A 72,089-nucleotide genomic window follows, 5' to 3' on the forward strand; every position below is an offset into this window, starting at 1 on the left:
CCCTAAATTTTCGGTGAGACAAAGTCTTACCCCAGAATCTCAAAGGACAGAAGTCTTTCCCTCAGCCTACTCTTCCCCCTCCGCTGCCTCAATAAGACCAAAAACAAAGAAGAAACACCCCACGCTGGGGCTGGCCCACTGCATAACTGCATCCTTTTAAACTGATCATTAAAGATGTAAGTGAAAATAAATTACACTATGAATATAACAAACCAGAAATTAATAAGCCTATTAATTTCTATAAACTATTGTTTCCCCAAATCTCTAATTGTTAATATTCTGGGCACCCTTCCGCTTATGGGACAGATTGATAACTCCCCTGCAAGTTGAGTAATGGGCTATGCAAGCTCCCTACATTGATTCCAGGAGGGAGAAGGCAAACAGCCTACTGAGGGAGGGAAGCTGCAGCTGAAGCCAGGCCCTGGTGATCACAGGGTCACTGCCCACCTAGGGGAGGAGGAAGCGGCTGAGCAATGGCAGGTGGAGTGGTGGGGCCTCCATGGGGCTGCGCGGGGAGACAGATGGGTAGGCTATCAGAGGACTTGCACCAGTACTACAGAAATGCAGATCCTCTTAGATCTGGAAGAGGTTGGGCCCTGGACTGAAGCTTGGGCGGAGAACCTCTACACTGTGTGCCTTCAGCACACTCTAACCCTAGGGGAGGTGCTCGCGTCACTCAAGACTTACTGGCCAATCAGAGCCTTTAGGCGGACTTGCCAGTCAGAAAGGAAGGCGGGTTTTTCCGGGTGCCTTGGTGCCTGTTTCGCTTAGTAGCTGAGCAGGCTTGAATGGTCCCTTATGCTGTGCTCTCTGTCCTGCCGCTGGATGCTGTGGAAGGTGCTCAGGCAAGCTCCGAAGTTGCGACATGGTGAGTACAGGGTCACTGAAAACAATGGGGAGAAGCAGGAGTCTGAGCAGTGCGATCTGCTGTGGTGGGTCTTTCCCGGGACTCAGTGGGAATCTGCAGCTATCTGTGAGGTCCCCTGAGGTCCTAGCCACTCGCGGGACCCAGCTGTAGCCTCTGAATAACTTCACTGTGGGGGCTGCATGTGTGCAGAGCATTTGGCCTGTGTGTAGAAAGATCTTTGGCGTGATCCCAAACTCAGAGAGTCCTAGATTCTACAATTTCTGTTCTTAGCATTTGACATTTAGGTGGACAATCCATTTGGAGTTAATTTTGTGGAGGTTGTGTGCTGGGGAGCAATCCAATATCGAGTTGTGATGTAAAATTACAGGATTGATGATGTAAAGGATTTACTAAAGCTTAAGAGATAGTAAGGCACTCCAAGTAAAGTTTATCTAAGGGTGGACTGAATGTAAAACATCCCACAGATAAGTAATGTGCTAACCAGGGCATTTAGAGTTTAGGATGCTAGGATACACAGGCTTGTTCACCAGGATTGCCCAGATATATGGCTCCTAACCACAACAAAGGAAACAAACTTGATTTTCAGCAAGCATCTAGGCCCATCTCCAGATCAAAGAGCAGGCCTCTAACCAGCTGCTCAATGGGGCATTAGAGGATCACAATCTACAGTAAGGCCTGGTGTGCCATAAAGGTTCTGTTTTCTTCTTGAAAAAAGCATAGTTACAACACATGGGCAGGATGACACGTAGTGACAGCCATGTGAAAAGGGAAAAAAGAAAAGAAAAGAAAACTTTTGTATTATTGAGTGCTGGCCTGATCAAGCTGTAATTTCCCTGAGGTCCCCATGTCTGAAGCATGACACAGCTCCTTCTGAAACCCAAGAACACACTTGGCAGAGCCAGTCACAGCCTGAGGCCTACTCAAGCTCCTTGGGAGCTTTCCCTGAGACCCTGGGTATAGAGATAAAACCAGGGCCTTTTCTAAAATCAGGAATAAACTTGGGAGAGCGGCTAATGGTGTGGGGCCAGGGCTTTGGGAGGGGTTGAATCAGATTCTGAGAGCACAACTTCCCACCATATGGGGCTGTGGTTATCAGTTCCAAGGCCACTAGAAGTTTGGTCAGAAATGTTTTTGAGAAACACTGAGTTTTCCCTCCTGCAGCAGTGTTTGATTAGCCTTCTCCTGAGTGCGTCCCATTGTCTGATGTTTCTGCGGACTTCCTACTTTCTTCATCTTCCTGCTGACTTCAGAGGTGTCTCCCATCTCCTTCCTTTTCCCTCATGTCAATCGTGTACAAGATTACGGTATTCTTAAGAAGCTGACTTAGCATAAGCCATAGCTTGTGTAAGACCTCCCACCCCAGCTTTCATACTCTCTACCTTTTCCTTTTCCAATGTTTTTCATCATCTGGAACCTTCCACTTAGGACACTGTTAGTAACCTGCTGTGGTAGGGCACTGGTGTCCTTAAGAGATGATCCTGGAATATGCTTGCTGTGCAAATTTCCCATGTGTCTTAGTGGCTAGACTTGCAGTGTCCAGTCTGTATTTAAGTTGTTCAAAACTTAACCTGGAACCTGAACCTAAAAGAGACTTAAAGGTGGCAGCATATGTGGAATGCAAAATCCATCCTAGTCTGGCTCTTCTTTTAGCCTTAATCAGTGTAGCTGGTCTTTGCTACTTTATGGTTTCTTCTTTTCCCCTACTCTTAACCCCCTTCCCCAACAGCACCCAAGCTCCACCTCCCCCCCACCCCCCCACCCCGGTTTCACTCCCTAACACCAGATAGAGTAACAAGGATGAAGGAGAAAGAGATTTTTGAATCTACTTTCTTTCCTTGTACTGGACCCCCCCAGCATGAGTCAAACAGTCTCTGATACTGAGAGCAAGGATTAACGATAGGAAAGGCAGAAAGAAGATGTAAAGCCAAGAGTTAGATTTGGGAAGACTGCTGGTTAATACTGCTACAGCAGCAGCCAGCAGCAACCAGAGCCTTGATTTCATTTTTAGTAGTGTTTTTATACCCCACAGTATTCAAAGCAAAGCCACAAGCTTACAGAAACAATTTCCTGAAATATACACCGAATATCTGTTCTTATCCAAAGATACCTCCCTTGAACCTCAGGTGTACCCCCTTTTATTGTTCTAAGCCTCATCAGGCTGGGAAATCTGCCAACAGACCCTGACCCACCTTGACTGCCTGGGTACATAGAAGACTAGGGTCAGTTCTAAGCATAAACATAGGAGTCAAGGAACAAAAAAGGTGCAACTGAATTGCTCACTGAATTCAGTGAGCAAAAAAATTGCTCACTGAATTCAGGGTCTTATCAGGATGATCAAGATATGAGAAGTCGTGAGAAACACATTCCTCAGCTGTATTTTTTTTCTTTATTTTTCAGAGCTTACTTCCTTGTCCTAGACCAGTGTCAAATATTCTTGCCATTTTCCTAGAAGCAGTATCAAGAGCTCTCCACACCTGTGAGAGTAGAAGATTCTACTAAAATACAAATTTACTATACTAGGGCTCTGTCTGCTCATAGGGTGGGGTGGAAGGGCAGAGCTGGAAAGGCCTGTGCTGTCTGCATGATCTAATCTCTACTCCTCCAGTAGGAGAGCTGCTACTGTCCTCTGGGCAGCCTAGCAATCAGGAGGAGTAGCTTGCAGGTTCTTTCCATGTTCTTCAATGATGCAGTTCATCAGAGAGCTGTGAGGGACATCATAAGCCGTGCCATCATGATTGTGACAGCCACCAGGAAGAACAATTTGGCTAAGCAATCAATCACAGTCCAGTCTGATTGGACTGTGATGGTCTGTGAACCAGACTGTGTTTCTTTTGGTCCATGTGGTGGCCTGGGCAAAGGGCCTTGGCCTCAGAGCCTGCCTGAGTGTGGATTCCCTGAAGGGGGAGGAGGTTCTGCAGCTCTGAGCATAGGAAGCTGGGTTGCCCAGTGTCACAGAGAAGCAGTGCTTTGGGTGTGCAGAAGACAGATTTCAAAACTGAAAACCTGGTTTCTAGAAGTTCTGAAATTGCATTGCAAATTCAGTTTTATGTGATAAATTTTATAAATAGTTTAGAAACTGGTAGAGATGAGGTTATGGGGCTCATCCTTCAGTAATATCTGATTAAAATCCGTTTACCTTTCCACTATCACCAGTCACAATGAATGGAGTGATTCAGGGAAATTCAGTTCCAGGGTCCAAAAGGAGTTTCTGAGATGCAGAAGATCTCATGTGCATGTGCATGGTGGTGTGCAGGTGGATAGGGCAAATTCTACATCATGTGCTATAATCCAGGTGGCAGGAAGCAGACCTAAAATGATTCTTTGACCTTGGTTTGTGTGTGGACTCAATAGAGCTGGGTTTGTGCAAGAACACAACGGGGCATTAGGTGCAGCAGAGCTCTAGCCCACCTCTCCAATGACCTCCATACAGAGAGAGCTCTGGGGCCTCTGTTTGGAAGTGGGACCAGTAGTAGCTGAAGGGATCAGAAATGTACCAGTTAGGGGTCACTATGGGTTATTTTTGTGGGAGTTGTGAAGTCTGTGTTTATTCCATTTGTATACACATGCAGTCATGGGTAAAATTGATCATGTTTACATTTTTCCTGGCTGAGTTTCCTTAGGTCTTTTGATTGAAACTTGACTATAATTTGGGGCTTATGTTCTTGGCTTTTTTCTCTACATCTCATTTTTTCACAAATGTTATAAAGCTTTGGATTATTGTAGTTCTGTGATAAGTTGGGATAGAATTTACATTGTGCTGAAAGGCTTACTATTTCTTCATCACCCTAGTGACAATTCTGAGGGTTTTTTTGTTTTGTTTTGTTTTAGTTTTTGGTTTTTTGGTTTTTTGTTTTTGTTTTTTTTTTTATTTTTTTCATGGCAGATAGCTTTGGAATCAGCTTTTCTGTTAGGCATTTTCTTTTTTTTTTTTTGGTTTTTCGAGACAGGGTTTCTCTGTGTAGCCCTGGCTGTCCTGGAACTCACTCTGTAGACCAGGCTGGCCTCGAACTCAGAAATCCGCCTGCCTCTGCCTCCCGAGTGCTGGGATTAAAGGCGTGCGCCACCACACCCAGCTAGGCGTTTTCTTTAGATTGTTTTGAATTTATGCTGCAAATTAAAACTACCCAACATCCCTTTTATTTTTGAAAACCTCCCTATAATGGTGTTTTTTTCAGTTGTAAGTATGTGAAACTGAAAATGATGTGAAATAATGTACAAAGCTATAGAAAGAGGACTTTAGCATAGACTTTAGGGACACAATACGTTGTTAGGGTTACATAAATGATATCTCACTAAGTATAACTTAATTGAGAAAACAAAAAGAGTGAAAATAAGACATCGTCCAGAATTGAACAATGAATATGAATGTGATACAGGATTGTGTATTAGGAATAAACTCTGAAAGCAGTTGGTTGGGATTTTCCATAGATGTCAACTAAAATTAGTTAAGACCACGTTGTGTTATAGTTGATATAAAATTTTACTTTTTTTTTTTTTTTTGGTTTTTGAGACAAGGTTTCTCTGTGCAATCCTGGCTATCCTGGAACTCACCAGGCTGGCCTCGAACTCAGAAATCTGCCTGCCTCTGCCTCCCAAGTGCTGGGATTAAAGGCGTGCGCCACCACGCCTGGCTGCTACTTATTTTAATATATATAACACCTACTCCCAAGCAACCCCATTCTACCGAGTCCTCATAACAATGACAGAATTGCCATGGATCCCAGCAGTCTTCTCAGTATAGTTTCCATGCACTTGAAATTAGTTTAAAGAAGAACCAGAATTCTCATGTTCATTGCAGTTGTCTTATGGTAGCCTAAATATGAGAATTACCTCAGTGCTCATTTGTTGAGGACAAGCTGGGTGCCTTAAGGTGACATTGTGTTAAGGAAAGAAGATGATAGCGAAAGTTAAAGGACTAAGTTCTTGTAAAGACTCTCACAGTCAGTGCTGCATTGGTCATAAAAACAACATGGAATTACCGCTTAAGCACTGTTGACCCATTCCTTTTCCCATATAATTTTAATCTTTCGTGCACTCTTATTGTCAGATGGGTCTGAGGACTTGAGCCATCTTGTCTTTCTGCAGGTAGCAGTGGAAAGTGAAGAGAGACCATTCAGTCAACAGGACCTCAAGGGAGAGCAAGAGAGAATGAGACTGTGCCAGAAAATGAGAACAGATTGCTGGAGTTCATTTGAGGCCAAGCACAGCAATTCAGTCAGAAATGAAAGAAGCCAGTTTGACTCTGTTAGCCTGAAGAGGAGTTTGAGTCAGAACAGCTGAGTTGACCAACCAGCCAAAGTTCAGAAAGAAAAAGAAAGGGTGATTTTATTCAGCAGTTAAGTCTTAGATGCCCAAAACATTCTAGACCTAGATAAGATTGTACAGAGGTTAGGAGCTTTCAGGACTAGGTCTAGATGATCAGGAGGAATTGAGCCTCCAAGATGATATTTTTACAATCCTTCGTGAGGGTTACCGACTATAAAAACAGAATGAAAACTGTATCTGTCACATTCCTACTGTCCCTGTCTTCACTATTTTGCTTTTCTTTGTTCATTATTGTTTACCTTTTTTGCATTTTCATGTAAGCAGTATTGAATTAATATTTATTTGAAGATAGATTCTCTCTCATTCAATACATCCTGAGCACTGTTTTTCCTCCCTACACTCCTCCCAGCTACCGCCCCTCCCCAATTACACCTCTCCTCCTCTCCCCAACATCCAGTAACCCCCTGCACTGTTTCCTCTGCAAAAAGGAGCAGACTCCTAGAGAGGACAACCTAACAGGACAAAACAAGATAGAAAAAGACAAGGTGAAAGCCTTCATATTGGACAACGCACCCTGATAGGAGGAAAAGTCTCAAGATCAAGCTAAGGAATCAGAGTTATACCTGCTCCCACTGTTAGGAGTCCCACAAAGACACCAAGCCAACAACCATAACATATCAGCAGAGGACCCATGCTGTCTCTATGCTTGCCATTTGTCTTAGTCAGGGTTTCTATTCCTGCACAAACATCATGACCAAGAAGCAAGTTGGGGAGGAAAGGGTTTATTCAGCTTACACTTCCATACTGCAGTTCATCACCAAAGGAAGTCAGGACTGGAACTCAAGCAGGTCAGAAAGCAGGAGCCCATGCAGAAGCCACGGAGGGATGGATATTCCTTACTGGCTTGCTCAGCCTGCTCTCTTATAGAACCTAAGACTGCCAGCCCAGAGATGGTCCCACCCACAAGGGGCCTTTCCCCCTTGATCACTAATTGAGAAAATATCCCACAGCTGGATCTCATGTAGGCACTTCCCCAACTTAAGCTCCTTTCTCTGTGATAACCCCAGCCTGTGTCAAGTTGACACCTAAAAGCAGCCAGTACACCATTTAAGTCTCTGTAAGGTTCCTAGAAATCCAGTCAGTGTTACTCATGGGTTCCCTCTCAGGTCAAGGGTCAAGTTAAACCAAACATTGGTTGGCCACTCAATTTTGTTACCATCATGCCCCAGAACATCTTGGGGTGTGTGTGTGTGTTTGTGTGTGTGTGTGTGTGTGTGTTTAAGGGATGGTGTCCAGGTTTCTCTTTCTGTAGCCTCTAGAATGCCTTCTCTCTTCAAAGAGAATAGAACATAGGGGTTAAGGCTTCAAGCCTGCGCCACCAGCTTGATTTCTGCATTCAGTGAACTGTGTGGAATTTGTCCTATGGATGGGGCCCTGCTGTCAGTTATGCAAGAACAAAGTTTTGTCCTAACGTCAGCATGGATAGTTTAAGGATCTCCAAGAGACCACCTTGGCCAACAGCTCAACCAAATGTAACCCATTTCCAGCATGGATTGTTTAGAAGGAGATCTGTGCTTCCCCCTATAGCCCATCTGTACCTAGCCTCTCTGGGTTTGAGGAGTACAGCTTGATTATTATTTACCTAGTAGGTAATATCCACTTATAAGTGAATGCATGCCATGTGTGTCATTCTGGGTGTGGGTTACTTCACTTAGGGTGGGTTGTTTAGTTTTGTTTTAAGTTGCATTCACTTTGCTGAAAATTCACAATGTCGGGTGTTTTTTGTTTGTTTGTTTTTAAACAGCTAAGTGATACCCCATTGTATAAATGGACCACAGTTTTTTTGTTTTGTTTTTTATTTTATCCATTCTGCAGTTGAGGTACCTCTTGGTTGTTTCCAGTTTCTGGCTAGGATGAGTAAATGTGCTATGAACCTAGTTGAGCAAATGTCCCTGTGGTAGGGAGGAACACCATTTGGATAGATTCCCAAGAGCACTGCAGCTGGGTTTTGGGTAGATGGATTCTCACTGTTGTGAGGAACCACAATTCTGAGGAAATACTGATGTCTATAGAGATGGTATTAGTTTGTACCCCACGATTCTGAGGAAATACTGATGTCTATAGAGATGGTATTAGTTTGTACCCACGATTCTGAGGAAATACTGATCTCTATAGTGATGGTATTAGTTTGTACCCCACGATTCTGAGGAAATACTGATCTCTATAGAGATGGTATTAGTTTGTACCCCACGATTCTGAGGAAATACTGATCTCTATAGAGATGGTATTAGTTTGTACCCACGATTCTGAGGAAATACTGATCTCTATAGAGATGGTATTAGTTTGTACCCACGATTCTGAGGAAATACTGATCTCTATAGAGACGGTATTAGTTTGTATCCCACGATTCTGAGGAAATACTGATCTCTATAGAGATGGTATTAGTTTGTACCCACGATTCTGAGGAAATACTGATCTCTATAGAGATGGTATTAGTTTGTACCCACAAGGAGTTGGGGTTTGTTCCCCTTTCTCCACATCCTTGCCAGCATGAGCTGTCACTTGTATTATTGATCTCAACCATTCTGACATTTACAAGACAGATGCTCAAAGTAATTTTGATTTGCATTCCCCTCGTGACTAAGATGGCAAAGATTTCATTAAGTATTTCTCAGCTTTTTGAGACTCTGTTGAGAATTCTCTGTTTAGATCTATACCACATTATAAATTGAATTTTTTGGTTTGGATAGTCTAGTTTCTTGAGGTTATTACATATTTTGAATATTAGGCCTCTATAATATGTGAATTTGGTTAAAAAAATTCTTCCCATTTCTTAGGCAGCCTTTATGTCCAATTGACCAGGTTTTTGCCACTTTTAATCTATTTTCTTTTATTGGCAAAGAGGAGAAACAGGATACACAGGATGAGTATTGGCCTGTAATTTCTTAATTTTTTATTATACTCTTGTACTTCATTTTTAAAAGACTTATACATCTGTCTGTCTGTCTTTTGGTCTCTCTTTATTTGTGGTGCAATCTACATTGTGTGATTTTATTCACTATAATCTAATTATATTGTTGTTTCTCTGGAAAATGATAGACCTTCACCTATTTTTGTCTTTTGAAAATTTACTATGAGTTTCTTGAGATTTTGATAGTTGGGAAACAGTTTTAGTTTCCTCTTCTTGATCCTGACCGCTTGCTTCTCTCATATTTTGGCAACTCTGGCTTCCAGGTGATGCAATCAGCAATTTTGGGGGTTTTGCTACTTAAGTGATTGATATGGTTAACACATTAGATTTGGCTTTTTAAAACTTTCTGATATATTATTGTCTGTGTGTCCTAATTAGCTTCAGTTGTCAACATTTTGGAGCCTACACTCATTTCTCATTCAAATGCCCTCATTAAAATGGCTGGATGCTGTGTCTGTGAGAGATTGTGTTGTGTAATGATTGATGTAGGAAGGCTCTTCTGCTGAGGGTGGCAGGATCCCTGAGCTAGTGAGCCTGGACTACATAAGAGAGCTAGCTGAGCATGAGACAGTGACCAAGCAAGAGGGCAAGGCAAGAAACAATGGTCATCCATGGTTTTTGCCTAATTTTCTTGAAGCTTGAGGTTCTATCCTTTGGTCACAAAATGATGGACTGTGATCTGACAGAACCAAACAAGTGAACATGCTCATTACCTGAGATGCTTTTGGTTAGACGATTCAATCAAAATAGCAGAGTAGCAAGTTAGAACTAAGAAAAAAAAAAACAAAAAAAACAAAGTGATTTTGTTGCTGGACAGAAACTGCACATGTTTTCCTTTGGAAGAATGTGGAAGATATCAGGACTTGAGATGGCAAACAGCATAGAAAGCTGTACTTAGAGCCTAATTGGCTGTTGTAGCATCTGGAAGATTGAAGTATTGCAAGTAATGCAGACAGAAGTTGAGGTCATAGGATTTTAGTTGAAAACAGACTCCATGAAAAATTTAGGTAGTTGTGATTTGTATGGTAATTTGACCCCAAATCTTTCTTATCCATCCCATGCTCTTAAAAATTGAGTAAGGCCGAATTAAAAAATAACTGGCTGTATTTCGTAGATGGAATATAGAATCTGTTGGGTTGGGGGGGGGAGGGTATGGGGGACTTTTGGGATAGCATTGGAAATGTAAGTGAGGAAAATACCTAATTAAAAAAAAAAAGAATCTGTTGGGTGATTATTAGTAGTAACTCATTCAGGACTAAAAAGGAAAAAAAAAAAAGTAAGTTGGGCAGAAATTAAAGCAAAGTCTGTGGCTTGTAGAGCAAACCAGCACTGGGTAGTTTCAAATGGCAGCTGAATGCTGAGAAAGCAGACTGAATTCAGGATTGAAAGCCTAAGAAGGTGTCCTGAGGGAAACCCACCCTCCTGCTAAGCCTTCAATGAATGGAAAGGGGGGTGGGTAGGCAAAGTGATTCCTAGTCCCTGGAGGGATCTTCATAGAAAACCTGCTATCACTGTGGTCCAAGCATGGGGGAGTCCATCCCAATTTAGAATCCAAACTTGACAGGTTCCAAGTTCTGGAAATAAGAAAGATGTAAAATTTAAGGTCGTGGATTCTTCCCCTGTGGTTTTAGTCCATCACTGTTCCAGCCATCTATGTTTGCCAGAGTCAGAGCCCCAGTGAGGGAGGATACTGTGAGAGTGCATTGCATGAACCTGTAAGGATGAAGCCTGAGTTGCATTTTGAGACTACAAGATGTTGAGCTACCTAAGCTAGGAGACACCTGCCATGGAGAGCGGCATATAGAGAGTGCAAGTAACTAAACTGAGAGATGTATGAGAAGTTTCAGGGATAGGGCCGTCTAAGGCTTTAGAAACTGAGGTGCCTTGTGTCTGAGACAGAGCTACAGGATGTGGTGTTTGTCCTGCTGGGTTTCCTGCCTTGGTCCAGTCTTCCCACACTATGTACACATTCCTCTCTTTTGGAAGGGGAAGGGGCATTCTGTTGGAAAGATATAACTTGTGTTTTGATTTTACAAGATGTAGCAATCATGAGTGTCAGAAGAGGTGTTGGGAACAAAATAAAAGGTGGGGGGGGGCTGGAGAAGGGCCCGGGGAAAAGTGGGATAGGAAAAAGATGCCCACACCCCGCCAGAGTTTCCCTATTCTCTGGTCAGTCAGGCATGGGAGGGCTGCTATCTACCCTATCCACTCATCCCTGGGTGGGCATTCCTCTATCCCACTCTTCAGGGGGTGGTCAAGGGGCAGCCCAGCCTGGGACACCCCCCCCCCTCAGAGCTACTTTGCTAAAGCCACCAGGGTTGTGGGAGAGAGGGAAGAGGGAAGAAGTTCCCAACACTGACCAGAGTGCGCAGTGGAACTTGAAGCAGCAGAACAGAGACTCTATGATTTTAGAGCTTTATTATAGAAATGCAGGGGAAAGAGAGAAGGTAGAAAGGAGGAAGAGAGAGAGAGAGAGAGAGAGAGAGAGAGAGAGAGAGAGAGAGAGAGAAGAGGAAAGAAGACAAAGAGAAAGGGAAGAGGAGAGAGAAGTGAGAGGAGAGAGAGGTGAGAGGACAAAGGAATAAGAGAGTGAGGTGCAGGCTGAGCACCCCTTTTTATGGTCTTCACTGTTGCTAGGTAACTGGGGAGGAGTTTAGCCTGAAGGTCAGAAGCTTGGGCCATTGCTTACGTGACTACTGACCATGCTTCTCTTGTGGGGGCTGTGGAAGGTGGTACCTTAGGTAGGGGCCGGAGTTCCAGGAGCATGAGGGAACGCCTATAGAGTCATGTAGGTGAATTATGACCATCGGGGTTCAAATCTCAGCTCGACTGGAGACCAGCCTGCAATTCCCCACAAAGAGGTGATGGAGAGATGGCTCAGCTGTTAAGAGCTCTGCTTGCTCTTCCAGAGGTCCTGAGTTAAATTCCCAGCAACCACAAGGTGGCTCACAACCATCTGTATTGGGATCAGATGCCCTCTCCTGGTGTGTCTAATGACAGCTACAGTGTATTCATATGAATGAAATAAATAAACCTTGAAAAAAAAGTCTCATAAGAGACATTGGACATTTGAAGAATGTATGGACTGCTGCAGATGAAAGACCCACAACGTGAGGACTCCCCCACGTTCTGACTCATGAGAGGTGACACCCCAAAATCACCCACAAGAAACGATCTTGCTGCAAATTGCAAGAGGATTTTTATTCAAGAGTGTTCTCGGGCCCATGGCCATACACCACGCAGGGGTAGAGGACCATGGCGCCCCGAGTAGCTGAGTAAGGGGGTATTTAAAGGAAGAAACCACAACTCATGGAGGTGGGGAGGGCGTTGTTGGAAAATACCAAAAATACCAGTTAAGAGTCACAAGGAAGTATAAAGTCACAAGTGTCAGGTTATCTCTAAAGAGTTTCTAAGAGCCCCTAACAATCTAAGAGCCCCTAAAGATAGCACATTTGCATTGCAGGTTCCAGTAATGGTCAGGGTGCCTTTCTTTGAATGAACACTCTTTGAACCCAGGAAGCGGGTGGGTGGAGGAAGGAATGTCGCTATCTGTTTTATGACCAGCACCTGGAGCACTAAGCCACAAAAGCCTGGGCCCAAAAGCCTCGAATTTTGTTTTTACTTTGCTATACTTCTTCACAGACTATTAGGGTCATTAAAGTTAAACTGTGTGCATTTTCAGCATGGATGACCATGATCAGAATGTAGTTGATTGAGTGAAAAAGGCCACAGATAGGGTGATGTCTTTGAACATTTGTTTCTTTTTGTGGCTTTCTTTGGGAGAGCTTATAATGTTAGGATCCAAGAATCACTGAAGGAAGCCCCCAACTCAATGGTATGCAAGTGTTTTATTCTTCAGAATTCTTTCATACAGGGGTCTACCATTCACTATGTTGGATACAGACATGTGAGCTTTGCAAGCTCAATTTAAAGCCAGTTAGGGGAATTTCAGGGAGGAGTAGGTGAACTTTATTCTGATTAGTTGGTTCAATTTCTAGAGATATGGGTGTCTTTTGGATGGTTAAGGATCTGGGGTATTTGGGGGACTTTCAGGAACCAATGCTGACTAAGCATTCTTTGTTTAGGCTTGGCTCAGGCCTGGTGGCAGGGGCAGATCCTGGAAGCTCCTGATTGGATACCTGTGAGGGTGGTTTTCCTGTAATGGACTTGTTTGGACTTTTCCAGTTCTGTGAAACAGAAACTTAGTCCTAGTCTCCCAAACTGTCAGTTTGCAACCTGTTAATGGAGTCAGCCTGGCTCTAGTCTCAGTCCTCTCAATCTTTTGGAGGAGGAAACTTTCTAGATTGCTTATTGGGGATCAGACTTGAGTGTGTATACACTCAACCCATTTCCTCTGTGTGTGTGTGTGTATGTGTGTGTGTGTGTGTGTGTGCTACTGTGTTGTGATTGGACCTGATTAGTCAGCTTCCTTCTTATGTTCTCTTGTCTTCACCATTATACACCATCCCTAAATCACGTAAGATCCAGCTGAAGCAATTGTTATTCAGGGCTAAGCTATTTTGCAAGCCTGGTGTTTTATAATTTTAATTTAGTTGTTTTTGTCTTTGGGGGCAAAGTTTCTTGTGTAGCCCTGCTGTCGTGAAAAGTAGGTGTGCAGAACTTGAGGCCTCAAACTTAAAAGTCCACCAGACTCTGGCTTCAGAGTGCTGGGATTAAATGTGGGCCAACATGCCTAGCTTTTTCTTTTTGTTTTTATATCATTGTCTGATGGGCTTGCAATGTAGGTATTGGTACATGTCAAGCATATGCTGTTGTGTTGATCTTCATCCATGTTGTGAATTTTGAAATTTAGCAGAGAGAATATTCTGTTTCTCAGTATAGACATTAATACTGCCTGAGCTTTACTGCCTGAGCTTTCTGAGTCATTGGTTTGCAGGTGCATAACATTCTTCCTACCTGTTGTGTTTGTTTTGATTTTAAATGAATATGAGTAATTGACTATATGCATTAATACTCACATCATGAATGCCTGGTTCCCATAGTAGTGAGAAGATGGGTTCAGAATTCCTGAACTTGGAGTAATTGATAGTTGTGAAGCCCCTTAGAATTACTAGCAATTGAGCCCAATTATTTGGAAGACCAGCAAGAACTCTTCACTGGTGAGCCATCTCCTGTCCAATGTAGGATCAACATTTTCATCTGTCCATTTCTCTCTGTTTAAAGATGCATCCCCTTTAAGTAAAATCTCGCTAGTGTTACAGATTAAACTGGAACACGTCAGGATTCTGGAAGATGAACAGAGAACTGGAGTGAATGTGTAATTCTTTGTAGGAACTCCAGTAAAAACCTCCGAGTCCCTTCTCTCTTTCTTTTTTGTTTGATTGATTATTACAGGGGAGACAGGGTCTTAATATCTACCTCTGGCTGTCCTGATAGACCAGAGATATACTTGCTTCTGTCTCCTGAGTTCTGCAATTAAAGGCATTAACTAATATGCTCAGCATGCCCATCATTATTTGTAGATAGTAATTGTTCATACAATTTCTCTGATGTATGCTCAGTATCTCTCTCTCACTCTCTTTCTCTCTCTCTCTCTCTCTCTCTCTCTCTCTCTCTCTCTCTCTCTCTCTCCCTCCCTCCCTCCCTCCCTCCCTCCCTCCCTCCCTCCCTCTCTCTTTCTCCCTCTCCATCTCTCTCTCTGTTAATTAGCAGTTCTTTTGCAAGGCTATATCCTATTCAAAGATCAAAGAACTGACAAAACTGAACCTTATTACTCAGTGTCTCAGTCAGGGTTTCTATTCCTACACAAACATCATGACCAAGAAGCAGGTTGGGGAGGAAAGGGTTTATTCAGCTTACATTTCCATACTGCTGTTCATCACCAAAGGAAGTCAGGACTGGAACTCAAGCAGGTCAGGAAGCAGGAGCTGATACAGAGGCCATGGAGGGATGTTCTTTACCGGCTTGCTTCCCCCTGGCTTGCTCAGCCTACTCTCTTATAGAACCTAAGACTACCAGCCCAGGGATGGTCCCATCCACAAGGGGCCCGTCCCCCTTTGATCACTAGTTGAGAAAATGCCCTACAGCTGGATCTTGTGGAGGCATTTCCTCAACTGACACTCCTTTCTCTGTGATAACTCCAGCCTGTGTCAAGTTGACCCCCAAAACCAGCCAGTACAATTGACCCCTTGTCAACTTGACACACAAACATATCACTAGAAAGCCTCAACCCTTAGTTTCTTATTCATCCCCAAGATCTAAACAACTTTAAAAGTCCCACAGTCTTTACATATTAAAAGTTCAATACTTTTAAAATATCCAATATCTTTAAAAATCCAAAGACTTTTTACAATTAAAAGTCTCTTAATTATGGGATCCACTAAAATATTTTCTTCCTTCAAGAGGGAAAAATATCAGGGCACAGTCACAATTAAAAGCAAAAATTAAACTCCAACTGTCCAATGTCTGGGATCCAACTGGGTCACTTCTCCAGCTCTGTCCTTTGTAGCACACAGCTTGTATTCTAGGCTCCAGCTGCCCGTACTCCACTGCTGCTGCTGTTCTTGGTGGTCCTCTCATGGTACTGGCGTTTGCAAAACACTGCATGACCTCTTCAGTCCTGGGCCATCAATTGCAACTGAGTCTGCACCTTCACCAATGGCCTTCCATGGCCTCTCACAGTGCCAAGCCTCAGCCCCTCTTTATGACCCCTTCATGCCTTCAAAACCAGTACCACCTAGGTGACTCTTAGACATTACGAAGTCCTGCTGCAGCACAAAGTAAAACCTTGGTTATCTCTGGAACATAGCCTCCATGCTCTCAGAAAACACTTCCCAGAAGATTTCACCTCAATGATGCTGGTCTCTTCTTATTCACAGCTAATTTCTTACCTCCAGCTAACCAGCATCAATAGTCCCAGGAATGCAAAGTTTTCATTTTAGTAGTTCTGGTATCTTGTTAATCACAACTGATTCTTCAGCCCCAGCTAACCAGAACCACAGAATCTTCACAATCAAAATAGCAATGGCCCTGAAAAGAGGCTTTAATCTTCCCTCTGAAATTTCACAAGCCAGACCTCCATCTTCTGCACTGTTCTCAACATTATGTTACAAGCTCCTACACAACATCCCACAGAGCTCTTAACACTGAGTAGATCTTCTAGCCCAAAGTTCCAAAGTCCTTCCACAGTCCTCCCCAAAACATGGTCAGGCTGTCACAGGAATACCCCACTATGCTGGTACCATTTTGTCTTAGTCAGGGTTTCTATTCCTGGACAAAACATCATGACCAAGAAGCAAGTTGAGGAGGAAAGGGTTGATTTACAGCTTACATTTCCATACTGCTGTTCATCACCCAGGAAGTCAGGACTGGAACTCAAGCAGGTCAGGAAGCAGGAGCTGATGCAGAAGACGTGGAGGGATGTTCCTTACTGGTTTGCCTTCCCTGGCTTGCTCAGCCTACTCTCTTATAGAACCCAAGACTACCAACCCAGAGATGGTCCCACCCACAAGGGGCCCTTTTCCCTTGATCACTAGCTTAGAAAATGCCCTACAGCTGGATCTCCTGGAGGCATTTCCCCAACTGAAGCTCCTTTCTCTGTGATAACTCCAGCCTGTGTCAAGTTGACACAAAACTAGCCAGTACACTCAGTTTCCTTCTAAGATGACTTGGTAACTAGGTCAGAATTTATTGGCCATTAAATAAGTGGGGGAAGTACCAGAATTACAGAAATATTTTATCAATGAAGCATACATTTACAGTGATGTCAGTATCATGGTTTCTGTTGTACACATGTATGGAATATTTTAGGATGCATTGACTTATGATGATGTGCATATGAACTTCACTCGAGAAGAATGGGCTTTGCTGAATGCTTCACAGAAGAGCCTCTACAAAGATGTGATGTTGGAGAACTACAGAAACCTCATTGCTGTAGGTAAGACTGAATTTTCTTTTACTTTTTAAAATAAGGGAACAACTGGTTTTTTTTGTTATTGATGCTTTTCTGTAATTCCACTTGAGAATGAGGAAGAATGAGGTGAATAAATCAGGTTTACTAAAGATAGTAACTTAAATTTGCCTAATTTCCAATGATATATCATACATTTTCTGGTACTATATTTTAGGCTACAATTGGGAAGAACGTAATATTGAAGAACATTGTAAAAGTTCCAGAAGACATGGAAGGTAATTTTTATGTGCAAATTGGTACGAATATGCCTCTGAAGAAATGTTAATGTGTCCTGGAACTTTTTTAAAAAAATCAACAGTGGAAAAAAAAAATACTTCTTTTAGTGTATTGATTATTTAATTCTCACAAGTTCACGCGTACCTCAGGGCAAGGCGCCTGATTTGTGTTTGCAGGTATTCCTCAATGAAAGAAGACAAGCAAACAATGCCTTATCTGATATTACCATTTGAATCATAGCCACATTGCAGCTATTCTGTCCAACTGCCAATCTACTCTCATACCACTCACATATTGCCAAGGATATAAGGTGATAAGTGTATGCCTTTTTTTTTTTTTTTTTTTTTTTGGTTTTTCGAGACAGGGTTTCTCTGTGTAGCCCTAGCTGTCCTGGCACTCACTCTGTAGACCAGGCTGGCCTCGAACTCAGAAATCCTCCTGCCTCTGCCTCCTGAGTGCTGGGATTAAAGGCATGTGCCACCTCTATCCGGCAGCTGATTACTCATATAGTAACGTTGCTAAGTTTATATGAGAGGGGCAGTTCATGAGAGACAGGAATGTTATTGAGGAGAAACCTCAATTCCTATACCATGTGTCTATGATGAACAAACAGCCAAACTTCTTGAATGCAATGTGATAATCTTTCATTTGCTATTCTTTTTTTAATTGGTATATTCTGTGTCACAATGGATACAAGCCATGTGAGCATAGGGATATTGAAATAAGCAATGTAACTCTCTCTCTCTCTCCCAGAACAATTAAAATGTATATAGTAGTCCACACCTGAGCAAACATTCTCAGTGTCATACAAGTTTATAAATGGTTGGTTTTCCATCTTTAGTGGGAATATATCCATAAACTCACACTGCAGAAAATCCCTATGAGTACTAGGATTATGGGAATTCTTTTCTGTTTGTCCTGGTTTACTTTGCCAATGTAGTGTGAAAATGTAGTGTATTTCACAATATCAGAAATTTATGAATATACTTAGTATGGTAAAGCTCTGAGCTCTTCTATTTCTCTTCAAATTTGTGAAAAAAATCTCAGAGAAAAAGGATGCTACAAATGAGTGCCATGTAATAACACTCTTACCATTACAGGCATGCAAAACAACCTATAATGAAGGGGAACCCATGAATGTAAACAAAGTGATAAAAATCTTAAGATGTGACTCCTCTTTACAATTAGACCAAATTGTAAAATTAATTCCTACAGATAAATATATTCATGAGTTTAGTGAATGTGGTAAAGCTTTCACATGTGCCAATTACCTTTGCAGGCATGAAAGAAGTCATACTGGAGAGAAACCCTATGAAGGCATTCAGTACGGTGAAACCTTTGTTTATCACAGTAGTCTCCGAATGCAGAAAATAACACACACTGGAGAGAAATGCTACAAATGCAGTCACTGTGGTAAAGCCTTTGCAGGACACCACACTCTCCAAATACATGAAAGAACACATACTGGAAAGAAAGCTTATGAATGTAAGCAATGTAGTAAATCCTTTGCCTCTCACGATCAATTTCAAAAACATGAAGGAATTCATACTGGAGAGAAACCTTATAAATGTGATCAATGTGGTAAAGCCTTTGTACAACACAGTCATCTCAAAAAGCATAAAGTAACACATACTGGAGAGAAACCTTACAAATGTAATCAGTGTGGTAAAAGCTTTGTATATCCTAAATCTTTACGAGTACATAAAAGAACACATACTGGAGAGAAGCCCTATGAATGTAATCAATGTGGCAAAGCCTTTGCATATCAAAGTTCTTTCCAAGTACATAAAAGAATACATACTGGAGAAAAACCTTATAAATGTAATGAATGTGGTAAAGCCTTTGCCCGAAACAGTGAACTCCGAACACATGAAAGAATTCATACTGGAGAGAAACCTTACAAATGTAATCAATGTGGTAAAGCTTTTGTACGTCACGATGCACTTCAAAGGCATGAAAGAATACATACTAGAGTGAAACATAAAGAATGTAATCAATGTAGTAAATCCTTTGCTTCTCCTGCTCAACTTCGAAAACATGAAAGAATTCATTCTGGAGAGAAACCTTACACATGTAGTCAATGTGGTAAAGCCTTTGTACGTCAATATGATCTTCAAAGACATGAAAGAATACATACTGGAGAAAAACCCTATGAATGTAAGCAATGTAGTAAATCCTTTGCTTCTCATAATCAACTTCGAATACATGAAAGAATTCATACTGGAGAGAAACCTTACAAATGTAATCAATGTGGTAAAGCCTTTGCACAACTCAGTCATCTCAAAATGCATAAAATAACACATACTAGAGACAAATGCAATGAATGTAAGCAATGTAGTAAATCCTTTGCTTTTCATGGTCTACTTCGACTACATGAAAGAATTCATACTGGAGAGAAACCTTACAAATGTGATCAATGTGGTAAAGCCTTTGCACAACACGGTCATCTCAAAATGCATAAAATAACACATACTGAAGAGAAACCTTACAAATGTAATCAGTGTGGTAAAGGCTTTGCCTATCATAGAACTTTCCAAGTACATAAAAGAACACATACTGGAGAGAAACCCTATGAGTGTGAGCAATGTGGCAAAGCCTTTGCATATCAAAATTATTTCCAAGTACATAAAAGAATACATACTGGAGAAAAGCCCTATGAATGTAAGCAATGTAGTAAATCCTTTGTTTCTCATGCTTCACTTCGAAAACATGAAAGAATTCATACTGGAGAGAAAACTTATTAATGTAGACAATGTTGTAAAGCCTATTCACAATCAAGTCACCCCCAACTACATAAAAGAACACATACTAAAGAGTAACCTTATGAATATAACCAAAGTGATCTTGAAAGGTGTGGTGGTTTAAATATACTTGGCCCATGGCAAGTGGCAGTATTAGGGAGTATGGCCTTTCTGGAGTAGATGTGGCATTTGAGAAAGTCTGTCACTGTGGGCTTGGACTCTGAGATCCTATGCTTAAGCTCCACCCAGGGCAAAAGAGTCTTCTGGCTGCCTTCTGATCAAGATGTCGAATTCTCATCTCCTCCAGCACTACGTGTGCTTAGACACTGACCTTTTTTCCCACCTTAATGATAATAGACTGAACCTCTGCAACTATACACTACTCCCAATTAAATGTTCTTTATAATAGTTGCTTTGGTCATAGTGTCTTTTCACAGCAATAAAACCCAAATTAAGACAAACAGCATAAAAGATATCACACTGGAGAGAAACTGACAAGCAGATAGTTCTCTGCATGTTTGATAACAGATATAACATGTTTTAAATAGTCTCTTCTTCCTTCTCTTCTCTCCTTCCATTTTCCCTCATCTGTATATTTCTAAATCTCCTTTTCCTTGTCATTATTTTTTACCCCCATGAGGACAGTGATGTAGTAAGGTAGAATCTCACATGTATTCCAGAGTAGCCTTGAATTAAAAATCCTCCTACCACTACCTCTTGAAGGCTGAGATTGTAGTTGTGGATATCATGCCCAGGTTTTTCAAGCAGAAATCCATGGGATGTGGAACCCTGAGCTAGAAATTTTTGAGAAATCGCTAAGTTGATGGCAATATTGAGAAATAAACTCAGAGAGAACAGTCATGCCTCCACTTCTGTTAGCTCCTGGAAGACCACTACTGTAGGGATATGGAGTAAAGCTTAGGCATAATTATAAAGCAGCCTGTTTCACTTGAGACAATAAGAGGCACCAAAATGACAAAGAAGGACTAGAGCTTAAAGCATAGCAAAGGCCTTCTCAAGCCAGACAAGGACTCCATGAGATGTTCTGACAGATTTAGTGATCCTTGGCCCAAGACAACCAACCCCATTGTGTTAGGAGGTGTAAGAGATGGTTCCAAGGTGCTTCCATCTAGCTTCAGATAGTGTTTATTTTAACTCAGTCACATATTGGATAGAGTAGAGATGAGTATCTTTAACATGGCAGTCTTTCTAGACCATTATCCATGTCCAAAGAGCAACAGAACATGGGATCTGCTGCTGACACATGGAAGCAATTCCAGAAATATCCCAGTTATGTAAATATTTGTTTTTGAAATGTTTAATTACAAGTTTCTTCAAAATTTGGAAGGTTCATATGAAGAACACACAATGAACAGAGTGCCTTTGGCTATGTTACTGATGGGCAGGGAAAGAAACCACCTGTGGATTTTCCTTAAATGTTTCCTTCCTATATTTTTTTACATCATGCAAAGCATGAACTATGATTGGTCTCTGAGGTCTTGCACTGTTTCTCCTTGGTATTGTTGCCTGATGAGCAGGTAATGAATTCTGGTCTTTACTGTGCATGCAGAGATCAACATTTCCTAGTAATTCAATGTGTTTTCTTAGAATCAACATTGTATTGAATATGTAAAACATCTAGACTGATTTACAGTGTAAGTAGCATTTGTCTGTGTTCTGTGCTGTTACTACACAATTCTACATGCACTGAATGTAGTTTAACTCCACTACATTGTTGTGGCTGCTCAATATTACTTATTGATCATCTATCTCCCAGGAAGCACTTTATACAGTGAAACTACCTTTTCATTGTGTTATTTCTTGAAATTTGCACGAGAAAACATTAAATTAAAAAGTGTTATTTCTCTGGAGTGTGCTCAGCAATTAATTTTGTATCAGGAAATTAAGAGAGCAGCTTTCAGATGCACACATTCCCAGTTAACAGAGTCTGCTATTGTCAAGTGCAATGCATATTTCTTCCTTCTAGTCATCTTGATCAACTACAAAGTTGTTCATTCTCAGAAAACTAAACTTAAATAATTAAATTATGGATATAGTGACTGGGAAATTATGTGAAGAATAAAAATGCACTGGAGAGATGGCTCAGAGGTTGAATGCACTGACTGTTCTTCCAAGGCTCTGAGTTCAATTCCCAACAAGCCCATGATGGCTCACAACTATCTGTAATGTAATCTTGGTGCCCTCTTCTGGCGTAGAGGCAGAACACTGTACAGAATAAAGGAATAAATCTTTAGTCGGGCATGGTGGTGCACGCCTTTAATCCCAGCACTCGGGAGGCAGAGGCAGGCGAATTTCTGAGTTCGAGGCCAGTCTGGTCTACAAAGTGAGTTCCAGGACAGCCAGGACTATACAGAGAAACCCTGTCTCGAAAAACCAAAAAAAAAAAAAAAAAAAAAATCTTTAATAATAATAAAAGAATAAAAATGCAAAATTCGTGCCCAAAAAAGGGAGAATTCTTGTTTTCCCTTCCTAAGAAGGTAGGTGAAATTTATTTGAGATGGCAAAAGTCTCTGTGGCTATTTGAAGAAGATAGTATGTTACCTAGATGCTTTAATTAGCACCTAAAGAGCAGATTATAATATTCCCTTTTATGTGGGAGGGCAGTCATTCAAAATACATGTAAATGGACAAGTTTGCATGTCCTATCCTCCAGCTAGAGGACTGATCACATTGGGAATAGGCTACTGAAAATGTGCTTCAAAGACTCACTCGCCCAGAAACAGTTTTTTTTTTAAATTAATGACTCTGAAAACTTTTTTAAATTTATTTTTAATTTAAAATCTTTTATTTTTAAAATGTGTTTTATATATTATATAACTATTACATTAAATTATAAAATCCTTATAATATTTTTCAAGTCAAATAAGCATCAAACATGAACATTTGTTTAGAGGAAATTTACTCTACATATTATAGCACCTTTCTTAGAGTTCATCATCATCTCAATGCTGTCTTCTACTTGTGTCCTACTTAAGGTGTCATGGACACAATGTGACACTAGAAAATAGACTTCTGTAGGAATGCTGCACCCTATTTGACAAGTTCAACAGGAAAAAAAAAACCATAAACTTTAACAAAGAAGAAATGAAACAGTGGGAATGAGTCATTCAGTACTGTGGAAGAAAAATAGAAATAGAAATCCTGATGAAAACAAGAGATGGATTCTCACACCTACTATCTACCAGCAATCTCTTCTACCACATCCACAATCTGTGAACTCCCCTATGCCTGTGTGTAGAGGGACACCATGATATCTCACTGATAAACGTCTTACATGTGAAAATCTGCTTCAGTCATGAGGAACACAGTTTTCTTGAAAATAGCATCCTCAAGAGGAACAGAAATGACCAGGCCCCAGACCACTCCTACCATCAATAATGGGCCTGTTCTCCACTGGCAGCCGCCACTGCCCTTCCTCCTTCCTGCCTGTACCTGGGTGATATCAGAAGAATCAAATGCATAAGTCTTTTTCTCAGAAGATGAGATTTAAAGGATGTGGCTGTAAGAATAAGAGAAAAGGCTGCGGCAGGCAAGCATCTACCACAAGTCAGCATGGCTTTATGGGGGCTCTTTGTCTCAGCTCAAAGATGCTTAGTGTTAGGAAATTGTGAGGTGAGAAATAGCCAGTACAGGCACATTGACAGCCATAAGAACTGGCAGCTTGATAGAGTGAGTAGTAGTTAGCTGATGGCCAGTTCTGCTATTACTCATCAATCATATTGGAGCTGTTTCATGCAGGAGCCAACAACCCCAGAATTCCTGGTCACTTCCAGCATGTCCTTGTGCTCATAGCCTCATTAAGTAATTCATATTTATGAAGTATGACCAATAGTACACTTAATTAACATTAAATATTACTATGGGTGCCTCCTTAGTGTAGTAGACAGCACGTCAGTCTCGTAATCTGAAGGTTCTGAGTTCAAACCTCAGAGAAGGCAACTCAGTTTTTAACACTAATAATTAAACCTTTAATTTTAGCTGGGCAGTGGTGGTGCACGCCTTTAATCCCAGCACTTGGGAGGTAGAGGCAGGCAGATTTCTGAGTTCGAGGCCAGCCTGGTCTACAGAGTGAATTCCAGGATAGCCAGGGCTACACAGAGAAACCCTGTCTCAAAAAAACCAACAACAACAAACTTACTAATACTTATTGAACTCTATATGCCAGGTCTTGTGTTCTATGCTTGATAGGGATTATCTCACTGTAGAAATATTCCCATAGAAAACAGCTTTAACTAAAAATATTTTGGAACTTAAGCTTCAGTTGACTGAAAATTGTACATATATGGAAAACACATTTACCAAGGAGGTTTTGATTAAATGATGGTTTCCATGTTCTCCTTTTGGACTGTGTGTGTGCACAAGCATAATAACTCTGCTAAGTATGTTCAGTATGTACTTTTGTACTGTGCTCTGTCCTTCAGTAGACTAGTAATCCTTTATCCATGGGAAATGAATGACGAGACTCCAGTGGAATAGCACCAAGCCTCATGCATGCTGTTTCTGTGCATGAATGTTGGTGATAACCTTTAGCCTTTAAATTAAATACAATAACAGGTTAATAGCAATGTTTAAATTTATGCTACATTAAAGGTAACACAAACCAGCTTATTTTTCCCTTAAAATATTATGTGCACAGTTTTTCCTGTGATGATGCAAGATGGCAGTGCCACTCAATAGTAAGATAAAGAGAGCCAGAAAACACAAGCACTGTGGCAGTAATGGGCTTCTATGCAAGGGTCATCTGAACACAGAGCTGCAGTGACAGTAGGTTTGAGAAAGAGACAGTGATGGAGCAACACATGGGTGGGTGATATATGCAGACTGGATACAGGACAAAGGGATTGTTTACATCTTAGGTAACACAGAAAGACAGAACAAAACTGTGCCTTGGGCTTTTCTGTTCCTAAACTAGTCATGGCACAGATCTCATACAGCTTTCAGAGAACACCTACATTGCTTAGGTTGCCTTCCTCATTTAACTTGGTCCCACTTCTCTTCTCTGAGCTTCTGTAGCCCTCACTTCCTGTCCAACTAGCCCTGCCACTCATCTCTCATGTTGATAGCCCATTCTTCTCTGGACCACAAACAGGTGGTACTCAGGCTCTTCTGTAGACTTCTCTGATGCTGGTATGTCACCTCCTTTTTCTGAGAGCTTCACTTTTCTCATATGAACAATGGGTATTATACTACTCACATCATGTTGGCCAATGTGTGCATTACTCTAAATAACATGCAGAGATTGCTATACTAATGTTAGTTATCTGTCGTGCAATTTGCATAAGATCCAATGTACTAAAATATGGTATTCATATAACATTTACTTTTTAAATTTTTTTACGAGAATTATTAATTTTATTGTGTGTATAGTGTATGATGACTGTGTGGACACATACATATTATGGCACATGTGTGAAGATCAGGACAACTTTGTGGAATTGGATTTTTTACCTCTGCATGAGCTCTGAGATTGTACTCAGGTCTTTAGGTTTATGTGATACGTGCATTTTTTTTTTTCTCTCTAGCCATGTTGCCAGCCCTCACATAGCTTTCTAGAAGTATATTTCTTGGGAGTAAACACGGAACAATCTATTCAGCCTAAACCTTGACCAGGGACTTATCTGCTGCTTCTACATCATCAGCATTAGCCCCTAAGTCAGCCTTCTCCAAAGACCCAGACACTCAGATTTCTTCCTCAATTTTGAGATTGGGCCGCTGAAATACTAGATCCTCTGTGCTGTAGAGTAAATGTTTATGTCCTCTTAAAGCTGTGTGTGGTAACTGGAACCACAGGTTAATGTGATTATGAGCCTTTGGCAGATTATCAAGTCACAATATGTATCCCTCATGGAGTACTCATGAGTGTGATTCTAGCCTTAGAAAAGTGACCCTGAGAGCGCCAGTATTCCATCTGCCATGGGAACACTGAAAGAAGATGTGTCAGGGAATGGATCTGTGGACCTTAGCAGATACCTAAACTTGCATACTCAGTATTTCCAGTGTTTCTGTGCTGGAAATTTATGACTTTTTTATAGTGACAGACAATCTCTGTTGGGTCTTGGAGGTGGAAATGTGCATGGCACATGCACCATCTGCAAAGCTGTCTGTAGTGTTGGGTAGATGGCAGCTTTATGAGAGCAAAGACCAATGCCCATGTGGTCCTGTACAAGTGGGGCAATACCCTTTGTCCCCAATTTCTTGTTTCTAGCTCTACTCCTTATAGTAGGAGTCCTACTAAATTGTAAGATGCTAGTTCTCTGTAACTATCTTTCTACTCCTATCTTCCATCAGCTATTTTTCTTTAAACTAAAAGAACATTCTATCTTCAGTTTTCTTTTCTATTTAAAAAAAAAAGATTTTTTTTTTTTATTATTTGTAGGTACACTGTAGCTGTCTTCAGACACACAGTAGAAGTGGGCATGGGATCCCATTACAGATGGTTGTGAGCCACCATGTAGTTTCTGGGAATTGAACTCAGGACCTATGAAAGAACAGTCGGTGCTCTTAACTGCTGAGCCATCTCTCTAGCCTCATATTTACAGATTTTTATTTTCTTGAATTCATGGGCTTTTTCACAGGTCCATGTACTCCTTACCTATCCATAATGTTGTGTCTTTTGAGGGTTCTGGATACCTTAATTTCATATTACAAACTGAAAATATCCTTCACCATCCCCTGAATCTTACTGACCATTGTCATGTCTGTTGCTGTTTCCATGCTAGTAAATAGCAGGTGGTGAGCTGCATTGAGACACTGACATGGAAGGACTCCAACCCTCTTTCAAATCAGTGACCTGCTACTAAATTCTGTCTTTTAACCTGTGTCTCGTTCTGGGGAAAATAGATTCCTTTATGACATTAGTATTCATACAATAGCATTTTACTTATTTTATTGTACTATGGAAAACCAGTAAGTGTCACTATCTCATGTGGACAATAGATCATGTTATAATGTAACTTGGTGCAGATAGCCTACCTGTATGCAGGATACTGTTGTGGGGTAGAATCTGAAGTACAATTTAGATGTTGTTGTGCCTGCCAATTGGTATCCCTTTAAAAAGATGGTCTTGTTTGTTTCTCTTCCCTTTTTAAACTTTTAAAAGTGATTTGCTCCTACCCTGGTCTTTTTCTTAGGCTGTTTTCTTTCCAGTTCTGTCTCCATGGTCATTTAACTTACTTATAGCTTTCTATGTGGTCTTTCTCCATTGCTTTTGCCTCTATCATTTTCCAAATTACTGGTGTTTGCTTCTTCTTTTAGAAGAAGCAGAATCTTTTTTGGGGGGTGGGTTGGTTTGTTTTGTGTTGTGTTTTTTGATTTTTCAAGATATGGCTTCTCAGTATAGCCCTTGCTGTCCTGGAACTCACTTTGTAGACCAGGCTGGCCTTGAACTTAGAAATCCGCCTGCCTCTTCCTCCCAAGTGCTGGAATTAAAGGCATGTGCCACCACACCTGGCCCAGAATCATTTTTATAATTTGATTTATTAATTTCATTATACATTATATCATATAGCTATAAACTCATATAATTACAAACATAATATATAATGTGAAGTAAAATTAAGCAATTTTTAAAAATTTGATGGTGTTTAAAGATTTAGGTTCTCAATAACTTAGGCTTGCCTACTCGCTATTTACTGACAAACAGAAAAAAGGGGCTTAAATGTACTGTTAAGACTCAAAATTTTTAGGTAGGATAAGGTTATTTCTTTCACATGAGGCATCTTTTTTAATATTTAAAGTCACATAATTCTCTTTTTTGTAAAATTTTACAAATATATGATTGTTGTAATCAGTATGTTGGTTCACATTCTTCTACTCTAGACAAAAGTAAAATCTTTTCATTTCTTATCTACAAATAATGATGGTGTGAGTAGAAGCATATGTATGAAGATATCTAATTGATAAATGTTAAGTAGTTGCCTCTTTTTCTTCGTCCATACTGTAATATGTAAGGATAGAGTCCTTTTGCAAACAAGCATTCCAAACATGAAACATCCCAACTTCTCATCTTCAGAAAAGAACAAAACTAAAGAAAAAATATGACATGTGCTCCTATACTCAGAACAACCTGCTGCCAAGACAATGAAGGAAGCAGAGCATGAAAACAGTGAATCACAGAACATGCTATCTTACGTAAATCATTAAAGATTTCAAAGTGAAAGTTTGTGTAGTTCTTAGAAAACATGAAAATAATGTTTGTTTCTAGGAAAAAAGACTGCCTCATATCTTTAAGGGAAAAGGAAGATTAAAGGTAATTTCGTTTTAAAGAACAGTATATTTTGTTAGAGAGCAAAGATGTGCTAGTCCATGTCTGCAGTGCTGTAGAATGTCCAGATCAGAGGATCACAGCTTTGTCCATGTCCTGGACCTCATACACAATGTTAGTCCCAACTGCATCCTTCTCAACTGAACATTAAAAATGGAAGTGAAACTAAACTTCTCTACAACTATAACAAACCAGATATTAATAATCCTTGTAAACAAATGAAAATTCTTATAAAATAAACATAATGATAATAATAATATGGGATGACGGTAAAAGACTAGTTACATTTGAAATAAAAGCACATGCTTGTTATGCAAATGGGTACAACATAAAAGAAAACATAAGTATACATTTGATATTAGATGTGTGCCAGGGTGTAGTAAATCACAAATGCAGTGGCTCCCATAATACAAAGAATTGAATCATGTGGCTATACTACAGCTTGTGATCCTACTTTAAAGCGCTGGATCCACAAAACTTCTGCCTCTGGTGTTTAAGATGAAATATTTCAGAATGTGTAGGTCTGAATTTTAAAGTATATTGTAAAAATGTTCATATTCTTGAATCCATGTACTTTTTCCATGTAAGCCCACCTCCCGCTATTGTATTGATTTTGTTCTTTCTCCCAAGTCCTCTAAGACCTCAGATTTCATATGAGAGACTGAAGAAAATGTCTTGATATGTGTCTGGCTATTATTTCACCCTGTCAGGTGTTTCCTCATTCTTAGTTAATATTCAGGTAAGTTTTTGAAAAACTGACAATAGGGGTAGGACTTCAGACATTTCTCAAAGTCCAGAAACTGTGTTTAGAAAGTATTAGAACCTATTTTTAAATTTATTTATGCTATAATATAAATATAAATAATAAATTCTGTTCAGATGTAACAAAGGTTTAATTTAGGGTTAGAGGGTTATGGTTAGGACTGAGGATAGAAGTAGAGGTTAGAGGATTAATGTTAAAGGTTATGGTTACGGGCTCCAGGTTAGTGTTAGGGTTAGCCTTAGACTTATGGTTACTGTGGGGTGGTGTTATGGTTAGGGATTAACGGTTAGGGTTAGGGTTGGGTTAGAGTTAGAGGCTTAAGGTTAGAGGGTTAGAGGGTTAGGGGTTAGTGGTTAGGGGTTAGGGTTTAAGGTTAGAGAGTTAGGGGTTAGAGGGTTAGTGGTTAGGAATAAGGGTTAGGATTAACAGTTGGGGTTAAGGGTTAAGTGTCAACCAGAGCCTAGAGTGCTACAGAGAACAGAGCTAGAGATGTGACCCATAGCCTTTGAAGGAGCACAGGAGATCATGTGTGAATCCCAGACAATGGAACAAGAAGCTGTAACTGTCAATGTTGCCTTGGAGAACCCAAGATGTATGAGATGCCAGAGTGTCCCACGCTGTTTTCTCGCTGGCAAGAACGCACACGGGACACCAGGATTCTTCTACAGCAAATCTTTATTGATGAGGTAGACAAAGAGCCTCAGAAAGGCGCTGCTTATATACACCCTAGCTTGGCGTGTCTACACCTGACTGGTCGCTTACCCACGATCTCATAGACACGCCCTGGGGTGGGCTATGACTTGCCGTGCATTACTCCTAGCGCATGCGCACCATAACTTGTTCTTTCTTTAAGTGGCATAAGGCACTGTGGAAGCCAGCCCCATCTTATGACGGCAAATGTTATCGCGGCTCTCCACATCTCCCCCTTTATGTTTTATTAAAACAAGGCTGGTCTAGGCCTCTGCAGTTATGTCCATCTGCTGTGGCTCCTGTTTTAGGTCGTTCCTCTAATGTCACAGCCTTACCCGTTATAGGGTAACCCTATCACCACCAGGCCCCATGTCTTAGGTTGGTCTGTGCACGAGGAAAGTTGCCCGTCTCTGGATACCATAGTGCTGCGTGACAATAACTGCTAGATGGCCTAGGGTGAACTCTACAAGCGAGGCCAGCCAGGTTTTAAGGAAAAATTTTAGCGGAGAAATCATGATCACCCTGTCATGTGCAATGAAGAAACCTCAGCGATGTGCAAAGGCTGATCAATGATCATTGAGTCTCTCTCATCCCAGTGCAATGGATCCGCAGACCCGTGGGGTGCAAGAGCAGAGAACTCAGATGCCAATTAAGTCCTGAGCATGGATAGCCAAATTTCAGGGGAGGTGCCTTGCTCTATGGCAGCAAGTGCTTGAGCAATCACTACCTTGTCATGTCTCTGTTGAGATCTGAGTTTGCAGACCAACCATAGCATGAACACTAACCCACAGCACAGGGCTGCACCAAACAGACCCACCCCACCCATTCTTTGAAGTAAGAAAAAGCTGAAGAAATACAGGAAGAGAGTCCCTACGTCAGCGACAGGTCCACTCATGTTGAGTTGATAGCCAACACTGCTGCCCTCAAAGACTCGAGAGTCTTGTCAAATCCTTCTGACCAGTTTCCTGCAAGATACAATGACAATTGCCTAGACAAATCAGCTGCTCAGGTAAAATTTTCATACTGTACACTGGTAATGCAGAGTGCCCCCAGCTTTTTTTTCACATCCCAGTTGGGCAAGTTGAAAAAGAATATCCAATCTTTCCTCTACCAGATCAAGGCGTTGGGTAACAACCATTAATCCGCCCTTCAACTGGGCACTAGTAGAAGTGTGAATATTAACAGCATCTGCCACCGTGGTTGATAATTGATTTAGGGCTATGTCTGTTTGGACTGTGTTTGCCATGGCAATCCCAGCAGCTGTTGCTGCAATTGCAGCAGCGGAGATCGCCACCACAATGACTGCAGTTATACCGAAGTCTCTCTTCTGCCTGAACAAGGACCGGGTAGAAGGAGTCTCCATGGGGACAGGAACCCACCACGGGACTCTGGCAACCATGGCACGACTAGCCCATCTTGAATTCCAGCACTGTGACATCCAACAGGAATTATTGGAACAATCTTTAAATGAATCATTTGAAAGAATAAACAAAAAGGGGGGATAAACACAGACTGGAGCAGGTGAATAATTCTGATTTACAATGGTTCTATTGAAGCCAACAAATTTTTCAGTAGTATTTACAAATGATTGGTTGGACCCATCCTGTCTTAGCATGGTGCCAGTGATGATACCAGTAAAAGATGCTTTTCCAGCTGCACCACCCCAGATAAAAGCCAAGGTGTTAAGATCTGTACCGCTACCATTAATTCCACAAAGTAACCACTTACGGAAAGGATTCATTCTACATTCCTGTAGGAAGAGTCCCTGCTTCATAACCAGTTCTTCCCCTGGATCTAGCAACATATTGGGGGAAAAGGAAAAGGTTCTACCCTGATCTGCCCAGTGGGTAATGGAGGATTGACAATCAGATCAGGGCGGGATAATTTCCCCATCATCCTCCCCACCGCAATGGGGGGCTATTCTAGGCTGACAAGGATGTTCCCTGTCTGTAAAATTAGGTGAAAGGAAGGTACCATTAATCCAGATTGCTTCTTGCAAAAATGTATAATTATATTTTATCCTATTTCTCTCTACACTCTCCTGTTGATTCTTCACCCAGTCTGTACGTTTTCCATTAAACCACCCCAAGGCTCAGCTCGTGAGCTGACTGCAGTCTCCTCTTTGGTCAAATTGAAAGCAAAGGGAACCCTGTTCAGGTAGAGAACGATTCTCTCCCAACGGTGCCCAGGTAGGATCATATGGTAGGTATGGCAGATCCAAACTTTTATTGGTTGTAAAAAATTTGGGGAAAACAACTGCATCATGACAGACAGGCATAGGCTTTGGGAAGGCAGACAAAATTGCCCATCTGTACTCTCCCAATATACTAGGAACCCAAATCCAAAGAGGCAGCACAAGGGCTAAAGGTAGTTTCCAAGGGATCCATCCGGGAGTCATTTTCAGGTGTCAGAATCCTTTGTGTCAGTCGTTCTGGTAGCCAGAATGGGTTGTCTTCCTCCTGCGGGAAAACACAAACAGCTCCCCTGGATCTTATTAAAATAGGATCCGGGCCTTTCCAGAGACCAGTCAAAACATCTTTCCATTTTACCATCTCTTTTGGCCTATCAGGCTCTGAACAGTGACGTTCGGCCGCAGTATGGCCTTGGTCATCAAGATTTAAAAAATTAAGAGTGAAGAGTGCCATGGAAACAGCTACTTTTGGTACTGAGGGTAGAGCCTCCTCAACTCCCCCTTTTTGTTTAATTAAGTAAGATTTGAGAGTGCGATGGGCACGATCTACAATGCCCTGCCCTTGAGGATTATACGGGAGACCAGTCAGATGAGTCACATCCATCTGGCGGCAGAACTGTTGAAATTTTTGAGAAGTATAAGCTGGTCTATTGTCTGTCTTGAGGAGTTTGGGTTACCCCAAGCACTCCACACCTCGAGACAATGTTGAATTACATGCGAGGCCTTTTCTCCTGTTAGAGGTGTAGCAAACATGATGCCAGAGCATGTATCAATAGAAACATGTAGATACTGAAGTCTTCCAAAGGAAGAGATATGAGTAACATCCATCTGCCAGACCTGCAGCGGTCAGATTCCCCGTGGGTTAACTCCCACATGTGGTACAGGCAAAAATTGGCAACAATTTTGACATTGAGTAACTATCTCCCTAGCTTCTTTTCTACTTAATGCAAAGCAGCGGCGTAAAGTTTCAGCCGTCACATGAAAGCGTTTATGAAATTCTTTTGCAGCTTCTGCCTGGGAAGACAGAGCAACAGCCATAACCTTAGTGACTTTGTCCGCCAAATCATTTCCCAGAGACATAGGGCCAGGGAGGCCCGAATGTGCCCTGACATGAGTAATATAAACAGGGAATCTTTGTTGAAAAATGTTGGCAACTCTGCTGGAGGGTTTTATTACCCCAGCTGTCTCAAGGAGATTAACTGCATTAACTACATAGGAAGAATCAGATGCAATATTAAGTGGGCCCAGGAAAGCCTCGAGAACTTCCAGAACCACCAAACATTCCACAACTTGAGGTGAGGTTTCATAATATTGCTTAGATACTATCTTACCATTAATCACATAAGCACCTATACCAGTTTTTGATCCATCAGTGTACACTACAATTCCATCTGTGAGTGGATTCTTGGCTGTTACTTGTGGAAACACTATAGCCTGACTCAGGGCAAACTGTAAGATTGGATGCTTTGGGTAATGATTATTAATCTGTCCTGAAAAGGAAGTGACTAAAATTGCCCAATCATTAGAAGTAGCTGCCAAGGTCTGAACTTGTGCAGCAGTATAAGGCACAATCAAGAAATTAGGGTTTTGTCCAAAATGAGTAATAGCTGCTTTTATTCCTCAAAGCGCAAGCTGCGCAACTGCATTAGAATACCAATCTATTATTTTGGCAGGGGATGCATTTGGATGTACCCATAATAAAGGTCCATTTTGCCACAAAACCGCTGTTGGTAATTGGGCTGTCTTAAAGACACATAAATCAAAAGGTTGTGACTCATCAATGCGTTGTAACTGAGCCTTTTGCAAAGCATTTTCTACTGCCTGTAAAGCTCGATTGGCAGCGGGAGTAAGGGCCCTAGGGGAGGAGATATGAGAATCCCCTTCCAATATATCAAATAAAGGTTTTAACTCTGCAGATGAAATTTTCAAAAATGGTCTCAGCCAATTTATATCTCCCAATAATTTTTGGAAATCATTTAAGGTATGTAAATGATCTCTGCGAATCTCTAATTTCTGAGGAACTATTTTTTCAGGATAAATGATTGATCCCAAAAATAAGCCAATTTCTGCAATTTGAACCTTTTCTGCAGCAACTTGTAATCCCCACTGCCCCAATGTTTTAATTAAAATTGGATATGAAATCTGTCGTATTGTTAAATCTTTATGGCACATGAGGACATCGTCCATGTAATGGATCAAAAGTAGGGAAGGAAACTGGTTTCTTATAGGTTCAAGGGCTAATTGCACATATAATTGGCACATAGTGGGGCTATTAGCCATGCCTTGAGGCAGAACCTTCCACTGAAATCTTTTATCAGGTTCTAAATGATTAATAGCTGGTATAGTAAAAACAAACCTCTGTCTGTCTTGTGGGCACAAGGGGATGGAAAAGAAACAATCCTTAATATCTATAATTATTATCTTCCATTCCTTAGGTAAAGCGGAGAGCAAGGGTAGGCCTCATTGGATCGAGCCAAATAAACGCATCTGTGCATTAATGGCTCTCAAATCATGGAGAAGTCTCCACTTTCCTGATTTTTTTCTTTATCACAAAAATAGGAGTATTCCATGGTGAAGTAGAGGGTTCTAAATGACCAAGCTGCAGTTATTCGTTAACCAATTTAGTGGCAGCTTCCAATTTTTCAGAGGATAGAGGCCATTGAGGAACCCATATGGCTTCCTCTGTGAGCCAAGGTATAGGCATAGAATCCTCAATGGCCCCTAGGAAAAACCCAGGCCCTTTCTTCCTTCATTGCCTTCCTGCGGGAAAGGCTCAAGTTGGCCCTGCTCCTTCTTTCCAAGTCCTTTGCCTTCCTTATATCCCATTTTCTTCATCATTTGGGTAGCTGGCAGTGAGTATTCATTGGATAAAACCAAACCTAGGGCCTGTAATATGTCTCTTCCCCATAGATTAACAGGGAGAGGGAGAACATAAGGAATAAAACTGCCAGATTGTCCTTCAGGGGCTTGCCAATTCAAGGAACGTGAACTAACTGTGGGGCTGGCTTCGTACCCTAATCCTTGTAAGGAATGGGATGATTCTGTTACAGGCCAAGATTTTGGCCACCAATGGGAAGAAACAATGCTTTTGTCCACCCCTGTATCTAAAATGCCTTTGAAAGTTTTTCCTTCTATTAGTAATTCCAAGGATGGTCTGGAATCAAGATTCATGACCAGATAGGCTGAATCATTTCCAGAGGAGCCAAACTTCCTGTTTCCTTGAGGGAGGCCGGAAGAGGGAAATTGATCATGTAAACTTGACAGAACTACTAGTTGAGCAATCCTGTCTCCTGGTGAAATAGAAAAAACACCCTGAGGGCTGGAGCAGAGAACCTGAAGTTCTCCTTCATAATCCTGATCTACAACTCCAGGGTGAATAACAAGTCCTTTCATTGTCAAAGAAGAGCAGCCAAGAATCAGTCCCATACTTCCTGCTGGTAGGGGTCCCTTAAAATCTGTAGGTATGGGTTGTATACCCATCTGTGGCATCAGCATGAATAGGGCAGTGGAATGCAGATCCAATCCTGCTGAGCCCTGTGTTGCTCTACGGATGGAGGCATCCGCCTTTTGTTCATTGGAGTCCCATATGTTTTGGGGCCCTGAAGCCCGTTTTTTGAACTGTCCTCACCTTGAGGCTACAGCAGCCTGCCTTTGATATCCCTAACTGAGCGACACTCACTGGCCCAGTGATAACCTTTCCCACACTTAGTACACAGTCCTGGTGCTTTCCTTTTTGTGAGGGCCTGGCACTCCCTTTTTAAATGTCCTGGTTTGCCACAGTTATAGCAGACCTTGTGATCACCTATACCTGAACGCCTTTGGCCCTGCAGGATGGCAGCCACGAGGCCGGCATTAGTAATCGGGCCTCCAAGCTCATGACACACCCTTAACCAGTCCTGTAATCCCTTACTCTTTCTAGGTGTAATTGCTGCTCTGCATTCTTGTGTAGCTTGTTCATAAATGAGCTGTTCTATTAATGGCATGGCTTGCTCAGGATCGCCAAAAATTCTCCCTGCTGCTTCAGTCATTCTAGCTACAAAGTCTGAGAAAGACTCCTGGGGACTTTGGATGATCTTTGTTAAATGTCCTCCTGATTCCCCTTTCTTAGAAAGCGCCTTCCAGGCCTTAATGGCGGCAGCTGAGATCTGAGCATATGCTCCCAATTATAACCTGTCTGATTGGTGGCATACTGTCCTTGTCCTGTTAATAAATCAAATGTCCAGTTTCTCTAATCCTCCTCCGCAGCAGCATTAATCTTAGCTTGTGCTTGGGAGACATCATACCATAATGCTTTCCATTCCATGTATTGCCCCATATTAGGGAGTGCAGCCTTCACTGTTGTCTGCCAGTCTCCTGGAGTCATGGCCAGAGTGGCAAACCTTTCAACTTGAGATACAGTAAACTTAGCACTAACTCCATAATTACGTACAGACTCGGCAAGTTCCTTTATCTGAATGTACTCCACGGGTGCATGTACGCATCCTCCCTCAGCACCTTCAAAGACCGGAAATGCCTGATGTAGTTTTTTCTGTTTCTCTCTAGAGAGTAAAGAATCAGAATAGAAATTCTCCACATAAGGTGGAGGAGCACTAGGACCAGAAAGCTGAGAGGTGGCCTGCCCTGTGCCCCCAGTAACTTTTAGTTTTTTCTTTGATTTCTTCACTCGCCTTTCATCTGGATGGTATCTTTCTTCTTCATAGCGAGCTGCCTCATATTCTAACTCTTCTTCCTCAGAGGGGCTAAGCTCATCTGTTTCTGAACTATCAAGCCCCAAATCCTCTAACTCCTTTACCGGATAAAGGCTTTTCTTTTGGGGGCTTTCTCCTTCTCTTCCTTTTCCTCTCCCTGGGCGTGCTTTCCCCTATCTCTCACTTCCTCGGATCCAAGGTCCTTGGAAGGGCTTTTTTTCTTCTTAGGTGCACCCTTTTTCTTTATAGCTCCTACTCTCTCACACCGCTCTGTTTCTGACATGCTGTCTTGTAACTCCTCTAATGTCCCCTGTCCTGCCTTCACTGGTGGGCAGCATCTCTCATCCTCTAGGCATGATTTTATGAGTTTCCAAAGTGGCATAGTCCCTGCCTTCAATTTCCCATGCTGTTGTTCTCTGACCAAATCCCCTCTTAATTTTTCCCATGAAGCAAGTGTCAGGAATCCGGAGCACGCGTACCATGGCGCTATGCGATCCACCTCCCTAACAAAGCAATCCAAGGTCTTCACTGAGACCTTCAGATCACGTTGCTTCAAGAGAGACTGCAGCACCGTAACTATTGATTGTGAGGTTCCCATACCACTCCTTTATTTACAGGAGGGGCTTAAATACAGGAGAGGCACCGTGGCTTATGTACGTCCATCTGACTATGCCTGGCAGCGGCAGATAATTAACAATGCCACCAATGAAAACAATACGAAATCAAGAGGAAAAGGATGAGCACCACAAGAACAATCACAAAGACTTCCACCACCCCTTCCCACGGAGGAGAAAGATTGAAACCAAAATCAAGACCAGGCATACCTCTCAGAGCTTATCTCGTCCTGCAGTTCTGAATCCACTCAGCGGGCGGAGGGTCCCCTCAACACCAGCGATGATGATGCGTCCCTGGGTTCTCGGCACCAAATGTTCTGTGCTGTTTTCTCGCCGGCAAGAACGCACACGGGACACCAGGATTCTTCTACAGCAAATCTTTATTGATGAGGTAGACAAAGAGCCTCAGAAAGGCACTGCTTATATACACCCTAGCTTGGCGTGTCCACACCTGACTGGTTGCTTACCCACAATCTCATAGACACGCCCTGGGGTGGGCTATGACTTGCCACACATTACTCCTAGCGCATGCGCACCATAACTTGTTCTTTCTTTAAGTGGCATAAGGCACTGCGGAAGCCGGTGCCATCTTGTGATGGCAAATGTTATGGCGGCTCTCCACACCAGAGCTGTGTAATATCTGTGGAGACTTTGGAAATTGGACTAAATGTGCATTTTTAATTATGCTATGGCTAGTTGTGGTCCCAATAGAATCATGTATTTCAAAAAGCCTATGAGGGCCAAGGAGTGGAATGTGATGCTCTGTATATGCTTGGCCCAGGGAGTGGCACTATGAGGAGGTGTAGCCTTGTTGGAGTAGGTGTGTCACTGTGGAGGTGGGCTTTAAGACCCCAGTCCCAGGTGCCTGTAAGTTGATCTTCACCTAGCAGCCTTCAGGTGAAGATGTAGAACTCAGCTCCTTCTGCACTACGTGTGCCATGCTCCCACCTTAATAATAATGGAATGAACCTCTGAACCTGTAAGCCAGCCACAATGAAATATTGTCCTTATAAGTGTTGTCTTGGTCATGGTGGCGGTTCATAGCAGTAAAACCCTAACTAAGACAGTAATCTGAGATGTCATCTGTAGTTTCTTAGAGTCTGTAGCACATGTGTTCAAGCCCTTCTGGCGGCTGGAGTCTACATTACAAAGACAGGAATAATTCTAATAGGTTTCCTTTGATATGTTATTTGATTATTTTGTTGTTATTTTATTTTTCTATTGCAGATTTCCTATTCTTTCTTTGTTCTCTATGTTTTGTGTTTTGATATTATGTGACAAAGGGACTTTTTTCCCCAGTCCAATCTATTTAGTATTGTTCATGCTTCTTGTACCTTGATAGGCATCTTTTTATTTCTTTTCAAAATTTTATTTTGTGATTTTGTTGAATATATTTTCTGGACCCTTGAACTAGTATTCTTCCTCTGTTCCATTAATTCAGTTTTTCTCTTTTCTTAATGTCCCAGATTTCCTGAATGTTTTAAGCCAGAGAACTTTTAGATCTAATGTTATTTTGACCCATGTATCCATGTTTTCTGTGCCTGAGGTTCTCTCTCCCATCTCTATTATGTGGGTGAAGCTTGCCTCTGTAGTTCTTAGTATACAGGCCATTCCATTGGTCTACTCTCGGGGACCTAACAACTGATTATATCATCATGTGCCAGGTCCCTGTTTGGACACCAAACTGTTGCGAGCCCACCCGTTGCTCACATGGACTGGGGTACACCTGGGAGGCAGACTGGAGCTGAAAGAGAGAGAACTAGACTGTCGAGAGAAAAATGGAGCTAAGTCAAGATTCCTGATCAAAGCTCAAATGTTTAATAGAAAACTGTGCTTATAAAGGGGAGGAGGCCCATCAACACCCCCCACCCCCGCTAATCTATTCTTGGAGCCTGGAACCAGCTGCAGGTGATGATGTGCAGGATAGGGTGTAGTCTCCGGAATAGCTCTGGGGCCTCTCAGCAGGTAGCAGTGTCTTGAAGGAGAACAGAGGCAGTTGCTGGACAATAGAGTCATCTAGGCAGAAAGGCTCCACCCTAGGTACTCTCCACCCTAGGTACTCTCCTCAGTGGCAGTCAAGGTCTGGATCAGCCTGTTTCAGGCTGGGGACTTACTAGACTCGTGTAGCCACTTCATTTGGTTTTTTACTGGTCTTAGAGGTGTAATATGCTCTGTGTGTCTTCATCGTAGAGTATTAGCTTATAAGTTATTGGGTCTGATCAAAAAGGCGTAACACTGGTTACTAGAAAGTTAGCTTTAAATTGGTCACTCAGGTTTGGAGTCTTTCCAACACTTGGCATAAGGCAGGCCAAGAGGCTGGGCCTCTAAGGATACTTCTAGTTGACATAATGTGTGATTCTTATCCTAGAAAGTAGAATTAAAGGTAAGATTTAAAGTAATGTCTCTTTAATGAAGCATTAAAATTTGCACTGTCATGCATTCATAGGTATAAATTGGCAGCCAAATTTCATAACGTGATAGTGAAGTTTTGATGTTTATTCTAAGGTGATAAATTGTTTTGAAATTGGGTTTTGCTTTCCCAAGGTTGTAGTTATAGTCTAATATTGCAAAAGAAACTTAAAAATTCTAAAATCTGTCCTCACAGCAAGAGGAACAAAGCTCAGAGCAGCCTCTTCAGGGCTTGTGTGACTTTCTTTTGTGCCTAAAGAAGCTATTGAAACTTGCCTCTCCTTGCCTTCAGGGAAAATTCCTTTTAGCTAAAAGAACACTGTTGCAGATCTATCCAGATGTTGTTCTAAATAAAGTTTAGATTCAAAGTTTATAAAAGGTCAATCAGGCTGTAGAATTTATCAGGACATTGCGATTTGACTTGCCTACTTCATACAAAGTTATTATAGGTTTAAAAGTTTGTGTTTTTCCTTTGCATTCTGATAATTGCAAAGGATTTTGCTTCTAGTGAACTGGTGATCACTGGAAAATTTTGCCTCTAGGTATGACTTATATAGCTTTACCTCGTGTAAGAGAAATTCTTACTGTCTTTGCTTCAATACAAGAAGCTAAGAGTTTGAATCCTTCAGTGTATATTGTTTCCTAAGTGAAAAGTATTTTATTAGCTAATGCTTTTAAGGAGAAGTTTACTTTAAGTCTTTGCTCTCACACAAGGAGCTTTTAAACTCTGGGGAGTAGCTGTTGCTCCAAAAAGATTCAGAGGCAATATCTTTTTAATATTTAGGGTTTTAGTTATACTATAAAATTGCGGTACAGAAAATCTAAGAACGAAAAATTGATTTGCTTCAAAATTTTATTTTCAAAAGCTTCCAGGAGATGTTAATTGGCTAAGACCTCACCTTAAACTCACCACAGGAGAACTTAAGCCTTTGTTAGGTGCTATTAAGTGAGACACAAATTAACTGGCAAAGAACAAAAGGCTTTGCAGAAAATAAAGAAAGCTTTTATAATTGTTATCAATTATAATCAATGGTAATTAAATATTAACTGCCTATTTTAGTTATGGTTATTAAATGTGCCACAGCAATTCTTTGATAAGAGAAAACATTAATGTAAAATCATCTTTCTTTGCCTCAAAGCAAAGTTTTAACATCCTATTAAGGCTGCTGTGGTGCTAATAAAGAATTGTAAGATAAATCCATACATCCTATTAAGGCTGCTGTGGTGCTACTAAAGAATTGTAAGATAAACTTGTATATTTTAGAAAACCTATAACAAAAATTGTGTCTTAAAAACCTGACAAAGTGTCTGTTCCTTGTTCCAAACAGCAATTAATTTGGTTATTACAGAATATTGATATTTGGCCTATTGCATACCATCATTTTAAATAAAATTGATAATCATTATCCTAAAGATAAGTTTAAAATTATGCATACTTTTTACCTTCTATAAATTCATGCTTGCATGCATCCCATTTACTGTGCTTAAAAACAGCCCTTCTATGGGAGAAAAGTATATGTGAATTGGATCACAGGCTTATTCTTTTGAGTCTCCTCCTGTTTCAACACAGATAATTAAATTGTGTGCTGTAGATGGTGTTTTAAATGTTGAATAATCATGCTTTAATTTGTATATTTGCCAATATATGTATCTCAGAGCTTACAAATTGCTTAAAATTTTTCATCCCTCAGATACTATAAATTCTCAAATTTGCAATTGTTTATGCATATACAACTCATAAGAAAAAATACTGTTCCTTTAAGAAGACTGTTTTTGTTTTTATTTTTGTTTTTGTTTTTGTTTTTTAAGAAGACTGTTTTTGGACAGTTAAGAATTTGTCCTGGGTTGCCTGGAAAAGACCCCAAGGATTTGCTTTTGTGTTATAGAGATTTACAAAAAGCTTTAGCTGATAAAGGAGTACAGATAGCTCCTGAAAAGATACAAACTCAGTATTCTTATAATTATTTTGGTTTTAGACTTACTAATCAAGATATTTTCCCCCAGAAGATAGTTATTCTCAGAGACAACTTAAGGACTTTGAATGATTTTCAAAAATTGTTAGGTGATATTAATTGGCTTCACCCCTATTTAAAGCTTACTACAAGGAAGTTGAAACCTTTATTTGATATTCTTTTTTTTTTTTTTTTTTTTTTTTTTTTTTTTTGGTTTTTTGAGACAGGGTTTCTCTGTATAGCTCTGGCTGTCCTGGAGCTCACTTTGTAGACCAGGCTGGCCTCAAACTCAGAAATCCGCCTGCCTCCGCCTCCCGAGTGCTGGGATTAAAGGATAAAAGCCACCATGCCCGGCTCTTTATTTGATATTCTTAAAGGGAGTTCTGATCTTACCTCCCCTAGATCTTTAACCTCAGAAGGATTGCTGGCCTTACAACTAGTGAGAAAAACTATTGAAGAACAATTTGTCACTTATATAGATTACTCTTTGTCTTTACATCTGTTAATTTTTAATACGATTCATATGCCTACAGGATTGTTATGAAAAAAGTCTCCTCTAATGTGGATACATTCGAGGATTTCTCCTAAACATAATATCTTGCCATATTATGAAGCAGTAGCTCAGATGATTATCCTTGGAAGTAAGCAGGCATTATTTTGGCCGAGAGCCAGATATTATTGTTCAGCCTCACAGCGTAGGTAAGATACTTGGCTGAAACAGCACAGTACAGATAGGTTCCTTGCTCAAATAAGGTTTAAAGGAACTATAGACAACCACTACCCTCAAGATAGGTTGATAAAATTTTTAAAGGTACATGAGGTGATATTTCCTAATATGGCCTCTTTACAACCCTTACACAATGCTTTTCTGGTGTTTACTGATGGTTCCTTTAAAGGGCAAGCTGGATATCTTATAAATAATCAACAGATAATCATAAAGACTCCTGGCATCTCAGCTCAATTAGCAGAATTAACAGCAGTACTAAATGTCTTTCAGTCTGTGAATGAGGCTTTTAATATTTTTACTGATAGTTTATATGTTGCACAATTGGTACTCTTATTGGAGACTTGTGGTACGTTTAACCTAAATACGCCAGCAGGATCCTTGTTTTCACAATTGCAAAACATCATTCTTGCCCGAAAAGACCAGTTCTATATTGGCCACATATGATCTCATTCTGGTTTTCCTAGACCTTTAGCTGAAGGCAATGATTGCATCTACAGAGCTCTAATAGGAGAAGCCTTAATTTCAGATCCTGTTGCTTTGGCCAAACGTGATCATGAAAAAAATTTCATCTCTCTAGCGGTACCTTAAGGCTCCGACATAAGATCACTAAGGAGCAGGCAAGAATGATTGTAAAACAATGTCCTAAATGTATTACATTATTTCCAGTGCCACATTTAGGAGTTAATCCACAAGGTCTTATGCCTAATCATATTTTGCAAATGGATGTAACTCATTATGCAGAATTTGGAAAATTAAAATATATACGTGTTTGTATTGACAATTGTTCAGTATTTCTTTTTGCTTCTCTACATACTGGAGCGGCATCTAGAACTGTAATTGATCATTGCCTCCAAGCCTTTAATGCTATGGGATTGCCCAAACTCATTAAGACAGATAACGGGCCATCCTATTCTAGCAAAAATTTTACTTCATTTTGTAAGGAATTTGGTATCAAACATAAAACGGGAATTCCTTATAACCCCATGGGACAAGGAATAGTTGAACGTGCTCATCGCACTTTAAAAATTTGGCTTTTAAAAACAAAACAGGGGCAGTTATATCCCCCAAGGTCACCAAAGGCACATCTTTTGCTTTATTTGTTCTAAATTTTTTGCAAACTGATGTTACAAGTCAGTCTGCAGCGGATCACCACTGGCATCCAGTTACTTCTAGTTCTTATACCATGGTAAAGTGGCAGGACCCATTAACTAATGAATGGAAGGGCCCAGACCTGGTCCTAATCTAGGGAAGGAGCTCAGTCTGTGTTTTTTCACAAAAAGACAGAGTGCCATGGCTGCCTGAGAGATTAGTTCGTCAACTGGACACAGATCGTGAATCTTCTAGTAAGTATGACTCTAACCTTGATTATGGCTAAAAACCCTCTTTAGCAGAAAAGTTAATTTGGAGCACAGCCTCCTCTCCCATAAAACTTACAGCCTTTCTGTGATTCTCAAAGCCACCTCCCCTACACCAGGAGCTCATAGTCTAAGCTTGATTGTTGCTAATTTGCAATTGAATGGAGTACCTGGACTTCCCCAAAGAAGCTTTTGTACTGTTGCTTTTCACTGTCTCCCATTGTTTTTCAAGCAGGTTAGTCAATGCCCTTCAGCCTGACTGTAGCAGGTTGTGCAGCCTCGCCTCCAACAGCCAGGTGGCAGTTATTAATCTATATGAAGAAACATTTTCAGTACATATTGTGGCTTTGGTCTGAATTGGGAATAAGGTGTGCTATGAGGGCCGGACAGTCAAAGACAGGCACCCAGATCTCCGAACCATACCAGTCTAAGACAGAGGTACATGCCAAGAGGCCGTGGCTGTTAATAACACACCACAGAGCCATGTATTGTGTGAAATAAACACAAACAAGCTGCACATAGCCTCCATGACTGAATTTGGATGGTTCGGGAAGATCTAAGATTTCCTAAGTCAGGCACGGCCGCCAGCCACCATAACTCCCAGACAGGATTATAGAGCATAAATAAGTTTTATGCCCCAGTCCAGCTATTTTTATTATTATAAATACGGGGAAAATGTAACCCCCCCCCAGCCTGAAACAGGCTGATCCAGATCTTGACCATGCTGCCACTAAGATTACCTAGGGTGGAGCCTTCCTGCCTAGATGACTCTATTGTCCAGCCACTGCTGCTATTCTCCTTCAAGACACTGCTACCTGCTGAGAGGCCCCAGAACTATTCTGGAGATTACACCCAATCCTGCACATCATCACCTACAGCTGGTTCCAGGCTCCAAGAATGGGTTAGTGGGGTGGGGGGGGGGTGTGCTTCCTCCCCTTTATAAGCACAGTTTTCCATTAAACATTTGAGCTTTGATCAGGAATCTTGACTTAGCTCCATTTTTCTCTCGACAGTCTAGTTCTCTCTCTTTCAGCTCCAGTCTGCCTCCCAGGTGTACCCTGTTTCTTGTGTGCCGCAGTTCGGCTGCCAACACTCTAGGAGCATACTGCATGTAAAAGGACTGCCAGCCACCCCACTTCTGTCTGTCTCTCTCTGTCTCTGTCTGTCTCTGTCTCTCCCCCCCCCAGTCTCTCTTCTCTACAGACTACACCTCTCTGCCATCGCTCTCTGCTTTCTGTCTGCCTAGCTACATTTTCTCTTGCTTGCCTTTATCCCTTCCCTGGTTCCTCAATCCCAACTGAACCTCTTTTGCACCAGATTTGTTATGTGGTCTGATCTCTTTTATAAAGAACATTTTTTTTAAGATTTATGTATTTGTTTTAGGCATATAAATACACTGTAGCTGTCTTCAGACACACCAAAGAGAGCACTGGAAAAAATTACAGATGGTTGTGAGCCACCATGTGGTTGCTGGGAATTGAACTCAGGACCTCTGGAAGAGAAGTCAGTGCTCCTAACCCCTGACCCATTTCTCCAGCCCTTGATTATGTTTCCTAATGAATCCATTCTAAAATTACAGGAGAGAACAACACTTGCATTCAAAATTTAAACAGTTGTGAAGCCATTCAATAACAACTAATATTTCATTCATGGCTTGTCAGGCTGCTTGTGCATGTCTCATGATGTCATGTTTAAAAGAAGAAAAGAGGTTTTTACTTCCATACAAATTGTAGTAGGTACATTTTTTGAACTGAAAAATCTAGTGATGACTGTATGTTGGGAGCTATTAAGACAACTCTTGATCTCTGAATTGGGCCTCTTCCCCCAAGAAGAAAAGGGGGACAAAAGCGGGCCACCAACACACCGATTCTGAGAATGTTCCAGCCCTACCGATTTTCGAGAATGTTCCAGCCCTACCAATTCCGAGAATGTTCCAGCCCTAAGTCATCGCTGATGTCCTGACCACACCCTGATACCACCAAGTTCCTGCTTCCCCCTGTAGCAGCCAAAAGAAAGAATTTCTATTGCCCCCCTCCCATAAGTACTTCTCCTTTTGCTTGTATTGCCCTACCCCTCCCACTGATAAGTATCTGTACTTACCCTTTTGCTTGTGCATTTAAGCCTTGGGCCTTTCTCAATACATTTGGAGCTTTGATGCATTCCAGAACGTTTCCGTGTCGTTATTCGCACAAGGCCCTCGTCTCTCTCTACCCCCCATTTGGTTCTTATGAGGAGGTCCTCGTGACCCTCGAATAACTGGACCTGCTGGACGGGTCAACTGTATTCATCAGACTTTAAGGCAAGGGAAAAGGAGACTCATGTCTTTCAATTTCTTTTTAATAAGAAGCTTTAGTTTACTCGAGTATCAGGGTGCCTTGCCAGAGGAGTCTCCGGACACCCGCAAGGACCCGCACAGGACTCCCCACGGGATCCTAAGACCTCTGGTGAGTGGAACACAGCGTCTGCTCCAATCCAATCATGCAGAACCTGAGACTGCATTAACTAGGGAAGCAGGCAACCTGGCCTCTGCTGAGGCACAAGTCCCTTCCGGTCCACTCGAGTATCGGGGTGCCTTGCCAGAGGAGTCTCCGGACACCTGCAAGGAACCGCACAGGATTCCCCACGGGATCCTAAGACCTCTGGTGAGTGGAACACAGTGTGTGCTCCAATCCAATCTCGCGGAACCTGAGACTGCATTAACTAGGGAAGCGGGCAACCTGGCCTCTGCTGGGACACAAGTCCCTTCCGGTCCACTCGAGCACCAGGATGCCTTGCCAGTGGAGTCTCCGTACACCCTCCAGGACCCACACAGGATTCCCCACGGGATCCTAAGACTTCTGGTGATTGGAACACAACTTCTGCCAGGAGGCAGGTTCGAACACCAGATATCTGGGCACCTTCCCTGCAAGAATAGAGCTTGCCTGCAGAGAATACTCTGACCACTGAAACTAAGGAGAGAGCCAGCCTCCCAGGTCTGCTGCTAGAGGCTAACAGAGTCTCCTGAGGAACAAGCTCTAATCAGAGACAACTATAACAGCTAGCTTCAGAGATTACCAGATGGCGAAATGCAAACGTAAGAATCCTACTAACAGAAATCAAGACCACTCACCATCATCAGAACTCAGCACTCCCACCCCACCTAGTCCTGGGCACCCCAACACAGCCAAAAATCTAGACCCAGATTTAAAAGCATATCTCATGATGATGGTAGAGGACATCAAGAAGGACTTTCATAACTCACTTAAAGAAATACAGGAGAGCACTGCTAAAGAGTTACAGGTCCTTAAAGAAAAACAGGAAAGCACAACAAAACTGGTAGAAGTCCTTAAAGAAAAACAGGAAAACACATCCAAACAGGTGATGGAAATGAACAAAACCATACTAGACCTAAAAAGGGAAGTAGACACAATAAAGAAAACCCAAAGTGAGGCAACGCTGGAGATAGAAACCCTAGGAAAGAAATCTGGAACCATCGATGCAAGCATCAGCAACAGAATACAAGAGATGGAAGAGAGAATCTCAGGTGCAGAAGATTCCATAGAGAACATCGGCACAACAATCAAAGAAAATACAAAATGCAAAAGGATCCTAACTCAAAACATCCAGGAAATACAGGACACAATGAGAAGACCAAACCTACGGATAATAGGAGTTGATGAGAATGAAGATTTTCAACTTAAAGGGCCAGCAAATATCTTCAACAAAATAATAGAAGAAAACTTCCCAATCCTAAAGAAAGAGATGCCCATGATCATACAAGAAGCCTACAGAACTCCAAATAGACTGGATCAGAAAAGAAATTCCTCCCGACACATAATAATCAGAACAACAAAAGCACTAAATAAAGATAGAATATTAAAAGCAGTACAGGAGAAAGGTCAAGTAACATATAAAGGCAGGCCTATCAGAATTACACCAGACTTTTCACCAGAGACTATGAAAGCCAGAAGAGCCTGGACAGATGTTATACAGACACTAAGAGAACACAAATGCCATCCCAGGTTACTATACCCGGCAAAACTCTCAATTACCATAGATGGAGAAACCAAAGTATTCCACGACAAAACCAAATTCACACATTATCTTTCCACGAATCCAGACCTTCAACGGATAATAACAGAAAAAAAAAAAAAAAAAACCAATACAAGGACGGAAATCACGCCCTAGAAAAAGCAAGAAAGTAATCCCTCAACGAACCTAAAAGAAGACTGCCACAAGAACAGAATGCCAACTCTAACAACAAAAATAAAAGGAAGCAACAATTACTTTTCCTTAATATCTCTTAATATCAATGGACTCAATTCCCCAATAAAAAGACATAGACTAACAGACTGGCTACACAAACAGGATCCAACATTCTGCTGCTTACAGGAAACCCATCTCAGGAAAAAGACAGACACTACCTCAGAGTGAAAGGCAGGAAAACAATTTTCCAAGCAAATGGTCTGAAGAAACAAGCTGGAGTAGCCATTCTGATATCGAATAAAATAGACTTCCAACCCAAAGTTATCAAAAAAGACAAGGAGGGACACTTCATACTCATCAAAGGTAAAATCCTCCAAGAGGAACTCTCAATTCTAAATATCTATGCCGCAAATGCAAGGGCAGCCACATTCATTAAAGACACGTTAGTAAAGCTCAAAGCACACATTGCACCTCACACAATAATAGTGGGAGACTTCAACACACCACTTTCATCAATGGACAGATCCTGGAAACAGAAACTAAACAGGGACACAGTGAAACTAACAGAAGTTATGAAACAAATGGACTTAACAGATATCTACAGAACATTTTATCCTAAAAGAAAAGGATATACCTTCTTCTCAGCATCTCACGGGCCCTTTTCCAAAATACCATATAATTGGTCACAAAACAGGCCTCAACAGATACAAAAATATTGAAATTGTCCCATGCATCCCCTCAGACCACCATGGACTAAGGCTGATCTTCAATAACAACATAAATCATAGAAAGCCAACATTCACGTGGAAACTGAATAACACTCTTCTCAATGATACCTTGGTCAAGGATGGAACAAAGAAAGAAATTAAAGACTTTTTACAGTTTAATGAAAATGAAGCCACAACTTACCCAAATCTATGGGACACAATGAAAGCATTTCGAAGAGGGAAACTCATAGCTCTGAGTGCCTCCAAAAAGAAACTAGAGAGAGCACACACTAGCAGCTTGACAACACATCTAAAAGCTCTAGAAAAAAAGGAAGAAAATTCACCCAAGAGGAGTAGACGGCAGGAAATAATCAAACTCAGGGGTGAAATCAACCAAGTGGAAACAAGAAGAACTATTCAAAGAATTAACCAAACGAGGAGTTGGTTCTTTGAGAAAATCAACAAGATAGATTAAACCCTTAGCTAGACCCACTAGAGGGCACAGGGACAACATCCTAATTAACAAAATCAGAAATGAAAAGGGAGACATAACAACAGATCCTGAAGAAATCCAAAACACCATCAGATCCTTCTACAAAAGGCTATACTCAACAAAACTTGAAAACCTGGACGAAATGGACAAATTTCTGGACAGATACCAGATACCAAAATTAAATCAGGATCAAGTTAATGAGCTAAACAGTCCTATATCCCCTAAAGAAATAGAAGCAGTCATTAATAGTCTCCCAGCCAAAAAAGCCCAGGACCAGATGGGTTTAGTGCAGAGTTCTACCAGACCTTCAAAGAAGATCTAATTCCAGTTCTGCACAAACTATTCCACAAAATAGAAGTAGAAGGAACTCTACCCAACTCATTCTTTAAAGCCACAATTACTCTGATACCTAACCACAGAAAGATCCAACAAAGAGAGAACTTCAGACCAATTTCCCTTATGAATATTGATGCAAAAATCCTCAATAAAATTCTTGCTAACCGAATCCAAGAACACATTAAAGCAATCATCCATCCTGACCAAGTAGGTTTTATTCCAGGGATGCAGGGATGGTTTAATATACGGAAATCCATCAATGTAATCCATTATATAAACAAACTCAAAGACAAAAAACACATGATCATCTCGTTAGATGCAGAAAAAGCATTCCACAAGATCCAACACCCATTCATGATAAAAGAAGATAAAAATAAGTGACCCTAAAAATTCCACCAGAGAACTCCTAAACCTGATAAACAGCTTCGGTGAAGTAGCTGGATATAAAATTAATTCAAACAAGTCAATGGCCTTTCTCTACACAAAGAAGAAACGGGCTGAGAAAGAAATTAGGGAAACAACACCCTTCTCAATAGTCACAAATAATATAAAATATCTTGGCGTGACTCTAAGTAAGGAAGTGAAAGATCTCTATGATAAGAACTTCAAGTCTCTGAAGAAAGAAATTATAGAAGATCTCAGAAGAAGGAAAGATCTCCCATGCTCATGGATTGGCAGGATCAACATTGTAAAAATGGCTATCTTGCCAAAAGCAATCTACAGATTCAATGCAATCCCCATCAAAATTCCAACTCAATTCTTCAACCAATTAGAAAGAGCAATCTGCAAATTCATCTGGAATAACAAAAAACCTAGGATAGCAAAAACTCTTCTCAAGGATAAAAGAACCTCTGGTGGAATCACCATGCCTGACCTAAAGCTGTACTGCAGAGCAATTGTGATAAAAACTGCGTGGTACTGGTATAGTGACAGACAAGTAGACCAATGGAATAGAATTGAAGATCCAGAAATGAACCCACACACCTATGGTCACTTGATCTTCGACAAGGGAGCTAAAACCATCCAGTGGAAGAAAGACAGCATTTTCAACAAATGGTGCTGGCACAACTGGTTGTTATCATGTAGAAGAATGCAAATCGATCCATTCCTATCTCCTTGTACAAAGGTCAAATCTAAGTGGATCAAGGAACTTCACATAAAACCAGAGACACTGAAACTTATAGAGGAGAAAGTGGGGAAAAGCCTTGAAGATATGGGCACAGGGAAAAGATTCCTGAATAGAACAGCAATGGCTTGTGCTGTAAGATCGAGAATTGACAAATGGGACCTCATGAAACTGCAAAGCTTCTGCAAGGCAAAAGACACTGTCAATAAGACAAAAAGACCACCAACAGATTGGGAAAGGATCTTTACCTATCCTAAATCAGATAGGGGACTAATATCCAATATATATAAAGAACTCAAGAAGGTGGACTCCAGAAAATCAAATAACCCCATTAAAAAATGGGGCTCAGAACTGAACAAAGAATTCTCACCTGAGGAATACCGAATGGCAGGGAAGCACCTGAAAAAATGTTCAACATCCTTAATCATCAGGGAAATGCAACTCAAAACAACCCTGAGATTCCACCTCACACCAGTCAGAATGGCTAAGATCAAAAATTCAGGTGACATCACATGCTGGGGAGGATGTGGAGAAAGAGGAACTCTCCTACATTGTTGGTGGGATTGCAAGCTTGTACAACCACTCTGGAAATCAGTCTGGCAGTTCCTTAGAAAATTGGACATAGTACTACCGGAAGATCCAGCATATATCCAGAAGATGTCCGAACCGGTAAGAAGGAAACATGCTCCACTATGTTCATAGCAGCCTTATTTATAATAGCCAGAAGCTGGAAAGAACCCAGATGCCCCTCAACAGAGGAATGGATACAGAAAATGTGGTACATTTACACAATGGAGTACTACTCAGCTATTAAAAAGAATGAATTTATGAAATTCCTAGGCAAATGGATGGACCTGGAGGGCATCATCCTGAGTGAGGTAACACAATCACAAAGGAACTCACACAATATGTACTCACTGATAAGTGGATATTAGCCCAAAACTTAGGACACCCAAGATATAAGATACAATTTACTAAACGCATGAAACTCAAGAAGAATGAAGACTGAAGTGTGGGCACTATGCCCCTCCTTAGAATTGGGAACAGAACACCCATGGAAAAAGTTACAGAGACAAAGTTTGGAGCTGTGAGGAAAAGATGGAACATCTAGAGACTGCCATATCCAGAGATCCATCCCATGATCAGCATCCAAACGCTGACACCATTGCATTCACTAGCAAGATTTTACTGAAAGGACCCAGATATAGCTGTCTCTTGTGAGACTACGCTGGGGCCTGGCAAACACAGAAGTGGATGCTCACAGTCAGCTAGTGAATGGATCACAGGGCCCTCAATGGAGGAGCTGGAGAAAGTACCAAAGGAGCTGAAGGGATCCGCAACCCTATGGGTGGAACAACATTATGAACTAACCAGTAACCCGGAGCTCTTGACTCTAGCTGCATATGTATCAAAAGATGGCCTAGTCAGCCATCACTGGAAAGAGAGGCCCATTGGACATGCAAACTTTATATGCCCCAGTACAGGGGAACACCAGGGCAAAAAAAAATGGGAATGGGTGGGTAGGGAAGTAGGGGGGAAGGTAGGGGGGACTTTTGGGATAGCATTGGAAATGTAATTGAGGAAAAGATGTAATAAAAAATAAAAAAAACACACAAAAAAAGAAGCTTTAGTTTAGAAATTTTTAACATATTCCAAGAGAAGACTCAGACAGGCTTCAGTGAGTGTCCCCTAAGCAAAGGATTGTCCCATTAAAGTCATAGGCTCATGGATTTATGTTAGCATTTTATAGTACCTGTCTACATAAAATATATTCTGCATATATTCATAAAATGTATGCAATTATCAGGTAAGTATTTGCAACTGGGTCTTTTTTTTTTTTTAAGTTTTTTTGAGACAGGGTTTCTCTGTGTAGCCCTGGCTATCCTGGAACTCACTCTGTAGACCATGCTGGCCTCGAACTCAGAAATTCTCCTGCCTCTGCCTCTCAAGTGCTGGAATTAAAGGTGTGAGCCACAACACCCAGCTAGGTCTTGTTTTGGCTGTAAAGTAAGCAAAAGAATTAAGAATCCTGTTGTAGCCTGGTGATGTGGCCCACATCTTTAATCCCATCACTCTGTAAGCAGAGGCAGGTGGATCTCTTTGAGTTCAAGGCCACTATACTCTATAAAATAGTGAGTTCCAGGAAGACAAGGCTACACAGTGAACTCCTGTCTTGGAAAAAAAAAAAAGTCCTGGTGCAATAAAGTGTTTAATCAGGGACAGCAAGGTGGCTTGGTTGAAACCATTTGCCACCAAGTCTAATGACCTGAGTTCATTTGGTGGGATACATATGGTAGAAAGAGAGAACAAACTTACTCAAATTGACTTCTAATCTCAACATGCCCTTCTGAGGGTTACACACACACACACACACACACACAATCGAGGGGGGGCAATCAAACATGTATGCACACACAAGTGAAATTAACATGGAGGATAGATACATAGAAATATGAAATGGATAACAAAACACATAAAATAAAGAGAAGACTCAATAGAATAAGAGGATAGCAAGGAATGAGTAAAAGTAATGTTTGAAGAAACTATGTCATAATATTTCATACTGCAAACAAACCATAAGTCATTTATAAACAAAACTAAAAGTCTAAACTGAGCTGCTCTTATCAGAGAAATATCAAAACATCAGATTCAAAGAAAAATGTCCAGGAGCTTCAAATTAGGGGGATAAAAAAGACATACTTCTTTATAAAAAAGGCCTCAAGTAAGTATATCTATTACACAATATGGAAAGCAGACTATAATGGACACCTAAGGGAAGAATAACAGCTAACCTGAATGTATTCTTGGTAGGAAATCATTCGCTTGCCTTTATCTTCTATCTCTTTCTACTCTCTACTTTACTTTTAGTAATATTTTTATTTTACCTTATTCAGCAGGGATTTGTCCAGTTTTTATTATTTATAAAAAATATACCCACATTTTGGGGCTGGAGAAATGACTAGAAAGTTAAGAGCAGTTGCTGATCTTTCAGAGGGTCTGTGTTCTGTTCTCAGCACCCAAGTTAAGAAGCTCAAAGGTTTGTCCTTGTGATCATCAGCAATGACTACATCCTATGCCCACTATTTTGTTTTTCCTCTCTTAAAGTTTACTCATTAGGAAAAAGCATCTAATGTCAAGTGTAATGTCACTACAAAGATTCACAATGTAGAAGGTGATAACAACTAAATTATTTTGGACATTTAACTCTGGAAACACCTTCATTATCTTCAGTATCGTCAGTTTAGGGTGCTAACAGAGGCCACTTGAGAAATCATTTAAAAACAGAAAAAGAAAATCCACTTGAGAAAGGGTTAATAATGAGTATAAGGACCTCACATTAGAACTCTTGAAAAGTCACTGTATACAGAATTTAAATATCAACTAAGAAAGGGGTAATTGTTCAATTTCTGAAGCTTATGGTTGGATCAATGAAAAAAAAATCATCTCTCCTAGTCAATCATAAGGTAGAAGCTTATGATTATAGTTCATTTTCCAGTCAATGAAAGCTTGTAGTTTGAACTTGTTTTATAGTTGGCATGGCCACAGCCGTCAATAGGTCAGAACCAAAAGTCATGCACATTAGGATGCTTGTAAAAGGCTCAACATTGACAGTAAGAATTAAAGAAATGCCTATAGCCAAGAGTCACATGCAAAGTTAATGTAAACCTGGACACAAAAGTAGAAAAAGTAATATCATTGAATGAATACAGTATTGCATGTGCTTTATGATACAGTTAGCTAAATCAATAAATATGTTTATTCATATTGTTGAGTTACACATTACAAAAAAAATAACTTTAAAATATTTATTGACGACGGGCGTAGTGGCACACGCCTTTAATCCCAGCACTTGGGAGGCAGAGGCAGGTGATTTTCTGAGTTCAAGGCCAGTCTGGTCTACAGAGTGAGTTCCAGGACAGCCAGGGCTACACAGAGAAACCCTGTCTCAAAAACACCAAAAAAAAAAAAAATTTACTTGTGTGGGTGGGTGTGAGTACTTGCACACATGAGTACCATGGTGCACACATAGAGACAAGAGGGCAACATTCAGAAGTTAGTTCTCTCCTTCCACCATATCTATTCTGGGGCTAAAACTCAGATCATTGATCCACTGAGACATCTCACTGGCCCTAAATAAATTCTTTAAATCTATATTTATATCCCTCAAAGTTTCTATACTCACATTGACTAGAAAACAAAGTAAAAGATATATAGTTTGCTTTCTGTAATTATAACCACATGCCATAGCCTGGGTAATTTTTTTTTAAAGAAAATAGATTTGTTGGGCTCATGACTCTGGAGACTGGGAGTTTCAAGAACACAGCAACAGTATCTGATGAGGGCCCTCTTGCTACATCATAACATGATGAGGGTGTCATCTAGTGAGGTGCAGCAAAAGAGAAAATGAGGTTTCTCTATTTGTCCTTATAAAGGCACTTGTGCCATCACAGGGATTCTATTCATGATCATATCTAAGCTCAAGTTACTGGGCAGGTATTGAAAAGACTGAGCAAAGGCTAGAGAGATGGCTTGGAAGTTAAGAGCACTGACTGTTCTTGCAGAGGTCCTGAGTTCAATTCCCAGCAACACATGGCAGCTCACAACCATCTGTAGTGTGATCTGATGCCCTCTTCTTGTGTGTCTAAAGACAATGACTGTACTAGCATACACAAAGCAAATAAAATCTTTTAAAAAAAGAAAAAAAGAAAACACTGAGCAAAACTCTGATTCTTAGCACACAGCAATAGAATTTTTATTACTTTGAACAGAAAAAAAATCTTCCTTCATCATACCACAAACATGGTGACCAATGACCAGCAGCAGAAGTGGATCCCACCTTTCTTCCTGTATCCTCCTTTGAAGACTTCTATTGTGCCTGTGAGTAATGGGTACTTGGTGGCACCGAAGGGGAGAGACTGGTCAGGTTTATGTTAGATGCTGTTTAATGTACTTCCTGTAGATGGCCTCCCAACAGATATCTTCAGAAACAAGTTAAAAAGCAGAGAGCAATGAAGGTTATTATCTCTGGGGTTTACCTTGTTTTTTCTCTGGACAGCTCTTGTCATAGAACAGGCAAGTTAAGAGACAAGATGGGAGGGCTCTTGGTGATCACTGTTTGAGTCTGTGCCACCGTCTCCACACTGACTCTGTCTAACCATACATGGGCCAGATTCATCTGTATTAATGTATCTTACCCACGATTCTGAATATCACCTTGACACTTTCTCAAAAGTGTAGTTACCAGTCAGCATACAGGCAGTTCTCTGTATACATGGGACTTTGGTTCCAGGCCCCCACATCAATATCACATCTTGGGATGGCCAGGTCTCCTATGTAAAATTGAGTAGAAATAGCATAAAACTCAGACACATACTCCTTACACCGTAAATCAACTTAGTGTTTTGCAATATTCAATACAGTGTTGATTCTAAGAAGACACGTTGAATAATTACGAAATCATGACTAGGGGCTGGAGAGATGAATTCATCGGCTAAGAGCACTGGCTGCTTTTCCAGAAGTCGTGAGTTTAATTCCTAGTAAAAAAAAAAAAAGACCAACAGGGACTAGTACTTAAAGCACCATAAAGGCCTTCTCAAGCCAGACAAGAACTCCAGGAGATGCTCTAACAGAACTAGTGATCTTTGGCCAGAGGGGATGAACCCCAATGCATTATGAGTTGTAAGAGAGGGTTCCGAGGTGATTCCTTCTAGTGTTTATTAAACACAGACATATATTGGATAGAGTTGAGATGAGTATCTTTAAGATTCACATGGCAGTTTTTCTAAACCATCCTCCATATTCACTTCCTTGCCATTCAACAGAGCATCAGAACATGGGATCTGCTGCTGATGCACTGAAGCAATTCCAGAGAGATCCCTGTTGTGTGACTATTAGTTTTTGAAATGTTTAATTCCAAGCTTCCTCGGAATTTGGAACGTTCACAGGAAGAACAGACAATGACCAGAGTATTATTGGCTATGTTAATGATGGGCAGGGAAAGAAAAACTGCAGGTTTTCCTTAAAGGTTTCCCTCTTTTGTTCTTCTGCATCATGCAAAGCATGATCTGTGATTGGTCTCTGAGTTCAATTCCAGCAAACACATGGTGGCTGACATCCATCTTTAATGTGATCTTGGCGTCCTCTTCTGGCTTGCTACTAGGACACTGTACATAATAAATAAATAAATCTTTAATAATAATAAAAAAGAATGAATATGCAAAACCCTTGTCCAAAAAGGGAAGAATTCTTGTCTCTACTTCCTAAGAAGGTAGGTTAAACTTATTTGAGATGGCAAAAGGTTTTATGGCTGTTTGAAGAAGATGGCATGTTACCCAGATGCTTTAATTAGCACTTATACTACAGATCAGATACTCTTGTTTAGGAGTACATTCATGTAAAATACATGTTTGCACATCCTGTCCTCCAGCTAGAGTAATGATCACATTAGCAATAGGCTACTGGAAATGTGCTTCAAAGACTCACTCACTCGGAAAAAAAATTTTCTTTAAAATTAAAGACCATGAAAACTTTTTTTGAATGCAATTTTTATTTTGAATCTTTATTTTTAAAACATGTGTATATATAAGAAATAATTTATAAAGTGGATTTGAAATTTTTGTAAGAAAATAAGCATCCCACATGAACATTTGTTTAAAGGAAATTTACTGTACACAGTATAGCACCTTTCTTAGAGTTAGGTTTTCATCATCATCTCATTAAATGAAATTGGTTCAGTAGAAGCCACCGGGGGTACCCTCAATGCGGTCTTCCGCTGATGTCCTAGTTAAGATGTCCTGGACACAAGGTGACACTAGAAAATAGACTTCTCTAGGAATATTGCATCCTATTAGACAAGTTCAACAGGAAATAATATCAACTTTAATGAAGAGGAAATGAAACAGTGGGAATGAGCCTTTAAGTACTGTGGAAGGAAATAGAAAGAGATCCTGGTGAAAACAAGAGACTGTGATTCTCATGCCTCCTACCCTCCAACAGTCTCTTTCACAACACCCACGCTCTGTGAACTCTGCTCTGCCTATGTGTAGAGTAATGCCATGACATGTCACTGATACACCGGCTTCTGGTCTATGTCTTATGTGTGAAAATCTTCAGTCATGAGGAACAGTTTTCTTCAAAATACCATCCTCAGGAGGAACAGAAATGACCAGGCCCCACACCACTCCTGCCGTCAATAATGGGCCTGTTCTCCACTGGCAGCCACCAGTGCCCTTCCTTCTTCCTGCATGAGCCTGTGTGATATCAGAAGAATTAAATGCATAAGTCTTTTCTCAGAAGATGAGATTTAAAGGATGTGGCTGAAAGAATAAGAGAAAAGTCTAGGCTACACAAGCATTTACCACAAGTCCAGCATGGCAGTATAGGGCTTTAATTACTCTAGAATCTTCTTAAATGTCACCTCTGTATTCTAGAGGAGAGGAACAAAGGAAGAGACCTGTGGACAACTGAACAAACTGTTTACTTAAGAAAGTATTTCTACCTGGGTGTGGTGGCTCAAGCCAAGACCAGCCTGGTCTACAAAGTAAGTTCCAGGACAGTCAGGGCTGCACAGAGAAACCCTGTCTCGAAAAAAAAGAAAGTACTTCTAGTTTTGAAGTCATACCTGCCCAGAAACATTCAGTCTGAACATTCTCCAGGCTGTTCCTCCCTCTACCTGCCTACCTGGACAATGGTTAACAATCACACACATATTTTATTCCTACCTGTGACAGTCTGAATGAAAGTGGCCCCCATTGGCCCAGAGGAGTGGCACTATTAGGAGGTGTGGACTTTTTAGAGGAAGTTTGTCACCTTGTGGTTGGCTTTGAGTTTCAGATGCTCAAGCCAGGCCTAGTTGCTTCCTTTCTCTTTTTGATGCCTGCTCATCCAGATGTAGAGGTCTCAGCTTCCTCTCCAGCACCATGTCTGCCTGCATGGCATTGTGCTTCCACCATGATGATAACGGACTAAACCTACAAATTGTAAGCCAGCCCTAACTAAACACTTTACTTTATAAGGGTTTTTATAAGAGTATTTATAAGAGTTGTCCGTGGTGTCTCTTCATGACATTAGAAACCCCAACTAAGGTACTACCCATTTGATATTGGGGACCTTCTTAGTTAGGTTTTCCTGGGATTCAAACTGAGGGTGTGGGAAAGTTCTGAAGGCAGGTGGGCCTCTGAACTGTTCCTTTTATTCTATTTTATGAGACAGCATATCACTATGTAGCTCAGGATGACCTCAAGCTTGCAATCCTCCTGCCTCAGCCTCTTGATTGCTATTATTATAGGTATGCAGCATCACACCAGAATAGACTCACGGAGTTCACTTTGAAAACTTCAGGGTTTCTGAAGAATCAGGAAATCGGTTGAGGTAGGTTAAATAGACCAGTCCTCCTTTGGTGTATTTCCAATATTTAACTGGCTCATTGTCTCAGCTCAAAGATGTTTACTTAGGAAGTTGTGAGGTAAGAAATAGCCAGTGCAGGCACATTGACAGTCATAAGAACTGACAGCTTGTTAGAGTAGTAATTAGCTGGTGGACAGTCCCACACTATTAGCCACCCCTAACAGTGGAGTTGTTTTGTACAGGAGCCAACATCCCCAGAATTCCTGGTAACTTCTAAGATATCTTTGTGATCATAACACATTGAATAATTAATATTTATGAGGGCCTATAGTACACTTAACTAACATTAAAAATTAATAACAGTTATTGAACTCTCTACGCCAGCACATGGGTTCTATAATTTATAGGGATTATTTCTTTTTTTTAATTAGGTATTTTCTCATTTACATTTCAAATGCTATCCCAAAAGTCCCCCATACCCTCCCCCACCCACCCCCTTACCCACCCACTCCCACTTCTTGGCCCTAGCGTTCCCCTGTACTAAGACATATAAAGTTTGCAAGACCAAGGGGCCTCTCTTCCCAGTGATGGCCGGCTAGGCCATCTTCTGCTACATATGCAGCTAGAGACATGAGCTCTGGGGGTACTGATTGCTCATATTGTTGTTCCACCTATAGGGTTGCTCCCTTTAGAGCCTTGGGTACTTTCTCTAGCTCCTACATTGGGGGCCCTGTGTTCCATCCAATAGCTGACTGTGAGCATCTACTTCTATATTTGCCAGGCACTGGCAAAGTCTCACAGGAGACAGCTATATCAGGGTCCTTTCAGCAAAATCTTGCTGGTGTATGCAATAGTATCAGTGTTTCGTGGCTGATTATGGGATGGATCCCCGGATGTGGCAGTCTCTAGATGGTCCATCCTTTCGTCTCAGCTCCAAACTTTGTCTCTGTAACTCCTTCCATGGGTGTTTTGTTCCCAATTCTAAGAAGGGGCAAAGTGTCCACACTTTGGTCTTCGTTCTTCTTGAGTTTCATGTGTTTTGCAATATAGGGATTATTTCATTGTAAAAATATTCCCATAGAAAACAGCTTTAACTAAAAATATTTTGGGACTTAAGCTCTAGTTGGCTGAAAGTTGTACATATATGGAAAACACATTTACTAAGGAGGCTTTGATTAAATGATGACTTCCATGTTCTCCTTTTGGACTGTATGTATGCATAAACATATTAAGTCTGGAAAGTGTGTTCAGTATGTATTTTTGTACTGTCTTCTGTCCTCCATTAGTACTTGCAACTCCCTATCTTTTTTTTTTTTTAGATTCATTTATTATTAAATATATGTACACTGTAGCTGTTTTCAGGCACGCCAGAAGAGGGCGTCAGATCTCATTATGGATGGTTGTGAGCCACCATGTTGTTGCTGGGATTTGAACTCAGGACCTTTGGAAGAGCAGTCAGTGCTCTTACCCACTGAGCCATCTCTCCAGCCCGCAATCCCTTATCCATGGGAAATGTATGACAATACTCCCAGTCTTATGCATGCTGTTTTTCTGTACATGAATTTGGATGTAACCTTTAGCCTATAAATTAAACACAATAACAGGTTAAGAGAAATGTTTAAGTGTATGGTACAGTAAAAATAACACAAAACTGGCTGTTTCTGGGCTCCAGTCCTCAAAGTACCTTGTACCAAAGTACCAAACTGGTAATTGGGTTCTGTTACTTTAAACTTTCCCTGGTGACAAAAAATCAGGTTCCTGAATCAACCTCAATGCTTAGAAAGCAAACCTCACCTTCCAGAGTAGAGCATCTGAAGTTAGGGTCTCACTCTAGTTACTTATTTCACTGTCGCAGAGAACAGTAGAACTTGATGAAATACAGACAGCTCATGCGCATGCACAACATGGTCCCAGTGTGTAGTTTGAAACAAAATTGTGTGATTGTTGTGCCTGCTGATTGGTGTTTGTCAGACAGAGAGTTTTATTTGTTTGTCTGTTCTCCTGACTTTTAAAGACGCTTTACACCAGCCAGGCAGTGATGGCGCAAATCATTAATCTCTGCACTCGGGAGGCAGAGGCAGACAGATTTCTGAGTTCAAGGTCATCCTGGTCTACAGAGTGAGTTCCAGTGCAGCCAGGGCTACACAGAGAAACCCTGTCTCGAGAAAAAAAAAAAAAAAAAGCTTTTTTTTTTTCAATGCTGAACTTTTGTTGCAGAACAGATTAGGTCTTTCTGACAGTTTCTGTCTCTATTGTTGGTTGATTTAGTTATATTTCCGTGTGTAATAGGTGTATATTGCTTTATGCGATTATTGTCCCCAAATCTTTGTTATCAACTGCTTCTCCTCTTTCTTAGAAGCAGCTGAATCCATATAATCATGTGTTTCCAGCTGTTTGACACACTGAATAGAACTGTGTTCTACTGTTTCTGATCTTAAGACAATCTAAGATATACTATTAAAAGTAACGTATGGCCTTAATCCTTGAAAGGTGATTCATGAGAATAGAAATCCTCTACATGCTAAACTTAAAAAATAGTTAAGCTTTATTTATGTAAACATGGTAAAAATCCTCTAGGACATTTTTAGGGGATCATTTTCTTCCATTTATATGTATAAATAAGAGAGTCATGAGTTAAAGGTAATTTCCTCTGTTTTTAAAACAATGTATTTCATGTGTGAGTGTGTGGAAGACATGCATCTGTGGGTCCTTGTCTTCTGAGCTGCATAGAACATCTAGCCAACAGGACCCCAGGCTTACACAAGCTCTGCACTGCCCCAGTCCCAGCCAACTGACCTTCTCAAGCTTAAGTGAAAAAAGTAGTGCACAACAAATATAACAAATGTGCCTTCAAGATAAATGAGGAGACTTCTTATATAATCACAGTATGGAAAAGGAATGAGAAAGACTTCTACAGGATTTACAGTTGAGTGAAAGGAGCTAATATGCTTTCTATGTAAATAACATCATAAGCCAAATATAATGACCACAAAATTGGATCTCAGACATATACATAAGTCTCGTACACCAAAAAGGCTATGGATCCAATAATTCAAAGACAGAAATCATGTGACTTTAAGAACAGTTACGATTTTAATGGATTTTTTTTTTAATTTTCTTTTTCATTTACTTTTTCTTTAACAATGTTTGCATAGGTGGTCAACAACTGTCCTTTAGTGTTTTGTTTGTTTGTTTGTTTGGTTTTTTTTTTTTTTTACTCTTTTAAAGATTTATTTATTATTATATCTAAGTAGATGTCTTCAGATGCACCAGAAGAGGATGTCAGATCTCATTACGTACCTCACAACTTTCCAAGTAAGCATCTTTGAGCTGAGACAATGAGCCAGTTAAATATTGGAAATACACCAAACAAGGACTGGTCTATTTAACCTACCTCAACCGATTTCCTCCTGGTTGTCAGCCACCATGTGGTTGCTAGGATTTGAACTCAGGACCTTCGGAAGAGCAGTGGGTGCTCTTAACCACTGAGCCATCTCTCCAGCCCTGGAAATTTTTTTATTAGATATTTTCTTCATTTACATTTCAAATGCTATTACGAAAGTCCCCTATACCCTCCGCGCCCCCCCCCCCCCGCCATGCTTCCCAACCCACCCACTCCTGCTTCCTGGCCCTGGCACTGCCCTGTACGGGGGCATATGATCTTTGCAAGACCAAGGGACTCTCCTCCCATTGATGGCTGACTAGGCCATCCTCTGCTACATATGCAACTAGAGACACAGCTCTGAGGGGTTCTGGTTAGTTCATATTGTTGCTCGTCCTATAGGGTTGCAGACCCACTTAGCTCTTGGGTACTTTCTTTTTTTTTTTTTTTTATAATTCTTCTCCCAAGACCTAATCACTGATTTCCATTGGTAATCTTTTCTTTTCTTTTTTTTTAATATTTAATATTTTTATTACATATTTTCCTCAGTTACATTTCCAATGCTATCCCAAAAGTCCCCCATAGCGCCCCCCACTTCCCTACCCACCCATTCCCATTCTTTTGGCCCTGGCATTCCCCTATATTGGGGCATATAAAGTTTGCAAGTCCAATGGGCCTCTCTTTCCAATGATGGCCGACTAGGCCATCTTTCGATACATTTGCAGCTAGAGACAAGAGCTCCGGGGTTCTGGTTAGTACATCATGTTGTTCCGACAATAGGGTTGCAGATCCCTTTAGCTCCTTGGGTACTTTCTCTAGCTTCTGCATAGGGAGCCCTGTGATACATCCAATAGCTGACTGTGAACATCCACTCCTGTGTTTGCTAGGCCCCGGCATCGTCTCACAAGAGACAGCTATATTTGGGTCCTTTCAGCAAAATCTTGCTAGTGTATGCAATGGTGTCAGCGTTTAGAAGCTGCTTATGGGAAGGATCCCTGGATACGGCAGTCTCTAAATGGTCCATCCTTTCATCACAGCTACGAACTTTGTCTCTGTAACTCCTTCCCTGGGTGTTTTGTTCCCAATTCTAAGAAGGGGCACAGTGTCCACACTTTGGTCTTCATTCTTCTTGAGTTTCATGCGTTTAGTAAATTGTATCTTATATCTTGGGTATCCTAAGTTTTGGGCTAATATCCACTTATCAGTGAATACATATTGTGTGAGTTCTTTTGTGATTGTGTTACTTCACTCAAGATGATGCCCTCCAGGTCCATCCATTTGGCTAGGAATTTCATAAATTCATTCTTTTTAATAGCTGAGTAGTACTCCATTGTGTAAATGTACCATAATTTCTGTATCCATTCCTCTGTTGAGGGACATCTGGGTTCTTTCCAGCTTCTGGCTATTATAAATAGGGCTGCTATGAACATAGTGGAGCATGTGTCCTTTTTACCGGTTGGGACATCTTCTGGATATATGCCCAGGAGAGGTATTGCTGGATCCTCCGGTAGTACTATGTCCAATTTTCTGAGGAACCGCCAGACTGATTTCCAGAGTGGTTGTACAAGCTTGCAATCCCACCAACAATGGAGGAGTGTTCCTCTTTCTCCACATCCTCGCCAGCATCTGCTGTCACCTGAATTTTTGATCTTAGCCATTCTGACTGGTGTGAGGTGGAATCTCAGGGTTGTTTTGAGTTGCATTTCCCTGAAGATTAAGGATGTTGAATATTTTTTCAGGTGCTTCTCTGCCATTCGGTATTCCTCAGGTGAGAATTCTTTGTTCAGATCTGAGCCCCATTTTTTAATGGGGTTATTTGACTTTCTGGAGTCCACCTTCTTGAGTTCTTTATATATATTGGATATTAGTCCCTTATCTGATTTAGGATAGGTGAAGATCCTTTCCCAATCTGTTGGTGGTTTTTTTGTCTTATTGATGGTGTCTTTAGCCTTGCAGAAGCTTTGCAGTTTCATGAGGTCCCACTTGTCAATTCTCGATCTTACAGCACAAGCCATTACTGTTCTATTCAAGAATTTTTCCCCTGTGTCCATATCTTCAAGGCTTTTCCCCACTTTCTCCTCTATAAGTTTCAGTGTCTCTGGTTTTATGTGAAGTTCCTTGATCCACTTAGACTTGACCTTAGTACAAGGAGATAGGAATGGATCGATTCGCATTCTTCTACATGTTAACAACCAGTTGTGCCAGCACCATTTGTTGAAAATGCTGAATTTCTTCCACTGGATGGTTTTAGCTCCCTTGTCGAAGATCAAGTGACCGTAAGTGTGTGGGTTCATTTCTGGGTCTTCAATTCTATTCCATTGGTCTATTTGTCTGTCACTATACCAGTACCATGCAGTTTTTATCACAATTGCTCTGTAGTAAAGCTTTAGGTCCGGCATGGTGATTCCACCAGAGGTTCTTTTATCCTTGAGAAGAGTTTTTGCTATCCTAGGTTTTTTGTTATTCCAGATGAATTTGCAGATTGCACTTTCTAATTCGTTGAAGAATTGAGTTGGAATTTTGATGGGGATTGCATTGAATCTGTAGATTGCTTTTGGCAAGATAGCCATTTTTACAATGTTGATCCTGCCAATCCATGAGCATGGGAGATCTTTCCATCTTCTGAGATCTTCTATAATTTCTTTCTTCAGAGACTTGAAGTTTTTATTATACAGATCTTTCACTTCCTTAGTTAGAGTCACGCCAAGATATTTTATATTATTTGTGACTATTGAGAAGGGAGTTGTTTCCCTAATTTCTTTCTCAGCCTGTTTATTCTTTGTGTAAAGGCCATTGATTTGTTTGAGTTAATTTTATATCCAGCTACTTCACCGAAGCTGTTTATCAGGCTTAGGAGTTCTCTGGTGGAATTTTTAGGGTCACTTATATATACTATCATATCATCTGCAAAGAGTGATATTTTGACTTCATCTTTTCCAATTTGTATCCCTTTGATCTCCTTTTGTTGTCGAATTGCTCTGGCTAGGACTTCAAGTACAATGTTGAATAGGTATGGAGAAAGTGGACAGCCTTGTCTAGTCCCTGATTTTAGAGGGATTGCTTCAAGCTTCTCACCATTTACTTTGATGTTGGCTACTGGTTTGCTGTAGATTGCTTTTATCATGTTTAGGTATGGGCCTTGAATTCCTGATCTTTCCAAGACTTTTATCATGAATGGGTGTTGGATCTTGTCAAATGCTTTTTCCGCATCTAACGAGATGACCATGTGGTTTTTGTCTTTGAGTTTGTTTATATACTGGATTACGTTGATGGATTTCCGTATATTGAACCATCCCTGCATCCCTGGGATGAAACCTACTTGGTCAGGATGGATGATTGTTTTGATGTGTTCTTGGATTCGGTTAGCAAGAACTTTATTGAGGATTTTTGCATCAATATTCATAAGGGATATTGGTCTGAAGTTTTCTATCTTTGTTGGGTCTTTTTGTGGTTTAGGTATCAGAGTAATTGTGGCTTCATAGAATGAGTTGGGTAGAGTACCTTCTGTTTCTATTTTGTGGAATAGTTTGTGAAGAACTGGGATTAGATCTTCTTTGAAAGTCTGATAGAACTCTGCACTAAACCCGTCTGGTCCTGGGCTTTTTTTAGTTGGGAGACTATCAATGACTGCTTCTATTTCTTTGGGGGATATAGGGCTGTTTAGATCATTAACCTGATCTTGATTCAACTTTGGTACCTGGTATCTGTCTAGGAACTTCTCCATTTCATCCAGCTTCTCCAGTTTTGTTGAGTATAGCCTTTGGTAGAAGGATCTGATGGTGTTTTGGATGTCTTCAGGATCTGTTGTTATGTCTCCTTTTTCATTTCTGATTTTGTTAATTAGGATGCTTTCCCTGTGCCCTCTAGTGAGTCTGGCTAAGGGTTTATCCATCTTGTTGATTTTCTCAAAGAACCAGCTCCTTGATTGGTTGATTCTTTGAATAGTTCTTCTTGTTTCCACTTGGTTGATTTCGCCCCTGAGTTTGATTATTTCCTGCCGTCTACTCCTCTTGGGTGAATTTGCTTCCTTTTGTTCTAGTGCTTTTAGGTATGTTGTCAAGCTGCTAATGTGTGCTCTCTCTAGTTTCCTTTTGGAGGCACTCAGAGCTATGAGTTTTCCTCTTAGAAATGCTTTCATTGCGTCCCATAAGTTTGGGTATGTTGTGGCTTCATTTTCATTGAACTCTAAAAAGTCCTTAATTTCTTTCTTCATTCCTTCCTTGACCAAGGTATCATTGAGAAGAGTGTTGTTCAGTTTCCACGTGAAGGTTGGCTTTCTATTATTTATTTTGTTATTGAAGATCAGCCTTAGTCCATGGTGATCTGATAGGATGCATGGGACAATTTCAATATTTTTGTATCTGTTGAGGCCTGTTTTGTGTCCAATTATGTGGTCAATTTTGGAGACGGTACCATGAGGTGCTGAAAAGAAGGTATATCCTTTTGTTTTAGGATAGAATGTTCTGTAGATATCTGCCAGATACATTTGATTCATAATTTCTGTTAGTTTCACTGTGTCCCTGTTTAGTTTCTGTTTCCATGATCTGTCCATTGGTGAAAGTGGTGTGTTGAAGTCTCCCACTATTATTGTATGAGGTGCAATGTGTGCTTTGAGATTTACTAAAGTTTCTTTAATGAATGTGGCTGCCTTTGTATTTGGAGCATAGATATTCAGGATTGATAGTTCCTCTTGGAGGATTTTACCTTTGATGAGTATGAAGTGTCCCTCCCTGTCTTTTTTAATGACTTTGGGTTGGAAGTCAATCTTATCAGATATTAGAATGGCTACTCCAGCTTGTTTCTTCATACCATTTGCTTGGAAAATTGTTTTCCAGCCTTTCATTCTGAGGTAGTGTCTATCCTTTTCTCTGAGATGAGTTTCCTGTAAGCAGCAAAATGTTGGGTCTTGTTTGTGTAGCCAGTTTGTTAGTCTATGTCTTTTTATCGGGGAGTTGAGTCCATTGATATTAAGAGATATTAAGGAAAAGTAATTGTTGTTTCCTGTTATTTTTGTTGTTAAAGTTGGCATTCTGTTCTTGTGGCTGTCTTCTTTTAGGTTTGTTGAGGGATTACCTTCTTGTTGTTTCTAGGGCGTGGTTCCTGTCCTTGTATTGTTTTTTTTCTGTTATTATCCTTTGAAGGGCTGGATTCGTGGAGAGATAATGTGTGAATTTGGTTTTGTCGTGGAATACTTTGGTTTCTCCATCTATGTTAATTGAGAGTTTGCCTGGGTATAGTAGCCTGGGCTGGAGTTTGTGTTCTTTTAGTGTCTGTATAACATCCGTCCAGGATCTTCTGGCTTTCATAGTCTCTGGTGAGAAATCTGGTGTAATTCTGATAGGCTTGCCTTTATATGTTACTTGGCCTTTTTCTCTTACTGCTTTTAGTATTCTGTCTTTATTTAGAGCATTTGTTGTTCTGATTATTATGTGTCGGGAGGTATTTCTTTTCTGGTCCAGTCTATTTGGAGTTCTGTAGGCTTCTTGTATGTTCATGGGCATCTCTTTCTTTAGATTTGGGAAGTTTTCTTCTATAATTTTGTTGAAGATGTTTGCTGGTCCTTTGAGTTGAAAATCTTCATTCTCATCAACTCCTATTATCCGTAGGTTTGGTCTTCTCATTGTGTCCTGTATTTCTTGGATGTTCTGAGTTAGGATCTTTTTGCATTTTACATTTTCCTTGATTGTTGTGCCGATGTTCTCTATGGAATCTTCTGCACCTGAGATTCTCTCTTCCATCTCTTGTATTCTGTTGCTGATGCTCGTATCTATGGTTCCAGATTTCTTTCCTAGGGTTTCTATCTCCAGTGTTGCCTCATTTTGGGTTTTCTTTATTGTGTCTACTTCCCTTTTTAGGTCTAGTATGGTTTTGTTCAATTCCATCATCTGATTGGATGTGTTTTCCTGTTTTTCTGTAAGGACTTCTACCCGTTTGATTATGTTATCCTGTTTTTCTTTAAGGATTTGTAACTCTTTAGCAGTGTTCTCCTGCAATTCTTTAAGGGATTTTTGTGCTTCCTCTTTAATGTCTTCTACCTGTTTACCAGTGTTCCTTTGTATTTCTTTAAGTGTGTTATTAAAGTCCTTCTTGAAGTCCTCTACCATCATCATGAGATATGCTTTTAGATCCGTGTCTAGCTTTTTCGGTGTGTTGGGGTGCCCTGGACTGGGCGAAGTGGGAGTGCTGGGTTCTGATGATGGTGAGTGGTCTTGGTTTCTGTTAGTAAGATTATTATGTTTACCTTTCGCCATCTGGTAATCTCTGGGGTTAGTTGTTGTCGTTGTCACTGTTTAAAGATTGGAGCAGAAGCTGTGTTCCACTCACCAGCAGTCTCAAAATACTGTGGCGGGGGTCGTGGGTAGCTGGCGGGTGTCAGCCGACCCTGCGCTCTAGCTACCCTGGCGCTTTTCCGACCGGAGAGGCTTGTGGCCCTACTGAGGCCGGATTTCTGCCTCCCCAACCAAAGCAGTCTCAGGTCCCGCGTGATTGGACTGGAGCAGAAGCTGTGTTCCACTCACCAGCAGTCTCAAAATCCTGTGGCGGGGGTCCTGGGTAGCTGGCGGGTGTCAGCCGACCCTGCGCTCTAGCTACCCTGGTGCTGCGGGTACTTTCTCTAGCTCCTTCATTAGGGGTCCTGTGTTCCATCCAATAGATGACTGTGAGCATACACTTCTGTATTTGCCAGGCACTGGGATAGCCTCACAAGAGATAGCTATATCAGGGTCCTGTCAGCAAAATCTTTCTGGCATATTTAATGGAAATTCTTACATCGCTAGCTGAGTGGCTCCTCTGGCTTTTCTATCTTTGATGTTCTTATTTACATGTTTCAGAATTCTGTATGAGCTTGCATTTTTAAGTATATGTTGTATTTAATTTTTTTTTAATTTTTAATATTATTTATTTATTTTATTTATATGAGTACACTGTAGCTGTCTTCAGACACATACCAGAAGAGGGCATCAGGTCCCATTACAGATGGCTTTGAGCCACCATGTGGTTACTCAGGACTTGGAAGAGCAGTCAGGCCTCTGGGTACCTAAATTTCATATCTCCAACTGAAAACATCTATCACTACTTGCTGAATCTTATCCTGTCTGCTGCTGTTTCCATGCTAGTAAATAGCAGGTGGTGAGCTGCATTGAGACCCTGAGAGGGAAGGACTCCAACCCTCTTTCTTTTTCTTTTTTTTTAATTACATATTTTCCTCAATTACATTTCCAATGCTATCCCAAAAGTCCCCCATACCCTCCCCCCCACTTCCCTACCCACCCATTCCCATTTTTTTGGTCCTGGCGTTCCCCTGTACTGGGGCATATAAAGTTTGTGTGTCCAATGGGCCTCTCTTTCCAGTGATGGCCGACTAGGCCATCTTTTGATACATACGCAGCTAGAGTCAAGAGCTCCGGGTTACTGGTTAGTTCATAATGTTGTTCCATCTATAGGGTTGCACATCCCTTTAGTCCAACCCTTTTTCAAAACACTGACCTGCACTAAATTCTGTCTTTAATGTGTGTCTCTTTCTGGAGAAAACAGATTCCTTTATGACATTAGTATTCATACAATAGCATTTTGCTTATTTTATTGTACTATGGAAAACCAGCAAAGGTCACTATCTCATGTGGATATTAGATCATGTTATAATGTAACTTGGTGCAGATAGCCTACCTGTATGCAGGATACTGTCGTGAGTATTTTTCTATTTGATGGTGTTTAATGATTTAGGTTATCAATAATTTAGGCTTGCCTACTAGCTATTTACTGACAAACAGAAAAACAGGTGCTTAAATGTACTGATAGGGCTCAAACTTTTTAGGTAAGGTAAGGTAATTTCTTTTACATAAGGCATCCTTTGTGATATTAAAAGTCACATAATTCTCTTTTTTGCAAAATTTAACAAATATATGATGGTTATAATCAGCACTATAACCAATACTATATTGAGGATGTTGGTTCACATTCTTCTACTCTAGACAAAAGTAAAATCTTTTCATTTCTTATCTATAGCTAATGATGGTGTGAGGAGCAGTGTATATATGAAGATATTTAATTGATAAAAATTAATAGTTGCTCATTTTTCTTCATCCATATTATGTAATGTGTAAGGACAAAGTCATCTTGCAAACAAGCATTCCAAACATGAAACATTCCACCTTCTCATCTTCAGAAAATATATAAAGAATAAAATTAAAGAAAAACATGGCATAAGTTCCTATACTCAGAGCAACCTGCTGCCAAGACATGGAAGGAAGCACAACATGATCACAGTGAATCACAGAACATGATCTCTTAAGTAAATCATTTAAAATTTGAAAGTGAAAATTTGTTTAGTTCTTAGAAAACATGAAATTAATGTTTGTCCCAAGGAAAAATGACTACCCTTACCTCTTTAAGCTAAAAGAAAGATTAAAGGTAATTCCATTTGAAAAAAACACTATATTTTGAGAGCAAAGATGTGCTAGCACACATCTGCAGTGCTGTAGAGTGCTATAGACAAGGGGTTCTGCAGTGCTATAGACAAGGGGTTCTTACCTGGACAGCTTTGTCCGTCTCCTGGACCTCTTATACAACCTCAGCCCCACTGTGTCAGGAGCAATAATGGGACAAGCTAATAACTAGCAGGTGATCATCCTGAAGTGGCCTGCCTCAGATTATTATATAATCTATGACAGGTGGGCCCTCACTAAGCAAGGCTGTGGGGGACTCATTTTAGGAAAGTTTCCTGCTACTAATATGCTTTTCCTCTTTTTAATAAACATATATAACTACCAATAAGTAGCAGCACATCCCTTTGGAGCAGATCTCTGCAGATCCACAGAGATGCACTATCTTGTAGTGATGCTATATGGACAAATAGATGACTTAAGTCTTAATGATGTTCCTATAATAATTCCTAAAATTATATTTGTGATTATTAAGCTCTTTTATAATGGGACTGCTATTAGGTCCTTTCCTGATAATCAAAGTTTCAAAGAGAACTCTCCCAGACTCTCAAGTGTCACCAGGTCATTGTTCATAGATAGTAACCAGACTTTCTCCTACTCAGAGCACATTCCAAGAAGTTGTAAAAAATAAAATAAAATAAAAAATTGACCAAAGGGAACTAATGATTTATTATAGGAGCTAGGACAGAAGGTAAAATACTGACTGGGTTTATCTATACAGAACTTCACTTATAACTTAGTTATGGTTTTAAGCCTTCTGTGAACCTGTGGAGCTGAGACAGGTGATGGATGTTTAGCCAGATAATCACTCCTTATGGATATGCCTGTGTTGCGCTCACCTCAGCCGGCAAGGAAGACACAACATGGTTGGATTCTTCTCAACAGCCTTTATTGCAGGAACGCCTCAATGCTGCTATGGGGACCCCGTGAACCCAGGGAGGTCTGCTTATATACTCTCAGGCCCCATCCACTCTTGGCAGGCCACGCCACCTCACCAGGCACACAGCTTCAGCCAATCAGGGAGGCAGGGGCATGTCTCCACCAAATATGGACTTGTTTACACCACCAGCATTATGGTGCACCTGTGCAGCTCTCACAATGGTCGATGGTCGTGGCTTATTTTCAAGTGTATGGGCGCCAGCATCATGGTGCACCTGCACAGCTCTCACGATGGTCATGGCTTATTCTCATGTGTATGAGGAAGTCAGGTGCAAGTCATGAGACTTAGCTGTAGTCCCAGGAGCCATCTTGGGACTGCTGCCACACCCACTCCTCACATGCCTGTAAACATTCTCTGTTGTAAACTTCTATTTCAGTTTATGATTTAATTTTAGGTGTAAACTTTTGATGAACTTTTTAACGTGATCATGTATGCTGAAAGATGTTTAAGGGCTGAGGACAAAGAG

At 40.8% G+C, this 72,089-nt stretch overlaps 1 protein-coding gene and 1 non-coding gene across 2 annotated transcripts; both read left to right on the top strand.

The window, feature by feature from the left end:
• The first annotated feature begins 772 nt into the window (after nt 1–772).
• Nucleotides 773–29,294, top strand: LOC110287699 (uncharacterized). Its single transcript, XM_029473736.2, has 4 exons — nt 773–868; nt 16,875–17,001; nt 17,192–17,252; nt 18,533–29,294. Exons 1-4 carry the CDS (start codon nt 866–868, stop codon nt 19,995–19,997), a joined length of 1,656 nt encoding a protein of 551 aa, XP_029329596.2. The 5' UTR covers nt 773–865; the 3' UTR covers nt 19,998–29,294.
• Trnat-cgu (transfer RNA threonine (anticodon CGU)) lies at nt 23,881–23,953 on the top strand. Its single transcript has one exon. It is a non-coding gene; the product is annotated as a tRNA-Thr (tRNA).
• Nucleotides 29,295–72,089: the final 42,795 nt, after the last annotated feature.

The sequence above is a fragment of the Mus caroli genome, unplaced genomic scaffold, assembly GCF_978045245.1.
Source record: "Mus caroli unplaced genomic scaffold, Mus_caroli_1 scaffold_4, whole genome shotgun sequence".
NCBI classification, from domain to species: Eukaryota; Metazoa; Chordata; class Mammalia; order Rodentia; family Muridae; genus Mus; species Mus caroli.

Excerpts from the sequence above, each read along its gene's own strand:
- LOC110287699 (XM_029473736.2), top strand. Across the intron at positions 17,002-17,191 it reads CAGAAACCTCATTGCTGTAG|GCTACAATTGGGAAGAACGT; the intron begins GTAAGACTGAAT and ends ACTATATTTTAG. Across the intron at positions 17,253-18,532 it reads AGTTCCAGAAGACATGGAAG|GCATGAAAGAAGTCATACTG; the intron begins GTAATTTTTATG and ends TTACCTTTGCAG.